We start from the raw sequence: 62,755 nt of genomic DNA on the forward strand, positions 1-62,755 counted from the left end.
GCTTTAATTAGGGGTCATGGGTGCTCCGAGTTAATGTCAGTGCCGCGGAGGGTGTTTGGCGAGGGCCGGGTGTAGGAGCACGACTTGCTCTTGCTGTTGTTAGCCCACTTCAGGAGTAGCCACGGAGAGCCAGTGCCTTGCGTGGCAGCTTCTTCACTTGCTATATGATTTACTTTCACCATGTAGCACAACCCTCAACGGAGTTTATAACCTACCTAGGACCTCACGGAAATACGGGATTGCATATATATTCTTTTAAAAAATGGCAATGTATAATATTACACCAAAGGTGCAAATTTGCCTGTGCTGTTTTGGGTTGTTTGGAAAACTCTGAAATGCAGGAGAATATGTTAACTTTAAACACAAATGTCAGGAGGCTGATCTCATTCTGCATATAGGCTTTGCTGGAGTACAGGAATTAATGTATACCAGGGGTATGTCTGCAGTTTTCAGATGCAGTGAATTTTTGGGTAGGGATTTTGGCACACCACTTGCTAGTCTGTTTTAAAATAGGTGCTATGTTTGGCGTCTGCAAATTATTTAGAAATTAGCAGAAATTTGGATCTTCTTGTGCTTGTGGTCAGAGAACTTTTTTCTTCAAGCAGAAAAGATATTGAAAGCTTGTCTCAAAAGACTAAAATGTGAATTTGTCCGTATTAATGCAATTACATAATTCATTAACTTTGTACAGATGGTTGATGTTATTTTGGTTAAACACCCCAAAGCACTATTCAGAGCTCCTTTTCATTATTGAAGTTATTTTCTGTAGTTGCTTCTTGTAATTGTCTTGTATTTAAGTAGTTTTATAAATAGATTTATTGATTTTTTTTTTTTTTCCTGAGTAGTTTTTTGTTGAAATCTTAGTGACCAGCACGGAAGAAAAATTAGATTCTTCAAGATTAGCTACTTTAGTTAAACTTACAAAAATTTGCTTGTGTAAAACAATGTGACATCGGTCTTCACCACTGTTTTATCTTCTTAAGGGCAAGTAAGTTGCTACTTTAATGCTTAAACACTTTTGGCATATGATCTCAGACAAAACCTGGCAGTTTTTTAGGTAGTAAGTTGGTATTTACTACTATTTTATATACAAGTTCTATTCTGCCTTCAGCCTTTACTTACGGCTTCTTTACAAAAGATCCAGTCAGAGTTATGAGTGAAATGTAAGCACCAATATGATGTGACTGCAAGATGAATGCTAAATGAACTGGCTGGTGCTACTGATATTGTGACATTCCTGCCAGGAGTGACCACAGCCATTTCCAGAGAACAACAAAGTAAAGGAAGGGCAGGAAGCTACGTTTGAGATATATCTGCTGTTTAGTTCTTGGTTTTGAAACAAGTATTCCGTACTATACTTTGGCAGCAGCCTGCTGTTTCCCAGGATCTGACACAGGCTTTCTAAAATGTCAGGGGAAAGATGCCAGGTTAGCTGATTTAAAGCAAATGGGGACATGCTTTAAGTCTAGTGTTGTCAAGAATTTATCTGTAACCGCTGCTTCGTGTTCCCTGTTTGTCTCAGTATTATCGTTTTATTATGTTGTTCTGTCTGTATTTTACTAACTGAAATGGGGCCTAACTGCTTGCTTTGACTAGAAAGTAAAACTTTCTAGCCAACACAGCTAGGCTAAAACAACCTTTAGAATATATTCAGTATAAATATAAAATATATATAAAATATAGAAGTCCCAGCCTCTCCTGCTGTCTTCAGACATCATTTATTTTGTTGCTGAAATTGAATTTATCTTTGAGCTCTGAACCTATGTTTGACACCTTCTGATACATGCTTGCGTAACTGTGTCTTACAAGCATTCCCTTCCATGGTTACAAATACAGAGTCTGTTTTTCTTCTAAATGAGTCCTTTCATGCCAAATTCCCTACTAGAAAGTCAAGTGCTATTTTCTGAATTTAGATTTCAAATCCATGGTGAACTGTGTGTGATCTGCCAATGCAGAGAGATGGACTTTTCTGTAAGATCATACGGTTTGCTTTGTTTTCAGTTGGTGTGATCAGAGGCTGTGGATTAGCGTTGCACAGTATCATATGGCAGCATAAGTTCAGTTGTTCTCACACCCTGCAGCTTTTTCCAGCTCAATAGCGTGCTGCCCCTCTGTGTCGGTGCAAATAAGCGTTTGGCCATGCTGTAAGCCGAGATATTAGCTGCACAGTTCGTTTGGATACGTTTCCCTGTTCATTTTGCAGAGGTGCCACGCGAGGGGTAGGACCAGCTAACTGAAAATGTGGCGTGCTGCTGCAGGAAGCTGAGAGCAACTTGGGGGGGATGGGGTGCTGATGATCTCTAGCACTGATACTACCTCCAAATGCATGAACAGACTAAGCGCGTCACAGGATGGACTGAGTGCTCCTAGAACACTGTCTCCTGTATTTTGTACCTGGGCATTTCAGTAGCTCGCTGTAGTTAAGAAATTTTAGAGGGCACAGGTTGGGGCCTTTACATTTAATCCCTGCTTGCCCTTCGTATGATGCTGGCTTCAGCAGGTGTCATGGTTCTTCTGGGTCCTCCAGTTAAATGCACAGACCCCCCCACAGTTCTCATTAAGTAAAATAGTCATTGATTGCATATCTAATTAGTAAATATTAGTAAATGTAACTGTCTCACACTCTTCCGTGACAGAGGGCATTCTCTTGCCAGTCTGAGTATTGTGTGTGTGTCTCCATCACAACATGGGCGTCTGCTCTCCCCAGGGTGTCTGCATACATGTAGTCCAGCTACATGTGATAAGAGTTCTCCAAATGCTTACTAATACGTTTGATTTTTGTAGGGTTAGGTGAGGTTCTCTTAAATCTGTCAGATCCCTTGGTGTTCATGTGAACAGTATATGCATTTTTATGCTGACTGTTTGCTTCTTCAGTTGACATCCTGGAGTGTCCTTCCCCTTTGTTCAGGAATGTCAGGATTCCTGTATCAATCTGTACTAGATAGTTGAGGGACTGAGATGGTCCTTATTGATTCAACGATTGATGTAGCCTGCACATTTGACCTTGGGTGAGAGTGGGGAGAGTAGGTGACCACAGCAGGCTGAGCAGTAGTTTTCAGAAATTTCTTGTTTCTTGCTCCCAAAAGCTGCTGTATTTGCACAGTCACACAACCTTGCAAATTTGTTTTTCAAATGCTAGGCACTGCTGGCTTTCATTTTTGTTTGTGTTGGACAAAGTGTCTCTTCTGATAGACTTTATGTTTGTTTACCTGTTAATGGTGACACTTAAAGATGATGGACGAGTAAATATGGGAAATTTCTTGATCTCCACCTATACTGTAGAAGGAACAGAACCTGATTACTGGGCTGTCAGAGTATTCATTGAGAGACTGCCGATGCCAAAGATGGTCAATGAATTTCAGAAACTCATTCCTCAATTCTGTCTAGTAATGATACTCCAGTGAGGGGGTAAACTGGTAAGAGAATAGCATGTTCTGTGGCATGTGCTGTCAAGTTCCAAAATGACAAAGAAGGTTGAATTTTTTGAGAATTGTAAATTGTGCAGTTGTAATAGCTTTGGTAGCTAGCTAATTGAAGAGAGAGCCTTTTTGCTGTGTGCTGAATGAACATTTAATAAAATTTTGCTACCTTTTAGAGCACAAATGAAAGGCAGGATGATGATGTGATAGCTAAATAAGATATTGACAAAATTGCTTGTGTGCTTAAAAATTCTTCAATCTTTAAATATTCTTTCTTGAATGTTTCCATTGAGCCTTTTTTGTAAAAGCAGTTAGCTGGTGCATTGATGGGGTAGCAGAAACAGTTACAGCAGTTCATAAGTTATTTCATATCTCTTGTTGACAAAGTAAAAATAGAATATATGAAAATAGAAAACCTCTGTTCTAGTGATCCTTCTATGAAAATAGAGAACTTAATCTTTATGGTGATCTATGGAACAAAACCTGATACTTTTTAATCTCTTGTAAGGTTGAGAGGATAAAGGGATCTTCTGCAAGTTTTATGTTGTGTGTTTGGTTAGATTAGGTAATGTTTTTAAGGGTTGTTAGTGTGTTAAAAATCAATTAACAACTTCACTAGTGGTTCCTACTGCCACTCAATGCGTAATGCAATATCCCTACAAATACTCCACTGCCAGTAAGTGAGACTTTAATTTGCTTCTTGAGTACTGCTGTTGAGGTTTGCAGGTTGAGTGCTAAACATGGAATTATCAGTAAGTGTCCTATTTTAACTCTATTAAATTTTCTAGAACAGAGATCATATTAACAGAAAAATAATCTTTAAAAAGTTTTGAATATTTCTCTCCCGGTAAGCTGTTAAGTGGGATAAACCAGGTAGAAATATTCCTCTGTAAGTCCTTTAAATGACTTATTTTGAAACACTTTGTATTTGAGTTATTCTGTTTCTTGATATCTTGTGCTAATTCTTGTGCTAAAGATAATTGCATCAAGAAAATCACTTTGTGCCATAATTACTGTTTAAAATTATAGTTTTCATCTTTCTCAACAACTAATTCAACTGCAGACTGATTAACTTTTGAATATGCTATGGTTTTCTCTTTAATTCTTGAGTGTGTAATTTCTGTTCTATATAGTATAGGCTAAGTCTTTGATTTTATGTGGAATGAGGCAGTGGTATCTTGGTTCAACTTAAAGAATTTATATAAAACAACTCAGGGCCTTGTCAGTGGAAGGCAGTGATGGCGTGGAATGAGGAACACTTACCCTTCAGAGTATATTGAGAAATGTGCTGCATGCTTATGTATGCTAATTGTAATGTGTTTGAAACTTGTTTGTGTTACTGCTTTAGCCAGGTACTCTTTGGTCTGACAAATATGCAGCAAAAGCTGAGAATAAGTGATGAAATCAGTGTTTCAGTGTGTGTGATGTTCTCCTGTAGAAGAATCAGGGAGTTGATATCCTCAGGTGAACAGTCAAAGGTGGAGATTTTGCTATTCATGTTAATACCCTAATGAACAGATGATTATGGGGTGCTTGCCGGCTCTTCAAATATTGGTGGTATCTCATGAAACACATTGACTTCTTATTGCTGAGTTATGTATGGGATAGCTGAGAGAAGTTCCAGAAAATTGCTTTTCAGACAGTGCAGAGGTAGTAGACAAAGCAGTGGAACTTCCGTGCCATTCCAGCATCACTTTCCTTGAGACTTTGGATAAATTACAAGTTTATAATACAGTCAGAGTCCATTTAGTCTTGTTTTTTCTTCCAGATGATGGGTTCTCTTTCTCACTACATTGTTTTAGTTGTTCTTGTCCCTCGGTTTAGAAAGAACCACTCTGAAAATAGACATGGATTTTTCTTCTTCCTGTGGAGGTTAGGACTGTGACTTCCAGTTCCAGCACCATCACATCTTTACGGCTTTTTGATACGGGTTAATGTTAATACTAGTCCTTTATTCTTTCTCAACAGAGAATGTACCTCTCAATACAACAGTATTTTGCAAATAAGACAAAATAAATCTTTCTTGTGATGTGCCACTTTGGCCAATTGTGCTGCCTTTAGAATGAAGTTCCAATGGTTAGGGTAGACTTTCTGTATGCTGAGAAAAGCCAGTGGAAGTCAGGATTGAGACATATGGAGGAAATTCCCTGAAATTTCACCTTTTTTCTTAAAATATATCTGGGTTAAAAAAAGAAGTATTACTTATGGTTCCTCTTTGCTTAACTACCCATGTACACTTCACAACTTTCCAATGCTTTTATCGCTGGTTTTACATATGAGGCTGAACAATTGACAACAAACCAGGTGTATGGTTGTGTAAAAAGCAGGGAACAAGCAAGTTCTGTAGCACACGTTTAACAACCATTCTTCATGTGTATTGATTTCTTATGCTTCCTTTAAGTAAAAAGCATGGGCAAAAGAGTGAGACCACCAAAAAGGAGGAACATGATGACAAAAAATATGCGTTACTCAAACTGTTTGATCTGAGTCTAAAACTTTCACCATGAAGAAAGAAGCACTCCTTAGTCAGAAACATAGCAGTAGGCTACAGACTTTTATTTTTTCGGAGTTTAAAAAGCTGTCATGGATTGAAGCCATGTAGGTGACTGCTATAAGTTGCATTCTGACAAAGTGAAAATTCTGTCTGTCATAAAGTATCAAAAAAAATTCTGCTTTAGACTTCAAGGCTCCTTCAATATTTTGAATGTGAACAGGCAGTATTATAGTTTACCAAGCTTAGAGATACAATTTTATGGTCTCTGCAACTCCTGGATTCACAGGATGGTGGTAATGTGATTAAATGCTGAGTTTTGGATGGATATAATTCATAAAACTCTGGGCAGCAGAGGCACAAGGAACACTTAACAGTCAAGTTTCTGTGAACGTTGTTAGTTTGATCTGCTGACAGATGTTTGGAGTTACTATGAAGGGAGGAGAGCTCACATCAAGTCGAAGAAGTTGCAACAGCCTGTGATGTAAAGGATGAACCAACAATGACTCTGCAAACCATGTGCGAGGCAGACTTCTCAGAAGTGGGGAAAAAAAGATGACAATCTCTAAACAAAATCCGAAGCATCCTGACCTAGCAGCTTTCCAGTTTATGTTCCCTTTACTGTAGGTGTAGAGAAGTTTTTAAACATGAGGCAGAACAGTGCTGTTTTTTTAAAGCCGGTGTTTCTCGGGTATAGCAGTTCCTGCTTGCAGGGGAGCTCTCAAAGTTTCAAGGTGTTCTACCTCTACACTTCTCAAGGTTATGGGAAAAACTCCAGATCTTTGAGTTTGAGTCATGCTTGATTTTTTGAGGCAGTTTCATCTTGTTATTAGGACTTGGCGGTTGACACAAATGTGTGACTGGACTTCAAAAAATATGCTTGTCAATGCTTGGCAACAATGACAGAGCATCCTTTCTGTTTTGAGTAAGGATGTTGCTTGTACTCTGGTGGAAAAGCATCTGTCAGCTTTCAAGTAAGATGCACTGTAACTTTTAGTCCAGGCTAGAATTACAGTGTTTCAATCAAGTTATAATTGAAACATGAGCTACTCAAAATTGGTATAGAAACAAATTTGGTCAGTATTTGGGAGGGGAGCGGAGAAGTCATATCAAGTAGTTATAAACAGGAAGTTATTCACACCATTCACACCTTCTCATGACTAGTTAAGTGTATAATGAGACAGTGCACTACAGTAGCAAGCAGTTTTATGTTGTGCTTGATGTCGCTATTTTGATGCTTCACTAGCTGACAAGTAGGAAAACTGTTATTTCACTGAAATGGTTTGTCTGAAAAAATCAGTGAAGATGGAAAAAACAGGGACAAGATTTAAAAAAAAGAACAGTTTTAAATCCAATTTGGTTTATAGTGCAGTGAACTTATTTGATATTATGTGATATCTAGGTTTAACTTGAGGGAGAAGGGAAATCTCTTGGTTGGAAAAGAAAGGGTCTTCTAATCTTTATAAGTGGATGATGAAGTACTGACAGGAACAATGCCTGTGGGCTGTGGTGGTGTAAGGATGAGTGTCGAGTGCTCACTATTAAAGCAAGTGAGGTGGGGTTACTTCCTAATGTAAAGGAAGTCATCAGACAGTCTCACTGTGGGCTGGGAAGGTGAGGCTGGTAAGCTTTGTGCTCTAGCGTGTTTCTCTGGGTCTGCTATGGGGCAAGACTGATTCCAAGACTGACTGTTGTACTTCGGCTACTAGGTTTTCATGAGTTGGTGTGGTGCTCTGTAGTGAACCTCTTATGTGTATATTTGTGTCTATAGAAAAGAAAGAAAACCAGTTTTCTTCTGCCGTAATTTCTGTTGCACAAAATAATAATCTGAGACCATTTTTGAGACCTTAGGCTGTGTTCTGAAAATAAGACTGTGTAATGCTTCAGCAGTGAAAAACTTGTCTCTCAGGGCAAGAGATGGGTGTTTACATATATACACACTAGTAACCTGTATGGGGAAATACTAAGATGATTTTGCTGATATGAAAAGTCTCAGAAAACTGACTTAAAAGCACCTACAGATATTTACATGAATGGAAATAATGAGTGAAAAGACACCAAATAGAACTACATTCTTTCTACACCCCTGGGAGAGAAACCAAAGCAGTCCTTCTGCTCTTAACTTTCATTTCCTCGTTTGCCTCAGTTGAGTCTACTATATAGGTGTTTGTTCATACAGGTATGTTGATGTAGGAGTGTAATCCTTGACTGACATGGCTGTGTTGGCTATGAAATCCTTGGTGTGGTTATAGTTACACAGATGAAGCTGGTTTTTTTTTTTCATATTTGCAAATTATATTGCAAACTACATTGGTCAGAGGGCCTGGAGTAAACTTGTGGGAAAGGAGAAGTTTTGCCAGTAAAGTTGTCCCTGTTCAGGGTATATTAAAACTGTTTTAATAGACTAGCTCTACAAGGAAGCCAGCATCAAACCCTAAATGAAACTGCTTTTAATAATGAAGCAGTAGGACTAATTTTGCCTTTTGTGAAAAAATTGTTTTCACTAATAACAGATGGTTTTAAAAAAAAGGAAATTAAAAGTACCTTCAGAACTTACTATACCTCCTTTGGTATCCCAGAAAATCCATAGATTTGAAATTGGTATCAGGTGTACGGTGCAGTAGTAGTGAACCGATCACCACCTGGAATGAGCAGTGTTGTATGGAACTGAACTGTGTTCAGGTGAAACAATGAAATGACAGAATGAGAAACTTACTCAAAACTAATGTTTTGACAGGGGCATAGCTGTAACGGATGAGGTTAGAGGCCATAGCAATGAAATTATCTATAAAATGGATGCAGTGAAGTAGGAATTTAACCAGGCATGATACCACTGGCTTTCGTTTGGAGTTCTGAAAAGTTTAATGAACTTAACTCTGTTTAACATTTCAGTACTTGATTTTAAGGTACAATTGCTGAAGTAAAAGTGCATCTTTTAAGCTACTTGTGTACTCTCAAGCTATCACTATTTTAATGAATTTTCTCACTTCCGCTTACTATTCTAATACCTCTGTATAAATTGTGAGATCCTACTGCATAACTATTGCTAGGAGCTTTTGCCACCATTGAAATGACCTTGAAGACGACTCTCTTCATTACTTTTCCTTTTGTTAACCCATGCTGTGAAAATGTAGTAATTAAACCAACTATTTTGCTGATACACAAGTTGAGTCTGGCCAGCTTTAAATTTGATCTCAGCAAGATCTTAGTTTGGACACTTTGTATGCAGATTTCACCGGATGTCCAGATAAGGTTAATTATGCTTCACTTAAAGTCAAGTAGCTGTGCTTTAAACTAAGCACAGCTTGTATTAACTTCTGTTGATAAGAAGAATTTATCATTTTTAAATGGCTTGCATTGCTCAAAATGTTCACTTGCACTGCTAGTCCAAAATGAACATTTATGATTTTCAATGAGTATTGAAGCTTACAACCAGTATACATTGAAGTAGTTATGAAGCGAAATATAAAATTTCTTCAGATTCCTATCTGGCCATTAAGAGGATTGAAATGAATTTTTTTGATTGGAAGTGAGATTCACTTAAATTCAACAATAATTACTGAAACTTCAGAAGCCTTTCTGAGGTGGTTGTAACTGTGATTCTGAGTGTTAAAAAACCAGGCTTTTCCACCAAGAAATGAACTTGTGTAGTTTTCATAAATTTCTAGTTTTAGGCATGAATTTCAAGATTATTTGCGAACTGAGAGAGAAAATTTCAGGGCAACTGTGAAGGTGTCTCGAGTTTTGGGAGGGCTGTATGATGATCAGCACTTGCGTGAAAATTTGAAATACATCTTTTTTGAAGACTTACTATAATCTTTTTCTAGTTGGATAAACTAATTCCTCCTTTTAATCCTTTGTACTCAGTGTCAACAGGATTAAGCTTAGTGATAATGTGCAACTTGGTCTATACTGTAAGCATTTCTTATGTTGGAGGCACAGCTTGTTGGAAAGCTTATCAGACCAGTTGAAATAGTTGGAAAGGTAGCATTGCTTCTAGGGGCCTTCTTCAGAGTTTGGATCAGCTTGGTTGTTCGTCAGATATATGCTTAAAAGTGGTGGATTGAATTGATTTGATGAGTTAATTCTGATGCATAGGTGCTTTCACCTGTATAATTTCCTTGAGGGCATTTGATGCATTTGCATGAAGCATGGTTATATTTTGGAGTGTGTGTATGTAGGTCTGTGGATGTTAGTATTTGTAGAAGTGCTAGCAAGGTGTCTGCTTGAAATGCAGGGTACACTTGCTGCATTCCAGCCCTGGTAGAACCCTTAGCAGTGTGGACAGCTGAGCTAAGCTTGCAGAATAACCGTTCCGTAATCTGGGGTGCCTCTGTCACCATTTTGCTCTTGAGTGCCTTCCAGAAAAGTAACTGTGCGGTGATTTTGTGTACTAGAAATTTGTGCTGACCTGAAGCCCCTAACTTTGTAAATTGAAGCATATATTTTCAAGATGCAGCTTGCAGTGTTATTAGAATAAAATCAAAGAAATATTTATCAAGATGAATGTAAAGACTTTCTTCTGTAGAGCCAGCAGTACTTTCTCTGTGTAGAAGGTCTGTGGGATCTGTGTAGGACAAAGACATAGAGGCAGTAGCTCTGTGGTACAGTGACTGGTGTACACTGGTATAGGGGCTTGCAACTCTGTGGAACAGTGGACTCTGAAACCTGGGGCATGCCTCTGGATGTGAGTAAGGAACTGGTTGGGTAGAGCAGTCAAAAACTGTGGTTTCCCAGCTTCAGTGGAAGGATGACTCACAGATTATCTTGCTTGTTTCACCAGGTCTATGAAATCTGTAAACAGTAGTCATAACTGATAGCATTGTCCAGAACCATGTTTTTCTTGCATATGATCTCATTCAGAAAGGAACAAAGTGTCTTCAAGTAATACTCTAAGATGGTGGGAAATATGAACTTCATTTTGTCTCCAGCCCCTGTCCCATCAGTGCCCAAAAAGCTGATTGTAATTGCTGGTCAGAACACTTGCACTGGGGGCTTTAGAAAAGCTAAGGGAACTTCCTATTAAGGGAAGTACTGAACCTGATTTTACAGAATGAATCAAAGTAAATGGGTAAGCACAATGCATGCGTGAGTAATGTGTGGTGGGACTGAACTCGCTGTCTGTCATCTTCTGTCAATGTTCTCACTGATACTTTAACTCTTACATGATGCACTAGTTACTCTCTTTTGCTTGTTCTCCCTGCAACTGGGTTCTTGGTTTTGCTGTTTTTGTGTGTAGTTCCCCTTTGGATACCAAAAGCAAAGGCAATATCCAGGAGCCTGTCATTTATTCGTTTCATGTTGTGGATGCTACTGGCAAAGTAACAAGATGTGTGGGCAGCACCATTCAGGAGTCTTGGAGAACACTGTGGTAGTCAACTGCCATGTAAAACTTTTGAGAGCACTTCTTGAAAAGCCTTGTATTTGATTGAATTGCAGAAAGCAAATACTGTGTTCACTTCAGCCTCATGTTAGTATTCCTTATCCACAGAGAAGGTATTGGGTACTAATGTGACTGTACTGATTTGGATCCTGCATCTTTTAAAAAAAAAAAAGTGCCTTGTCAACTTGTTTCTTGTGTGTGGTGGTTCATTCTTTAGTTATCCTGTTCTCTTAGCCTTTTTGACCAGTAAAATTTTGTAGTTCACTGACATCTTCTGTGCTTATTCTCCGAATTATTGCTAGAGAGAACATAGCTATGTAGTTCAATGAAAATAGAATTTATATTAAAGGAGTTAATATAACTTCAGAAAGGCCTTCAGAAAGGCCAAGCACTGAAGTTTGTCACTTTGGCTGTTACTCTACTAGAGATACTCTGCAATAGATGGAGAGCATATATGCAACCACACTTGATGGTGTAACCACGAGGACAACATTCCCAGAAGAAATGGAAGTGGTACCAGGATTTTTAAAATGGAGTAGAACTGTACAAATATGTTCTTTTGATACAGTTAGATTAACATAATTAGCAATTGAGGAAACTCAGCAGACCTGTAACTTCTTAGTCTTTTTTACTTTGTAGAAATTTGCACAGTGTTCTTGAGTAAGTTGGTAGTGTTTGGTGAAATGGATATTTTGACAAAAGGAGTTGGAAGGAAAATAATGTTGTATGGAATGACAAATTGCAATTTAGTAACGGCATCACTCTCATTGGAAATGTGCGCTTCAGTGCTTGAAAATGCTTTCTGCTTTTAATATGAAGCCTGAAGCATGGCAATTATCCTAGAAGTATGAGGAGGTGTATATTTAACATTTTATCTCCCTTAGTTATTGCTATTTTTATAGGAAGCCTAACAGTGTAAAACCAAGAAGTAGTTTGTTTAAAAACACTAGGTAATATTGGCTGTGCTGAATCTTGGTTTTATAAGGACCTGCATTAAAAAAAATTGCTTCATAGGAAATCTGCATATGCTAACAAAGAATCTAAATCTGAATCTGCATAGACTAACAAAATGCAGGGAAGTAATGAAGTCAGTGTGGTTCTGGCCTGTGTAAAAGAGGAAGAGAATATTTTAGTTCTTGTATGTAGGTTACCCTGGCATACTCCTGGCAAGCCCCTGAAATATATGTATACTACTTACATTCAGAAAAGCATCTAAATTCATGTATTAGCTCTGTTAGGCTAAAAAGAATGATTTATCTGAATGTTGAAACTAAAACTGACTTAATGTGTCTTCTTCTTGTAGGTGGTTTTGCTTTTGTCTATGAAGCTCAAGATCTTGGAAGTGGCAAAGATTATGCTTTAAAGGTAAAATGAATTTACTTCACTACAGGTTTACGAGGTCTGTCTTTTTGCTTGGTACCTTAGCATGACAGTTAATTCTTGATATATACCACTGAACAAGTCATTTGGAAAAATGCAGAATCATGAAGTGGTGTTTGTAGCACACTGTACCTGTATTTAGAACAGTCATTCCTCTTAGGACCCTGCGCTTTATATTTAGATGCCAAAGATGGGAGTTGCTCTGTTAGGTACTACTGCTATTTGTTTTCATTTAGTCTAGAAATTAATGACCCTGCTCCAAGCATTTTGTTGCATGGGTAAAAAGAATCTTTCCTACTTACCTGAAGTGGGGTACAGGAATATTTTCACTCCTCAGAAGCAGATTTAGCCTACTGGTTAGCCTATCTTTGTACTTCCAGAGTAAGTTTCATCAATATTAAAAATAATGCTCCACACTTCGACTCATTGATCAAACATTCAGCCTGGCACTTTTCAGAGACACTCCTCTGGATTCTTGTTTTCTGAAGGCTTATCATAATCATGTAACAGCTGAAAAACTGAAGTATTATGGAAAAGACAATAAAGTGAAGTCATTTACTTTGTCATATTTTGCTGCAAAAAAAATCATGTCACTTGTGTTCACCACAAAATGGCTTCATTTTTGGAGTAGGGGTGTTCTGTGGCTGTATCAGTGCGAAGACATCTATCTTGGAGAGAAAGTGATAAGGGTAGTAGTATGAGACGTGGGAGAGGTAAGATGGCATTACACCACCAGTAATTACTTGCTCTGGTGTTTTTTCTTTTCATACCACATCCTGCAGTAACAAAATGTGACCAAACGCATTCAGCATGTGTGTTCAAAATGTCACCTAGAAGTAGCCCCATTTAAAAATAGATAAAAGATGAACCATTACTGTACTTCCTCTGTTTTGTAAAACTGGTACTTTTGTAGCAAATGCTCAGATTGATTCTAGTCAAATGTTGACTCCAAATCCAAGTGATATTGGAAATAGTCATCTTTGATTTTGCTGTTGATTACTCAGGTACCATTGAAAAAGTTGGGCTGCATAATTTGTAGAAGTTTTGGCTGGAGTGGTTGAAGGTTGAAATCCTAAAGATTTGAGGTGGAAGATGAATCTTTCCTTCTCAGTGCACAATGCGGTAGCCAGAGACTTTAGTGTTTTATACAACAGAAAACTGTCAGAGCAGTTACTTTGAGTGTCAAAGGTTACAACTGCTCAGTTATCACTAAACCTGAAGAGTACAGGTAGCTGGGAAACTGGGTGCCATGTTTATGGCAGTATGTCCAAATGTACAATAAGTGTGGTTTGTTTACTGTCCCATCACAGTTCCTTAGGTTTTTGACTGTAGCTTATCATTTGTGTTCTGGAAAAAAAAAATCTGTGCACTGTTTTTCTGTAAGTTTTAATAACTATAGCTTCTCAATTATTCTGTTTTCTGACAGAGATTGTTGTCTAATGAAGAAGAAAAGAACAAAGCCATCATTCAGGAAGTTTGTTTTATGGTATCCTTTTCTGGAACGTATTTTAATGTTTCTATTTAATTGCCTGATAGCAAACATTTCTGAGAAATGGAGGACTGCTCTACAGATTCAGCTTTTTCCATGCCATACACTGCTTAAGAGGACTGACATTCTGAGGAAGGTCTGGGTTCGTGGTCTGTCATGAATCTGGCACCAACATCCAGCAAGTTCAGTTCTTCAAAAATAGCGAGAATTTAAAAGTTAGTGCGGATAACTTTTGTAGCTAGTGTAGACTTTGTCGTGTACGTAGTCTAGCAAGAAGTGAAATTCTTATTTAGGCTTTCTTGCAGTCCTGTGACTATGGTCAAGAGACCTTTTGACTATTCAGATGGTATTAAAGTCTTAAGCAGACTTCCCTCACATGCACTGGATTTATTGCCTTTTTGACTAAAAACTTTGTATTTACTCTCAATGTTTCTTAATTTGTGCCTCAGATGTGTCTGGTGTTTAAAAGTAATGTTGAATATTAAGGAAGGAATTTCAGTAGAATACATGCATCAGAAACAAGAAGCAGATGTTTCTCAGTGTCATCGTTGTCCTTTTCATCTTCAGTGATGTTAGATGGTAGGATATAATGTAATATCAGAGTGTTTTCAGTCCTTGGCTTTAGTAAACTCAGTATTTGCTCCCCAGCATCTGCTCTAAGACCCTCAGTTTGTGAATCAGTGAGTAGCTGTGGTATGCTGTTGTTTTGTTTACCACCCTGAGTATTTAGCTTCATTTTGAGTTACCAGGCAAAACCACTGATCTTATTTTAAGCTACTCAAATACTTCTTTTTATGATTACTGAAATGTTTGGCAAAAGCTTACACTAGACACAGTTCACTAGAAGTACACTTGCAGAGAACGGACTACACCATAGCACTATACATTTCCTAGCTACTCTGACTACATCTTGCCAGAAGTAAGGAACTGAATGTTCTTTGGATGTTTTTTTACAGCTCAGACTCATTAAAACATATGCACAACATGAACGAAGGTTAACGGTTGCTAACTTTCCTTTCACAGATCTAACTGGGAAATGAAATTAATTCCTGCAAGTCTGAGTAAAAGGTTGTGAAGAGATGCGTAAGATGTAAAATAGTACTTTGGATTCATTCTAATTTGGTGGGTCTAACTTGCCCTTTTTTTATAGCTTTGTTGTACTTACGATGTCTTTGCTTTTTTCTTTTCAGACTTGATGAATGCATCTTGTAAATAGTGTGTGTTTGTCTCGTAGGCTTGAGTCTTGGTATATGACCAAGGTGATGCGCATCAGGGACAACACAAACAAACATAATGCAATGTAACTTCCAGAAGTTGAGATCACTTACATTTTACTCCCCTTTACATAGTTCAAAAATGATACCTTGAATTTTTGAACTGGAAGTGAAACATGACAAAGGTTTTAGTATGAAGAGTTATTACTAATAATGGCAGGATAAGTTCCTTGGTTTTTAGAGCTTTTATTTGTTTTGAACTTTATTTTAGTAACTTAAAATTAAATCATAACATACTTAATACTTGCTTTGGAAAGACAGGTGTTGATACAATAGCCCTTTCTTGATCAGCCAGCTGGAGAAACAGCTGATAATTAAAAGGTCTCTGTGGTACTTGTGCTAATGCCTTGCAGCCATTGTCAAAAGACAAAAAGAAGTAACTAGGCCTGTTATGAAGTCCAGTTTCCTCAGAGCCTTAATCACAAGGATTTTTTTTTAATATTTTATTTTTTGCTTTTTATTACATTACCTTCAGTGGCTTCCCTTGAAGTCTGTTTTTTTTTTTTTCAGCTGAGGCATGGATTTCCCTGTTCTGCTTAGTATTTTAATTGCAGCTGTAATGCTGTCTGTGGTTTTAAGCTAACATTTCAAATGAGATGTCTGTGAACTGCTGTATACAATAGTATTGATAAACTTGACAGTCACCTTCCTTGACCTTGTTATCTCCAGAAGAAACTTTCAGGTCATCCCAACATTGTCCAGTTCTGCTCTGCTGCATCTATAGGAAAAGAAGAATCAGACACAGGACAGGGAGAGTTTCTTCTGCTTACAGAGCTGTGTAAAGGTAAACTTTATTTCTTTTCCTAGCAGTGCATGTTTTGCACAGGTTGCTTCACAGCTTAGAAGCTTTGAAAGCCTCTTAAAGATAGCATAGTTCAGTAGAGCTAGAGCTCAACCTCATCTTTTATAGGATAAGGATCATGTTGTTTGAGACTAGAGTTCAACCTCATCTTAAATATGGGATAATCATTAAGTTCTTTGTGTTTGAGACTAGTCAGAGGAAGGAAGAGGAAGAATAGTTCCTTAGAGCACCATTTCTTTTGGCACTGCAGTCAGTGTGGATTTGCCGTTTTCAGAATATCCATCTAATACTACAACTCAAGATTGTAAATCTTCCTTGATGAGAAGAGCATTTGTCTATTCATGCCAAGCTTTCAGAATCTATGGTGTTCTGTGTGTGCTTATGTGAATTTCTCTGATATCCTCCAGGACAGCTAGTGGAATTCTTAAAGAAAGTGGAATCCAAAGCACCTATCTCCTGTGACACAGTTTTGAAGATCTTTTATCAGACCTGCAGAGCAGTGCAGCATATGCATAAACAGAAGCCTCCTATTATCCATAGAGACTTAAAGGTATGTTACAATGTTTAAATAAAGGCTGAATTTTTAAGCAGCAAAGGAACCTGTCGGGCTGAATCAGTGTTAAGGCTGTTGATCAAATACAGTGGACACCCTTGAGCGTAGTGCATACATGTATTGCCTTGCCAAGGCTGCTGGATGTCAGCGAAGTCATCACTGAAATACTTGCATCTCTTCAAACAACAGCTTTTCCTTGTGCTTGTGGTGTTAGTACTGCTTGTACTCTATCTGAACAAGCTGACAGAGAAGTAGTATATCATGGTTTGCTGATTAAGTTAGTTTTCAAGTAGTTTTCTTTTGATAAAATAACCAGTTATGACTTGTGAGTTGCAGTTTTGGGGTGAGCAGGTTTTCTAAATAGAAGAGGTGAAGCTTTGAAGGAGAAGAGAAGGTAATGTTGGATTGTCTGTGAAAGACTCCGTAGCCTTTGAGAATGTGTAGTAAGCTGTTTGTTTTTGAACTAACAACTTGCATTGCATTTTAGAGCTTGTTTTTAACTTGAATTTTAAAATTTGGTAGGTATAATTCGTGATAGATTTTGTTTCTTCATTCTGTTAGCCTTTACCAAGATGCTATAAGGTTATGCTGTAGAAAGTGTTGTCCCCTTAGAAACTTTGGAGATTTGAAAGGACTGCATCTGTGTTTGAATTTTGTATTTTGAAGGCGGGGGTTCACCTTACATGTACGCTATACCTTAGATGAAGGAGCCCTAATCATCAGTGAGATTCTGCTGTACTACAAATACATTTGAACCTAGTGGAAGGAGGTGGTCTTCGTAAACATAAACAAAATAAGAGGAAGAAGATTCTTATTCTTGAAACAGTGTCTGAATTTCACACATGCCTGTGTTTCCTGCTTGATCAGCTGAATATAAAAAAGGAAAACTTGTTCATCCTTAATTAAGCATGTACTCGATTACTTTGAGGAAAGAATAATGAAACCACTTTTAAAAGTAAATGTGTGCTAAGTGTTTTCACCTGTTGTTGAAAGCTTTGATGTTAGGCACTAGTATAGCCCCTTAATATAAAAATAGATGGTGGAGCACTCCTTTTTTTCTTTTCCTCAGCACCATTGAGCAGGCTTCTAGATCACGTCAAAGAAATTGTAACCAAGGTGGCATAGTTCTTCACGTTACTTTCTAGAATAAAATCTTCTATTCTTCACTGAAATTTCTATACACCATCCCCTAAAAAGGCTTGTAGAAAAGGTGCTTCTCTTCTCTGAAAAAGGGGTAAAAAACTATTTACAAATAAAGATACAATTTCTTACATAGCCAGCTCCATAGAATTTGAGCTAATGCTGTAATTCAAAGTCTGTTTTTTCTTGTCAAGTAACGTAAGTTCCTGGCAGAGATAAAATATGGAAAAAGGCAGGAATTTGGTTTCATGTTGGTTTCACGTTACAGGGGCTGCAAAGCCAGATTAAATGATAGTTGTGCTGCAATAGACAGAGACCTTACTACAATCAGGAGCCAAATAGGGATCATTTAACTGTGCCTCCCTTTCCAGAAGGCTGAACTTAGGTCAGCAGCGTAAAAAACTGTAGGTCAAAGTTTTGAGCCAACCTCAAATGAGACCTGAGATGCTAGTGTAGCGTTTGGGGAGGAGCGCAGCGAGGGGGGAGTCCTAATAGATTTTTCTTGACTAAAAGTATAAGGACTCATGAACTTCTACAGTGCAGCTTAAAAACAAGTTCACCTTCATAGTAGTGGCTGTTTCTGTCCTCCTATGGTTTCCTTCTCTTGCTTGGCAGTGTAGTGCATTCTTTGTTCCTGAATCCCTTTGGATGAAGTTTGCACTTACAATGTGTGCGTACAGCACTGTGAGAAACCAGCTAGTTAGAGTTGTAAAAATTCTAAGCTAATTGCAGGGCAATTTGTAGAATATCAGTACTTCTCTGGTATTTTGATTGTCTGAAGTCGATCTTTTCAGGTTTTCCATGCAGCGCACAGCTAGTCTGCATAATACAGGTCACACAGCCTGTTAAAATCTGAATAATCTGCTGGAACGTTTTGCATTATTGGCAACCCTTACCAAAGCACAAAAAACAGAACATATGTGCACAGAAACTTGATCTCTGGTCTTACTGTGACCATTTTTAGTGTATAAATTTAATTTTATGTTGAATGGCCACCGTTCTTATTGTACCTGGAGATAAACAAAGGTTATCCAACAGAGAAGGGAGTTCAGATTGCTCATTGAGATCGATGCTCTAACCACATCATTAACAGAGCTTATGTCTTCCTGCAGGGTAGTAAAAATTAATTTTATGGTGGACGAAGTTGGAAGGGGCATGCATAAGGGAGGGTAGTAGGATGTTCTGAAAACTGAGGTTTTACAGAAGGAAGTCCAGAGATGATGTGGTTTCCAAGGGAAAGGGAAGACAAACCCAGTTGTCTGAAGTGTGGTGTTGTAATGTTACTAGTATGCCTCTTTTACACCTTTTCCTGACTTCATACAGAGATACAAATTTTCTTTTTCAGTCCTTTTGTGATTATGACCGCACAATACTTCTGCCCAATGCCCACTTTTCCCCTCCCCATAAGTTTCTTCCCCATTTCACTTAGCAATCCAGGAAGGCTGGATTTTATGAAGTAGGAAAAGGGAGGGATGATGACTAACTATTCAGGCAGTGCATAGTCCTCAAATAGCTGGTTTCTGTCTCTGCACAGGGTCACGGGTGCCTCTTTCTGCATATCTCCCAGCAGCCTTTTTCTCTACTAGTACCTTCCTGTTTTGTGTCTACAGCAGTCCTAACCTCTACTCCACTGCAATTAAGCTAACGGAATGTTCAGTTTTATGCATGAAAACATTTGGATTCCAAGGTACTGCTTCTGCAGGTGGTCCTCTGAAAAACTGGCCTCTTAGGCACTAATGAAATGATTCTTTTTCCTGGGGTTTATTTCCTGCTCTCTTGCATGTTTCCTGCTCATAGCATTTTCAATTCTTCCTTTTAAAAATTGGCTGTATTGCCACCACATACATCTACAGTACTGTCTGAAACCTTTATGCTCCTGTAAACAACATTCTGGGCTAAAGTGAGTATTTTTTTATATATATGCACAAGTGAGTTGATGTTTAAAAACATGTGTGTTAGTGTACAGAAAAAAAGATGTCTTTAATTTATTTTTCTACCTCTTTCTGAAGGTGGAAAACTTGCTTATTAGTAACCAAGGGACGATTAAACTTTGTGACTTCGGTAGTGCTACAACTATAGCTTACTATCCTGACTACAACTGGTCTGCACAGAAGAGAGCACTGGTTGAAGAAGAGGTGAGACTCTTTTAATGTGATTAATCTTAATATCAACAGTGGATTTATTTAACTGTTACTGTTAGTATGATATTGATTCATGGGACTTCTAAAACAACTGAAGATTGTTGCAGTTGTAATGTTGCTCGTAAAGCTTTGGTTTTGAAGAGTTCAAACACTGTCTGCGGTTATAATCATAGCTTGTGTTCTGTAGCTGCATATACAAACACTGCTTCAACTTGAGCAGTGTCCATTCTGCAATCTGTTGTGAAAGTAGAAGTGATTACTAGAGCTTTTTCTAATTGCACTCTTAACAGGAAGTAAAAAATTGGTTATGCCGAAGTGATTCCCACCTTCTCATCTGTTTTTCTCACTTGAATGATATATAAAGAAGTGGCAGGTCTACTCAGTAGAATTTGAATAGGCAGTATTGCAGTGCCTCTAGGGCTACAGTGACAGTGTTAAGCATGCAGTGTGTTTTGCAAAGTGCATTTGTTCTTAGTTTTGACTTGAGAGTAATGCTGGTAAATCTAATGTAGTACATCAACTGGACTCAGACTTTTAAGTATGGAGAAATACAGTGACACTTAATTCATGTGTGCAACTTCTGATATCATGAGTCTCTGTAAACTATCCCTGTTTTGAAATCCAGCATCCTTGGAGAGCAATCCATTGGTTTCTGGAGAAGAAAAGATGATGTTGTACCACTGTCTTGTATAGTCTATGCAAAAAGATAGCAGAAAAGGTCTCTTCAGGGATCCTCGTGGACATAGCTTAAATCTTTGGATGTGTCTGCACTGTCATTAAGTGTGATGAGGAAGTGAGAAATGCACACTGGAGCATGAACTCACTTCTTGGTTTATTGTTGATTTTCTGTATTTGTGTCCATATCCCTTTTTGTGTCATGTAGAACAGTCATTGTACTTTACATGCTTTGCAGTTTGGAAGGACTCTTGAATATCACAATGTTACTCATTTGAGTACTACTGTCTTTATCAGGCCTCATATCAAAGCTGTTGTGACTATTGCAGGATTCAATTGATGGCTTCTACCTTGACAAGTATTTCTGAAATTAACTTTCAAAGTGAGAATGCTATCCACTGTACATGGAGGGCTGTTTCCTTGGCTGAATGCCATTATAGCTTATTCAAGTTTCAAGAAATTCTGTCTTCTGCAGATCACAAGGAATACAACGCCAATGTACAGGACACCAGAAATGATAGACTTGTATTCAAATTTTCCAATTGGTGAAAAACAGGACATTTGGGTAAGAAATTTTTCTCTTGGTGTATTATAGCTGCTTATGTCATAGTGAAACTGATTGTGCAGTCTTCATGTTAATTTGTTAATTAAATAAATAAAAGCACCAAAATAAACATAGGATAGACTGTCTTATGTCAAAATAAACTTAAATAGTATGAACTGTGTATCTAAATATTAAAAGAATGAGATGTAGTATTTGAGATTTTCTCCCAGATGTAGCTTGACTGTAAGAGGCAATGCTGAACTTTTTTGACGTTCAGTAGAACTGTTGCCTGGTCGGAGCTTGCCACCATAGAGCCACAATACTTACAGTTCTTAGATTCAAATTCTTGCTTTTCATGCTCTGCCATGCATGTAATCCTGGGACAGCCTACTGCGGAGTTCAGAATGGTTACGTGTACGTATTACGCTTAGATAAAATACTGACAGATAGCAAGGACAAGAATGATGTAGAGATCATTCATGCTTTGTATAGAAAGAATGATAAACTATTAACATTCACTGAAAAATCTGTAGCCAGAATTAAAGGTAAATATTAAATCCTCAGTTGTACCTTTTTCAGTTGTGTGATACTGTAATAGTACTGAGGTACGGCCCAGTGACTTTGTGCTTAGGAACTTAGTTTATTGCATGTTTTTTACAGAGGCAGGGGTCAAACTGTTCAGCTGTTATCTGTATTGGCAGTTTGTGAAAAGACAAATTGAGAAAATGTAATACTGGTGCTTTATAAGTTTTTATTTGGAATCTCAGAACTTTCTTAAATTAGTTACAAGGGATTGCAGAAACTCTTACTCAGCTTCTACAGTTGTTGGCGATTTTCTTCTGGCATGTGAAGAAATACCAAGAAAAATACATTTTTCTGACCATTTGGTCACTTCACATGAGTTAAATACTGGCAGTCTGAGGCAAGATTACGTCCAGTTAAACAAAAGCTAGAAATGCATTTAACAAAAGCCTCACTCAAAAGGTTAGTTGTAATTTATTTTTTTGTTTAGAATAACTCTGTATCTGTTAGTATTAACATGGTGGTTGTCTTCTGCTGTGTCTTTGGAAGACCTGTACCATTACTTCATTAGAACATGTTTTTCCCTTTACGCTCTGGGTTTAGTGAAAACATGCAAAGTATTTGGCAATGGAATATGGGACTGTCTCAGGAAGCATAACTGATCTTGTAGTTTGTGGTTAGGATAAACAAAACAGTTTTCCCAAGAAAGCAGATAGGGTGAGTAATACCTGTGGTTGCGGTCAGTGTGCTTGTCACTGTGAGCTTAAAAGTATAAAGGACATAGAAATGTGTTACTTAGAACAGCAGCATAGATGAAACATTAGTTATCAACCACATAGACTCCACAATGAGAATGTGATTAGATATTTATTGTAAGATCAGAGGTTCTTAGGCTTGGCCAACTGCTTTTGTACATTTCCTACCTAAGTCTAGAGACCTTCAGAAAATAAACACTAAACCCAAATACCTTTAGTTCCTTTTTTCCTGAATTAATGTGATTTCCTGAACTGAAGTTCAACTGAATTCCACTGAAATGACAGGCTTTGCCTTGCCATAAAGATTTTTCTCCATTGAAATTATCTTTGCCTTGGAAAGCCCTTCATACACTCCCACTCTTAAAAATTTCTGAAAAAGCCGAAGAGGGTGCTTTGGAATATGTTTAAGGAGCAAAATTTCAAAGTTGGATTCTCCTCACCAATACCTGGCAAAAAATTCTTCTAGTCAGTGCAAGACATCTTGGAGGTTTTAATTCTGTGTGAGCTGAATGATGTCTTTAGATTTCACGTAGTTTAATTTTATTCAGAAAGTACTTCAGTGTAATACCTGTGTGTCATCCTGCAGCTATACTGTAGAACTTTTTGTCATTTTAAGTGTACTGCTTATTGCCTGAAGCTGGTCAGTGGAAAAATAACAGCATTTTGATTTGTTTCAAACAATTACTCCCCCAAACACTACCACAACCCCTGAAAAACCACGCTGTCCCTGTTAAATTAGCTGCTGGAAAAGGCCCAGCAGCAGGTCAAAAAGTTATTCCTAGTTATTTTTGGTCACTTTGTCATGCTGGTTTTTTACCTGCTGGCAAGTGAGTGCTCGGACTGAGACAGGCAGCTTCTGTAGAGGGACTGTCTGCAGCTTTGGGGCAACACCTTGGGGAAATGGGCTCTTCTGTTAAGTGTATCGATGCTGAGACTATCTGGATGGTGTTGGCTTTGAGGAATTGCCTTGCTGCAACTGGAATTGCCTTTTAGCCAAATTGAATCACAGTTGGTGTTTAAAATACTCAGAATATCACTGTTACAATCCTAAGTTACAGATAAAGCAGAGAGAATGAAAAACATTCTCTAGCAATTAAAGCAAAGATCAAATTTAAGTGGTCTCTTCACTTCCCGTGTGTTCAGCTGATTGCCTTTGTGCTTTTTTTCCCCCCGTGTGGCTGTGGATGCTGTCTTCTCTGTGCATGGTGTCTCGGACTGCACAGGGAGTAGTTTTGTTCCTCCAATTAAATTATGATCTGTCTTACTTGCAGGCATTTCTGTGGCAGAGTAGGTGGCATTTTCTGTACTTTCTTCTGGATTCATTAATTATGATGCTTCAGTGTATACATTATGGAGAGCTTTTTATCCACAGACTGACAAAAAATGTACTTGCTATACAATAATACAGAATTAATGTATGCAGTTTATTTCTGGCCCTGGATTGAGAGACTTAGTAAGTATTTTGGAGTAACTAAATCTCAAACCTTTGAGATTTTAATAACATTCAAATCTTTGAAACTGTTCTTGGGATAAATTGACAACTGAGGGCCGTTGGAGACAGTGCATGCAGAGGACGGGAGACAGTGAGCAGATTTCTTAGCTAGTGTCTTCACTGGCTTGTTTTATTTGTGGGGGCTATAAAAGCCCATATGCTCAAGCAGCTAAGCTGGGATTTAGAAGAAACTTTGAGGAGGAATTGTCCACTCTCTTGTGCAAACACTTTCTTGGAGGTATTGGATGGTTTATTATCAAGCTGTTACGGACCAGATGGAACGTGGTTCTATTACAATAGCATAACTCTGTCAGTATATTTCATATGTTATTTTATATGAAAATATATATATCAACTTCCATTTACTTAAGTAACAGATGAAATTATCCTAACTAATACGTAACACCTGGACTATTCAGAGATTAGAATTCAAAACTGACTTCTGGCTTTGGTCGTTGTTGCCTTGTCAGGTTGCACAGGTCTCAATTTTGGGCACACCAAAGAATTTGAAAGTTCTCAGGATGTGGTAGTCCTGGTTTTCTGATTTTTGAGGCGTGAATGAACCTGTCTGAAAATGATATTAAATTTTATTTGTTATAAGACTTGAATAACCTTCTGATTGTAGGAAATAAAGGGACCCTCATTTTATTTTCTTCAAAGCTTTATCACAACAAACATTTTAGAGATAATGTTGTGTCCCCCTAGTGTCATTTAAACAAATTGATTAACACTGAAATGCTTACCTAGCTGGTGCATTGTGTAACAGAATGTGTCTGAGTTAGAAATACGAAAGACCAAATTCTGTCCCTACAAATAAAATTAGTCTCTTTGAAGCACAGCATGAAGATATGAAATAAAACTTCGGAGCCTTTTTGTAAGAAAAATCCTGTTCCTGTACGTGTTCAGTGTTGCAAGCCTACTCATTTTTGTATACTGTGAAATTTATACAATGGATTTATTGTAATGATTTTTTAAAAGACAGGAATAGGAGAATCCCTGAACCTGAAAACTTCCATGAAAGGGAAAAAACCCCACAAACCTTGTTTAATAGCAGTATTGCAGCTTGGAGCTCTCTAATTGACATGCCAAACAAATTAATGTTTCACTAAGTGTTCTGTCCTCAGAGAAACATCAAAACTAATTGTTTCTAAAGGAGTGTCTTCACACTGGTCTCTAAAGCACTGGGAACATATAGAAAGTTGCATCACTCAGGAGTTGACGATTAAAACCTGTGATTTGCAAGCAGTATTAGGAAGCTTAATCAATGTCATGGTCTAAAATTCTGCTTTAAGTATCATTGCCTGAATTAAAGACAGCACAAACAAGAAGAACCAGCCAATGGGTTCATGAATCAGAAAATTCGTATTTATAGACTTTTTTCATTCTGTGATAAGTTACACAAAAAGAATATGGGTGCTGCAGAGCTCCTTTTGTCCACAGCTGTGGCAACCTTCCAGCTTCCTGTGCGACCATGATGATATCTATCACAGGATACAAGATAAGGTGTAGAGGTACAAGATAAGATGTTTCTTTATCCTTGGGTCAATATTCTTGTATAAAGTTGCAACACTCCTTTGAGTGGTGGAGGAGGAAGAAGACAGAAGTGTGCCATGATCTGCTCATGTCCCTGTCTGGGGCTGCAGCTGTCAAAGACAGAACCACCAACTGAAGCAGCCGTGCTCTGTTGCTGCTGCCTCCCTGCGTGGGGCCCTCCCAGCCTTACACCAAGGTTGTCCATTCCATGCCTCCCTGACGGCCAGGAGACACCCATCCTGGGCCAAAAATGCTGGCCACCACCAGCATTTTGCCCACTGACATAGCCACTACATCACTAGGGCCAGTGCCAGGAGCTCAGTCCCAGGGTATCCAGTGAAAAAGGGCACAGAGCTCCCTTTGCCTGTGGTTTTGGGGAGCTTCCAGCTCCCTGTAAGACCACCATGGCGTAGGGGTTGGTGCTATCTTATCTGTCCTGTAGACTGTTGGCAACTCTCCAGCTCGGTGGCAGAGGAGGAAGAAGACAGGAGTGTGCTGTGGTCTGGTTGTTTCCATGTCTGGATGTCCAACTATAGTACAAAGCAGCCACCCACCATCACCATTGGAGCCCCTGCCTCTGTGCCCTCCCCTCCCTGCCCTTGTTCACCTGCCTGCTCATCTGCCAGCCTGGACTGGCATAGCCATCCTGGGCTGGTGGTGTCACCAACGTTCTACATGCTGTGACACCACCATGACATCTGTGTACTGTTTGCTGGGTAAAAAAATGGCGCGGTGGCTGGGCCCAAGAGTTGTGGTGAATGAACTTAAATCTAGTTGGCAGCTGTTCACAAGTGGTGTTCCCAGGGCTCAGTATTGGGGCCAGTTCTGTTCAATATCTTTATCAATGATCTGGATGAGGGGATTGAGTGCACCCTCATTAAGTTTGCAGATGACACCAAGTTGGGTGGGAGTGTTGATCTGCTTGAGGGTAGGAAGGCTCTCCAGAGGGATCTGGACAGGCTGGATCGATGGGCTTGAGGCCAGTTGTGCAAGGTTCAATACCACTAAGTGCTGGGTCCTGCGCTTGGGTCACAACAACCCCATGCAACGCTACAGGCTTGGGGAAGAGTGGCTGGAAAGCTGCTTGGCGGAAAAGCACCTGGGGGTGTTGGACAGCTGAATATGGCCAGCTGAATATGATCTGGCAGTGTGCCCAGGTGGCCAAGAAGGCCAATAACATCCTGGCTTGTGTCAGAAGTAGCGTGACCAGCAGGACTTGGGAAGTGATTGTCCCTTTGTATTTGACACTGGTGAGGCCACACCTTGAATCCTGTGTTCAGTTTTGGGCCCCTCACTACAAGAAGGACATTGAGGTGCTGGAGCATGTCCAGAGAAGGGCAACGAAGCTGGTGAAGGGTCTAGAGCACAAGTCTTAGGAGGAGTTGCTGAGGGAACTGGGATTGCTTAGCCTGGAGAAAAGGAGGAGGCTTAGGGGAGACCTTGTCGCTCTGTGCAACTACCTGGAAGGAGGTTGTAGAGAGGTGGGTGTCAGTCTCTTTTCTCAAGTAGCAAGAGGTAGGACAAGAGCAAATGGCCTCAGGTTGCGCCAAGGGAGATTTAGATTGGATATTAGGAAAAATTTCTTCACTGAAAGGGTTATCAAGCATTGGAACAGGCTGGCCAGGGGTGAGTCACCATCCCTGGAGGCATTTAAAAGATGTGTAGACATGGCACTTAAGGACATGGTTCCGTGGTGGACTTGGCAGCGTTAGGTTAACGGTTGAACTCAGTGATCTTAAGGGTCTTTTCCAGCCTAAATGATTCCATGATTCTATGAAATATTTCTGCCTTTATCTCTCTGTAGGCTCTGGGCTGTATCCTGTACTTGCTGTGCTTTAGACAACATCCATTTGAGGATGGAGCTAAACTTCGCATAGTCAATGGGAAATACATCATCCCACAAAATGACACGCGCTATTCTGTGTTTCATGATCTCATTCGTAAGTTTGCAATGTTACTTAATTTGGTGTCTTTATGGATACATCTTATTATTGACAGTGTTGTATTACTGGTAGTTAAATGTTTTGACATGTGATGGTGAAAAAGGTTAACTGTAACAACTTCTTGTTTTATGAAAAATTTTAATCCATTATCAAAAAACTTGGAAATTTTAAATGAAACTTTTGGTTTTTTAGTGCTGTTACCTGTCTTATTTAGGATCTGAATTAGTCCATAGGAACAACTAGTGTTTTGATTTGGTTTCTTTGAATTTGCTTTAGAAATTCTGTTTTCTTTAGATTTCAAATAGATTACTGGAAACTGTAATTCCAGTGCCAGCAATGTATCTCCAGTTCCAACACTATTGTATATAAAGTTACTTTTGAGGTTATTCATTAACTGATCCTAAAGTATATTCTTTGAAATATTCTTAACCCTAAATGGTGTTTTTTCATGGATACCTGTTATGACAATGATATTTGGGTATGGATTTAGCGGTTGCTCCACTCTGTTCACGTGTTTGATTATTGCGCTGGAGTGCACTGAAGAAACTATTAATCTCTGCTGGGAGAAAAGCTCTGAAGGGTATCTGTTACATCGTCTGAATCTCCTTTTTTAGGCTCCACTTTGAAGGTGAACCCAGAGGAGAGATTGTCAATCACTGAACTTGTGAATCAACTGCAGGAGATTGCAGCAGCTAGGAATGTGAATCCTAAATCCCCCATCACAGAGGTAAAGATGTCTTATAAGGAATATTATTGATCAGGTCTCCTTTCTCTCCTCTCTTATCCAGTGAGTGTGAGTTTAGTAACAGGTCCCCTGTTCCTTAGTCTGTTGAAAATTTCACACTATCTTGTTTTGAAATGCAATTGAATTGATTTGTTTCAGTTGTAGAACCTTTGAAAAGATGCCTTTTAAAAGCACAGAGCTTGCATGACATTAAAGAAAACTACTTGTAGTTCTTACTGCTTGTTGAAAAACTTCTCGTGATCTTGGGTCATTCTTTAGTTCACAAATGGGCATGCTGCATTTAATCATAATTAACTTGTACAGAAAAATCTAGTATATGAAGGCTCTGCCTACACTAACTTGAAACCCACTTAAGGTGTCTTCTGTTCAATGCTTAATTTGCACAATACTGCAAGTGAATCAACTGGTGTATCTTAACTTCCCAGCTCTCTCCTGACATTCAGCTTGCTTGTTCTCACCAAGTAAGAGTAATTTACAAAGCATAACAAGTTGGCTAAATTGGCAAGAAAATACTAATAGTGAGTATTAATCTCCTCAGCTCCTGGAACAAAATGGAGGCTATGGAAACAATGCTCAGCCTCGGACATCTGTGACCTCCATTTCACAGAGCTCCAAGCCTGCAGGACAGCTCAACAATATGTACAATGCAGGTAAATGCAGAAAGAGACATCATCCTAGTGTAAAACCAGTTGTGTGTCTTCTATGTGAAAAAAAATCATGTGATGGTTTTAGATGTTTTGCACAAGTACTAGCTATTTTGCATTTATATCACTGTTTCTAACCTTGTTTTATTTTTCGCAGGATTTGGTGGTATGTTGATACATGCAATTGTGAATTTCTCAAGTTCATTGCTGGGCGAGATAAAATTGTTTCCTGTGTAAAATAATTGAAACTAAAATGCATTATTGACTTGTAGAGGCGGGAGAGTTGAAATAAGTGAACTAAAACTTGATGAAAGTGGTGCATACAATAAGTGATAATGTTCTCAAGAACAATAGCTGTAGAGAAAGTAATCTTCATGTTATGACAAACAAATAAAAATGTCTTATTTTAAACCCAAAACTTTCCGATTCCATGAGGCAATGATATTGGAGTGTCTTGTGTAAAGAGGAGAATTTAAGAGGAGTTTAAATTTAAACTGTTAAAAATCTTCTCAGAAGTGCTGTATTTTAACTGAACCTTGTTACTTTGTGGCAGAAGTTACTGAAATCAGTACATATCCTGCACAATATTGGATCTTTGGTGTAAGAAAGTGACAGTTGTCTTTGCTTTCCAAGAAGAACTACTTAACATCAGATATGTTACAACTTAAAAAGATAGCAGCCATTCTGTGGCTTTTGGTATAACTTTATGCTAAAATGGGCTTGTTGGTGTCTAACTATTGAGGTGGTCCAATAAAGAAATACTGAAGCAATTGCAGGGGTTTTGACTACGACTGCAGAAGTTCATTAATGCTAAGGAGTCGCTGATCTGACATGTATTTATTTTAGCCTATGAAAAGCCTGTATGAGGAAGAAGTACTTTTGTAAGCATCTGGAGTCCCTCTCTCCTCCCCAAAAAGACTTTTGGCCCTCCCTGATAGTTTGAAGCGCATCTGACAGTGATCATAATCTAAAGCTATTTAGTTTCATCACTTCCAAAAGACTCATGTCAGACTCATGTCTGACAGTCTCAAAGGGAAAAAGCAGCACCTTAAACTCAGTTTGTTGGCTAATCAGTCAGTACTTTCAGAAATAGCCACTGGGCCCAGCTAATTGTGGGAGAATTGGGCAGGGAGGACTTCAGGAGATGGTTGCATCATAGGACGTCAATGGTGAGGAGAAGGAGTTGTGGTACCATCTGAGAAAAAACAGTAGTTGGACTAGAGGTACTAAATTGAGTCAACCAAAACACGCCTCCAAAATCACACAGTTAAAAGCTGACAAACCCGTTCTGTAAAAGTAGATATTCCAGAGTTCATTCAGTTGAAAATACTTGCACTTAATATAGTAAAGAAAATGAGAAGCTTGATAGGCTTATTTGCATCTAATTTCTTATTAAAAGGCGATTTCTGCACCCATCTTATCATATATTAATATGGAACATTTAATTAATGTAGAAGATATCAAAGGAATATTTCATACTGTATTTAATTTTCCTTCCAGCTTGGTATTTCTTGCTTGATATTACTTATGCTGAATTGTGAATGAGACAAAGGGTATTAATGATCCAGAGAAACTTTTAAAATTGGGTAATATTTATTGCAGTAATGTTATCTGTATATCAATTTCTGTGGAAGAAGCCAGCTTCCTAATAGGGTTATAATCAAAAGGCTGTCTGGCCATCTGTTTTGTGCCAGAATGAGTACTGTTTGTTGTATACAATTGTATTAATAGGGATATTTTGCTGGGATTCTGTGCTAGCTGGGATGTTGTGCTTAAAAAATAACTTAATAGTGCCAGCTGTTTTTGAAGCCCCACATTAAAATGTCTCTATGGGGGTGTGCTTAAGTAGATTTGCTAATGATAAGCTGCACTTTAAGAGACTGATACTAAAAAAAGACAGTATTTTGCTGCACTGGCAATGTGAAATGCTTTACTTTCAGAAATTTTTTACCTTGTTTTCTCTTAAATGCAAACAGTCAATTAAACAATGTGTTAAATAGTTTGCTAGTACTTCCTGACCGCAGAAAGTACTGGTTTTTGCATAGGTCATAGTTAAGGAGACCTTTAGAACTGTGAGCCTTACAGCAAGGTGTAGCTTGTACGCGCATTCACTTCCAGCTTTGTAGGCAACTTGCTTTAGTATGGAGCCCATTCCAGGATATGATTTAAAGTACAATTATTTTTATTCGACTACTCTAGGCCTGACCGTTGCGGAGTGTGACCAGACTTATGGAGGGTTCTTTGATATTCTGAGGGGTGGAACAGAGCGATTTTTCACTAATATTAAGGATACATCTTCTAAAGTTATCCAGTCTGTGGCCAAGTGAGTAAAAAAAAAAAAAAAAAAAAAATTTAAAATTGTGCTGGTAAGAGTTCTAAATGAAGGGTCAGGAGCTTACTCCAGAAATGATCAAATTCAGCATACTTTTCCAAGTATGAACTCTAATAGCTGGTAGCTAGCCCTGAGATTTTATGAACGATATTAATACAAAAGTTACCTTAGCAATCATATACTAGAAGTTAGAATGTTGGGGGGAAAAGCCTGTCCATAAGTACTACTTTCTCTGCTGTATTTTAGATACTGAAAGCTTGGGACAGATGAGCAGGTGAGGGCTGGAGCAGGGCAGAGAATTATGGAATAAGACTATTGTGGTTCAGAATGAATGAATTGAATTAGTACATAGGGCCTCCATGAATAAGAGAGGAAGAAAAAATGTGGTGAAAGGTGAAAGGCACAAATAAAAGGAATGGAGGTGAGAAGAAAAACTGCAGGGAAATAGCGTATGAGCTCTTCTGTCCAGTTTAGTTTCCAGGTGGAATCCTACGCGGTCAAGGCAAAGCGAGAGGATCTGCACTGTTTGTCTCCTTTGCCGTGCATTACATCGAACAATACTATCCCATTTTGATGTATGTGTTCGCAGATACCTAGTGTGTGATTATTTTTTTCTAATTAGATTTTCAGTCCCATTCCAAATGTTTCTAGTAGCTCTATATGATCAATATTAATCCTTGATTCACACATTTTTAACTCAGTAAATTTCATGCAGTGTAAAAGTTTTTTGTTAATTCTAGGAAGAGCAGGTAAGTTACTACTGAATACCATGACTGAACTAGAGCCTCCTAAGGAATACTGAACCTTGTCCCTCACTGTAGAGTTTGTGGCCCTTTAATTGGGGTGCTGCGCTATGGCTTGTGAAGTCTATTGCTTGCAACATTTTTTTCTGTCACTGAGTGTAATTTTTGTGTAGTGCTGCTCTAAAATGTTTGTAATGATTAGATAGATTTGTAGATCTTGCACCTCTGTAACCACTTCAAGTGCATTTTTATCTGTTTGCTTTTACACTTAGTCTGTTTAAGTTTCCTATGTGTGGCTTAGAAAGACCAGGTCCTCTATTTCTTAAAGGTCACAAAAGCTATGCAGCTTTGGTCCTTAAGCTTTCTACAAAAGCAATTGGCACAGTAGCATCAAACTTTTCACCCTGGGGAAACCACACCGACTCAAGAGAAGACAGGGAGGTGTACAAGGGGAATGAACTGTTGCATGGTGAAAAGCGGTGGCTTGTTAGCAGCTTAGCAGAACTGTAGGAATTCCGTGTATGAAGTAACATGATGAACTGCAACTTTTAAGCAACTGCTCTCCATTTTATTTCTTTGGCATATGCGGTCTTGCAGGCCTCTGTTCATTATCTCCTTGTACCTGCTGTGGAACTGATCTTCCTCTCCCCTCCTCTTCAGTCCTACTTCTGTTCCTTTTGTGGTATCTTGTTAAACAAAGTTTACTGTCTGGTAAAACATGGAAATGTTCTGCAGATTCCTTGTCTTTGACAGCTCTACTATTTGTAAACTTGAAGGTACTTAATTCCTTGTCTTAAATTCTGCCAGTTTTGCTTAGGTTTGATTTGCAGCAGAAAAATTACTTGTCTTCCTTTGTGACAGATAACACTTAAATTCTTCTAAACCTTTGACAAAGTTATAAGCCCTGCTTTCCCATGCGTGTGTTTCTGCATTAGCTCTTACTCTGATACTATATTTTTGATTGTGCACTACATGTAACTGAGGTACTCCTGCACTTCACTTTCTTGTGCTCTTGTCTTTCTAAATTGTTGTGCCTCCATTGGTCAGTTATGTTTGAAGAATTTTCTTCTTACTGCTCTTTCAAGTGGTTTCTTCCTTAAAGGCCACTGGAAGTTTAATTACTTTTTTGAATTTCATCTTGTGCCATTTTCCCCTTTCCTAGTGGTGGGTTAGGACAGTCTAAAATTGACTTTTTAATATGGCATGGCTTATGCTGTGCCTGTACCTTATTTTTATCTCTTACCTAACAGGTGCGTGTGGCTTTTTGCTTTGTGTGATTTCCTTTGGTTCCGTAATAACTGTAGAGTGCAAGGAATAGAACAGTAACTGTACATCCAACCACATCTGCAGAGCTCATCTAGCAGCTACTGAAGTGTAGGACAGTGAGTACTTGCTGTCTGAAAAGATGCTGTTCAGTTCACATGCTCTTCTCTACAATTGCTCAAAATAAGTCTTGCATCTATCTTATTCTTAGAGTTACTATGCTACATCTGAATTGCTAGTTAGTGTTCTGTGGCTGAACTATACGTTTGGCACTTATAGTTAGAATCCCTTTTTGACAAAAAATGCTAAGTAGATTGAGATGGAACTTGAGGCTCTCGAGTCCTGCACAGAGCCCCATGGAAGGATCATTTATGCCTTAAATTTGTGTGAGACATAAGGAACTGTTGGAATCCTATAAACTGCTTCAAACCTATCTGGCATGACTTTGTGGTAGTGTTTAAGCTCTGTCAGGAATGCGAGTGCTGTTGGAGACGTTTTAGTGCATGTCTTGTGGAACTTAGTAAATACTAGTCAAAGAAAAGCTCTTTACTTTTACATCTTATTTGTATTAGTTGCAGAAAGTCACATGTGGATGTTTACTAGAATTGAGTCGCTTGTGAATGTAATTGTTTGACCTGGTTTTGGTTTGTAGCTCTTAATGGGTGGGAATATTGTAATATCCGAATTAGATCAATGAGCCCCAGGCCTTTTCCGGCTAATGGATACAGCACTTCCGTGGGCTGTGATGGATTGACAGAGGATCATCAGACAGTGTATGTTAAGTCCCAAGCTTCATCATAAGGAGAATCAGTCCCTCACAGATGTTTTGGACTAGGCTGATTGAATAAGGGTTTATATTTAGGTGACTTGAGCATATCACCTCTGTTGACAGAGCTGTCAGAGACTGTCAGATTTTTGCTTAAGCTCTGCACTAACATAAACAAATCTTGGTTTTGTGGAGGACCCTCTGTCTTCATACAACTACCTTTGTGGTTTTTTGTGTTATCTAAGTGAATTTGGTCATTGGGTTGGGGAGTGAAAGAAGAGGAGGGAATGCACCAAGTACATAATTATGCTAGTGAGAACCAGTTACTTCAACACTTATTTTCCAGATAATATTTAATCAATACTGAAAGAGAAGCTCTTTCCACTTGTAATTTGCCAATATTCTTTAGTGGCCCTTAGTGCTGTAATTTTCATTCCTTGATAAGCCTGTCATGTATTTTGAATCTTAGCTGTGTTTAACAGTTCACTGAAACAGCAAAACATGAATTAACGTGAGCAATACTTAATGTTATGCAGGACCTAAGGTAGTCTCAGGTTCTTTAGCATTTAACATTCTTAGCATTTAACATTCACCGAGCTGCTGAGAGTCCCACCACTGGGCTTGTGCATTCTTAAACTATTTATGCTTTAACCAAGCTGAAGTGTTAATTCTTTGTTTGCATCTACCTTAGGACATACCTGTTTCTGTTATGGTCATTCTCTTGTGGCTACAGCCGATACCATCAGGGGTGTGAGAATACCTCTTCTACTGTTGCATCCTTGACTGCCTTTCCAAAACTCTTCAACCAACATGAGAAGCAGACATTCTGGACAAACTAAAATGTCTCTTCCTTGTTGTGCATTTTCCTCACCACACTTAAGAACTCCTTGTGTTGGAGTCTGTCATCTCATTAGGTAGGCTCTCTTCTTCCTACTTACCATTGCTGTTCTGAATTGTGGAGTTATTTCCTTTATCTGCCAACAGACTTCCTTCTCACTGAATCCAAACTGCAGTTGGTGTTTTGTAGTTGCTACAAAAAAGTTAATTGTTTCTTCTCTCCCATAGCTGCCTTTATCTTAATTCAAATTTTGGTTTCTTGTTTATCCTAATAAGTGGTAAACTCTGAAAACTAAAACACATGTCACAGGCTACTAGGAACAGGAGAGTGAATGAAGGCCGTCTGGATTGTCCCTCAGGCCACCTTACTTGCAGGTGTCGCAATCTCCATTGCAGATTCAGGTCAGGCAGAAGCAGTTTATAGCTACATGAGAGAGAACACAGAGCAACTCTCTTCAGCCCTCTATTGATACAAACTGACCTAAAAGAAAATACTAGGGTGTGTACGCACTTAGAGCAGATATGCTTCACTGCTCTGTGAAGGGGCCTGATATGGCAGAGCAGTGTCTGCATAGAAGGGAACTTTGTTCCAGCAGGTGTCCGGTGGGCCTGATAACTCAGTCTGCAGCTGTGCGGCCTGAACATACCTCTGTTCAGCTTGTCCATTTCTCGCTTGTGACACTGCTGTGCCCTTGACCAGCTTTTATGCTTATTGAGGTCTGCATCCACACAGGTTACAGATGCCCTGCCAAAAAACGTATATAAATGTTTTACGTATCCAGTCTTCACTGGTGTTGAAAGCAGCATCCAAAACTTATGATCAATCTTGTTTTGCATTGTCAGAACAGTCTCTTTCACTGAAGAGATTATGATCTAGTGATTTAGGGAACAATTAGCTGCCTTTTATTGCTAGCTTTCTTTGCTTCTAAGGTAACTTTGTTTGTGGTTGGATGCTGCATTAATGTTTGATTTGGATCTTTGTGTTGCACTAGGCAGTTGAATGATTAATTTGGTTTTATGAAGCAAAACCAAGTGGGAGCAGATCGATGTGAATTTCAGTGCTGCATTTCTTCCTGGCTTTTAAAAAATGAACTGAAAAAATGGTGGTGCTTAGCTATTCTTGTGAGTGTAGAGATGTCTGGAGGAAGATTGCTTAGTGTTAGAGCATTATTTAACTGAAGATAATTGTTTGCATGCTCACATTGTAGCTGTGCTGGTTAGTCTGTCATTCTTTATTCTTTCCCATCTTCAGCTGGTAGTAACACAAGGTAACTATGCACCATTGTAGAATTTTGTGCTGTATGCTAACTAGTTTATTTTTCAATTAATTTAATTGTTTTTAACTTAATTTGCTGGAATGATCTTTTGTTTAATATTAATTATGGTCTTTAAGTGCAGCTGTATTTTGGCAAGATTGATAACGCCAACCATTTACACGGTGAAAAATTTTTACCATCTAATTAAAACTCCTTCTTTTGTTTAGGTATTTATTCTGCAAAATGGGAATTCATATCTTATTTGCTACTTTTTCCACTAGACTTCTCACTAAAAAGCCTTGAAGTAGCCTGGTATCATCAGAAAAGTGACTAAATATTGGTATTATAACATACTTCTCTGTTTAGCTTAATCAGAGCCTTAAAAAGCACACTGAGTTTTCCATATGGATCACAAGCCAGAAACCCTCTGTGCAGTCTCTTGATTTGTTTGCATGTTCTTCTACTCTTACCACCTGCCAGCAACATCGCTAGGTAAATGAAATTTCTGCTAGGTAAATGAAATTTCTGAACATGAAAGGAAAGACCTTATTCCTGATGTTTAGTTACAGGGTTATATCTTGAAATGTGTAGGAATGCTTACCAGTGTGAAGAATATGCATTTTTTCACCTTCCTGCCATTTAAAGCAATCTCAGTTACCAGTCTGACATGAAACACTCCACTAAAAACAGAGTACCTTGTGTTCAAGTCTTAAGTCTTACTACTGAAATAGCTCTGAAATCTTCAGAATAAAGTTCAAGGAATAGTAATTCAAGGACAAGATCACATGTTCTAGGAGACTTCTGTTGATTTTGCAGTTTCGCAGCTACATTTTAATTAAGACAGCACAAACATTCTGAAGCTTTTTCAGTTCTAACAGGCATACAGATTTTTTCTTGCAAAATTGCAAGCTTGAGCTAGCTGGGCTCTGTTGTTGACATATCAAGCTGCACTTCTTCAGCAATGTGTATGGTGAGATCCATGCTCCTAGTAATGTTGCATTTTAATTTAGACAAATGTAAAAAGCAAAGCTGAATTAAGTGGTGTTGCCATAAGAAGTCAGTATCTGAAAGTGTTCCCAAACGAATGGGTGTGAGGACTATTGGTTTTTTGCTCTTAATAGTTCTGTGCTTCTGTTTCAAGTTGCTGCTTAACCTCACTGTTACAGCATTGAAGAAATAATGGTTCTTTGTTCTCAGACTATCGTATTAGGTGGTTCTTTATCCTGGTATCAAAAAAAGTTGGTATCATTAGAATGATCTGCATGTTTTCTTCCTTGAAGCTGGTGGGTGTAAGCAACAAATAACATTTGACACTTCTGAATGATATAAAGGACTGTGCTCATCACTAATTTTGGTAAGAAATCATGATTAGCTCTGAATGTAAATTTCTGCCTTAATTAGTTTGTCTGCAACAGTGTTACCACTTGAGCTACATGATGAAGTTATGTCCTTCCAAATGTGCAAAGAATTTTGAAACAGTGTTTATCTGGCCATTTTGTCTACCTCCTTATGCAAGATTTTTCAAGGCTGAGTTTTTTTTGTCTAGTAAGATTCTCAAACTTCCCTGTGGTGATTTCAATTTCTCTTGAGTCTTTGGGTCATTGTAATTGCTAGGACGCTGATTATGCCCTTCCACATAAATATTGTTTAATATCCTTGCTTTCAGAACAGTTATTCTTGCCTTATCTAAAATCCTCCTCCCAATCCTTGTAAATTCAATATTCTTTTAATCAATGCCTCCAGCCTCCTTCATGTTTACTAGCAAGCTGTAAGGAATCAAAGCATAATGTTCTCTCTTGATGTTTCAAAATTTGAGTGCCGTATCCTAGGTCTGCTCTTTCAAGGAGTGTCTTGAAACTTTATAGATAAAAAAGCATTGGTTTGATAGTGCTTCTGCATTTCTTAAACATGCATCGTAGTGTTGTGATGACATTTTGATATTCTGGAGATAATATGCTACAGACTTACTTAAGTTAGGGATGTCTAAACTAAATTCTGTAGGTGAGCTTTGTTCTTATTTTGCCAGTCAGGAGTGCAGACCTATGAGATTACACTCAAGGGTGTTGGCCTGTGCTGGAGCTCTTCAGTCTTTTTCTCAAGTTTTTGTGTCCTGCTACATAGCAGATACCCTAGAAACAAAAAAACAATAGTGGTCTTAAAATAGTAAATTATTGGCATAATGTGGGTGATTAGATAGAGATGAAGGGAATGGACCTAAATACAAAAAAAAAAAATCACTAGGAGATTATTTTTCAAAAAGGCTTCTCTTTAGAACTGTGCACAACTATATGAGAAAGAGATAAGTAATCATTAATGCCTTGCTCACTATGGGGGTTTTGGAATTGAATTTTTGGAGGAATGATTTAAATGAGGAAAGATTCAGGTACCCTCTATTCATATGGAATTCACAAATTGGGCGGCATGGCCATCTGGGCCAGATAGTAACACACCAGAGTTACATAATTTAAAATGTAATGTCTCAACAAATGGTCTTTGTTTTAAGCATTATGATGTCCTCCATTAAAGATGTTAATGCATCCTCATTAGGCTTTCAAACTGATACTTACAATGAATGTTTATCAGTAAGAGCAGGGGCTAGAGGAATGAGTTAAACATTGATGGTATTTGTACAAGATCCCAGAGATGGTTTTGTTGCAACTGATGTAAATGAGTAACTGTTCAAATACAATGTCTATTCTGAAATCCTTAAAGTGTGAGGTAACAAGCCTCAAATGGAAGAAATGAAATGCTATTCATGGTAATGGGTGTAGCCTGAGACACCTGGGTTTTAGACTTATGGCTTGAATGGTTCTATTTCCCAGTATTAATTCCAATGTGTTCTGTTTCAGTTATGCAAAAGGAGACTTGGATATATCATACATCACTTCCAGAATTGCTGGTATGATAGCTATGTCTGTCTTCAGGATAATTTCTGATTGTTCTTAATATATGAAAAAAGTGAATACTTCACCTGGTGTTTATTGTTCTGTCTTCAGTGATGTCCTTTCCAGCTGAAGGTGTAGAATCTGCCATCAAAAATAACATAGAAGATGTGCGGTTATGTCTAGATTCCAAACATCCTGGCCACTATGCTGTATACAATCTCTCTCCAAGAACATACAGGTCTTCAAGATTCCATAATAGGGTGTGTATAGTTTTTGTGTATTTCTGTAAGTAGTCTTTCAACACAATGTCTTGATTATACCTTCAGCTTTTTATTGTGAAATATGTTAAAGTAAGCTAGTAATCAAAAAGATCGCAAAAGAATAAGTATAAACATAAGGTCAAAGAGTAACCTATATTCTGCTTGTCTTTTCTTTCAATCCAAACTTAACTGATTAAAGACTAATCTTTAATCTTACTGACTAAAGTCTGTGTTTCCTAGGCTGGTAATATCTTTGAAAACACGTACCGGTACCTTACATGTTTCAGATTTAAATGGAGAATACTTAACATAATTAAAGATCTTATTAAAATGTCAATCTTCCCTTCATTCAGAGCTCTTCCTTTATCAAAGGTAGTACTCCTTTGGCGACTGATTTGCACAACCTGTTTACTGGACTTTCTCCTTGTCCCACTCCATGCCATTTGACTCCCATGTAGCTCAGCCCTAGTTATTGCTTGTTGCTACTGCCTGAAGTATTGGTATAGCTTAGCTGAGCCTCCGTTAACCTTTCTGGCTATTTCTCTGATACTGAAATGAAGACATTTGCCTAATTCAGTAACAAGGTAGTGAGGACAGCTTGTTATGTGCTGAGATGCTGGACTTCAGTGTCTATTTCTAAATACAGCTCAACTGCCTTGTAAGTAGCTCAACAGTGGAGACTGTTACTGTGTTGTGACTTGTCTGGCACTGGCCACATTAGACCTCACCTAAACAGTCTGTAGTGATCATGCCCCTTCCCCACAATACTGACTGCCCAGAGGAGAGTCTAGAAGCATTACAGGAACCCCCTTTTGGGCCTTATGCTGCAGAGCCATCCTTAACACTATTTCAGTTATCCAAGTTCACTTAAACTGTCAAGCTGAGGTATGTTTAATATAGGCTGTCTAGTGCTTGTCACTTCTTTTTGTTTCCTTGTAAACTTGTAGACAAGACAAAGTATTGTCACACCTGAAAAAATGGTTACTGCCTCTTTGGGTGGAGGCAATAAACTTCTTTATCTGCATCTGGTTCAGTATGAGGTTCAGGCTGAGGCTGTTCAATGTGGAAGGCAAAGCTTAATCATGCAGAAAACCTGCTTGATTATTTGGAGCAGGTACCTCAAAGAAAAACCTTCAGCAATGCTTTTTAGCACTAGGTTCATGGAAAGTCCACTGAGGCTGACAGTGAACTGATTTATTCCTCATCCTACAAAGTTATCAATCTCTGTTTATGGAATGATAAATTCTGTGACTGGGAAATTGTTTCCCTGGGGATGGTTTTTTGGTTATGCAAGTCTGAGGTGCCTATACATTGATGTTCCTGATGTATTAGTACTGTGAATGGTAGTATAAGCACAGCTAAATCTACCAGTGATCTGAAACTCTTCTGGTCTACATCTATCTTTTTGACATTCATTTTGTCTTACAATCTTTATTTTGCTGGGAAGTAATAATAGATCATAAATTGTCAAAACATTGTAGGTTCCTGCCCACTTTATTGGCTGGGGGTATTTAGGAAGTTTCTACAAAACATTGTCTTCTGTTTAAAAACAAAAAAGGCAGCTATTTTACTTGGAAAACAAACTCTCTAAATATATTGGGGAAATTTTCCCTGTCCATCTTTGAAATCCAGATGCACAATGAGCAATACTGACTGACTTAACTTCATTATTCAGTGCTGGGTGAGAGCAGGCATGTAGGAAGCTAAGGAAACTTAGTTTTCCTTTAGTGCCTGCAAAAGGTGATTACGGCAAGTCTTAAACTTGATCAGAGGAGAACAGCTTCTGAAATTCTTAATTCTGACACTTTGCTTAGTAGGTGTTCATGGTATTACATATTCTTGCTTTCTTGCTGTATGCTATCTGTATGGAACTTACATAAATTTCTTTAACCTTGGTTAAAGTTAATAGTAGCTTTGAAGTCTTCTCTGCTAGTTTTGAGTCCTATTTAGGACTTAGGTTGCTCAAGGAGGTTGTGCACTCTCCATCATTCTGCTAATGATCAGAACATTTTGAGCTTAAAACATATACATCTTGTAACACAACTAATGTTTGAGCAGAAAGTAAACAGTAAATCAGAAAAAAAGTCAGTTCTTCTTGCTTTTTTGAATACATCTGCTTTTCTAGACTGTATTCTGGTTTGTAGCTGTCATGCTGCAATATGATTCTTTTGCTGCTATTGTAATATTTGAAATGTACTGAAGCCCTCACTGAATCCTGTGGTGAACAGGACTGCTTGCCTTAGCTTTTATTCGTTCAGTGGTGACTTTGCATAAGCTTTCACTAACAAAAGAAAGTTCAATTTAAATCTCTCACAAAGTGACGCCTTCTGAAACTGCCTTCTCTTTTAATTAAAATACTAGAAAACAGTGAAAAGCTGTAGGAGACTTTGTATTTCAGACTGTTTGTTTCAGCCTTTTTTTCCTGAGCTTGGCACAAAAACAATCTCACTAAGAATTTTTTGTTTTACTCAGTCAGTTCAGGTAATTCATCTCAGAGTAACCCTTGAACTCTTTTATCTGGGTAAGAAAACATGTTGCTGATAGCAAAACTTGGTCTTCCACATTCAGTAATTGCGGTCCTGGCTAAAAGGAAATAGAAAAAGCTTGCTTTGTAATTTGTTTCCTTGGTCCTGGCAGAACATACACTCTTTAGGGGTTGCAAGTGCTCAAGCATCAGGTTTCATACACTGCATTCTTACTGGACAGCTGATTTTAAGAATATAGAGACTCAGTACTGAAGCTGATTATTTGGTAGTGTTTTATAGCACTAATTGCTGAAGGAATATTACTTAACTGTTGAGGCTCTTCAAATAAAGGACAAAAGTAAAAACAAAGTCTTTCTGGTTTTTTGCTTAAAAATATGTGCACAAATCAAGTTGAAAGCTGTTTTACTTTGCTCTAAGAAAATTTCAGAAAGTAATCTGAGTTGTTGATACTTCTAGTGCAGCAGACCATAGACAGGACTGGAGTTTTACTGCACTTCATCCTATAAAGTGGTGCTTACACTGTGTGAGACTACTTTTCTTGAGCATCTTGCTTAATTTCTACCTGAAGGTGGCATTGAAGTGTAAAATTGCCTCTTATATACACAGTTTATGCTATGCAAATGTATGTGACTATGTAATCTAGTTTCTCACCTCTACTGTCTCTATTGCAGGTTTTGGAATGTGGCTGGCCAGCAAGACGAGCACCAAATCTTCAGAATCTTTATAGCATATGCAAGAACATGCATTTATGGCTGAAACAAGACCAGAAAAATGTTTGCATTGTGCACTGCCTTGTAAGAAACTGGTTTAAGTCTGAAGTGCTTCGCTCAATCTAGCTTTAAATTGTAAATAAGGATGCTAGTATCCACTCAGTTTGTGAATATTAGTGGTTTTCTTTACTGTGAGGACAGGGGGCAATTGCATCCTTCTATGTCTTTAGGAAAGTTATTTGCATAAATTTTCTCCTTACGCAAAATAGTAGGATAATGCTTACTTGCATGTAGCATGGAGGGAAGTATATGGGAGTGATTAAGGTAAAGTAGCCTTTGGGAGAAAGAATATGCTCTACTATTTCAGTGTTTGCTCTATTTTTTGTTCATGTTTCCTGAGTGACAGCTGGGTGTACACTGCATTTCCCACTACTGTCCATTTAGAGTGTAATCTCTATACGCAGAATTGCAGAAACTGACTATGAGACTTTTGGTGGAACTTGCTGTTGCTGGCAGCAGATTGTTGTGTAACTACCACTGTTCTCTAACTATCATTAACCTTGATATAACCCAAAAGCAATAAAACTCTTGATAAAGAGCTACCTCATGTCAAACATGGGGGGAAAAATGAATTTAAAGGATAGCTACTATGTTCAAGATGTAAAAACATGAGGTTACTTTGATGTTTGTGTAAGGGAATTGCATGCAAAATTTTGACATCCTTATTTTCCTGTGCAGTAAAAAGAGAAACATGACAGTTGTTACAATGCTTATGATGCTGCTGAAAAGCATTCATAACCGGTCCTTTGATATGGTATAGGAGTCTATATAGAATATCACTATTAGAGTGTAAAAGAGGATTTGCTAATCTGGCAAAGTGTACTTCCTTAGACAGAATTTTTAAAGGAAAAAATCAGTTAACACCAGCTCCTGAAAACCAATGGGACTTCCAGTGCTGTTGTGAGGTTAGAAATCTAATTCTGTATTAAAGTGATACTTATAGTATCTCAGTATCACATCAAGTAGGTAAGAAGCGGATGTGATGAATTAGCAGCAGTTTTTCTAACATCTTTACCTTGAAGTGTTTCTTTTAAGATACCTAGCTCATTTCTTTTCCTCATGTGTGAGGGAAGCTTGTATATGATATGGCTGCATGCCAGATGTGATGTGAAGAGCATACACCAGAACTACTGGAAATGAATGATAGCTGCAATATGTGTCTTGGATTCATCTAGCTGGAAATTTTTGTAGATTTGTAGGCTAGGAAATCTAGGTTGAAAAGAATGCTCTATCTGGTAGAGATACAATGTTTTAGTCCAATACACTTTCTTGGATAACAAAACATGAGTTGCTTCCTGTAAAAGTGAAACTGCCTCTAGGTGGCTGGGATTCAGAACCAGGTAGGGCTTCCTGGTCTTCTGATCTTTACTGTAGAGGTTTGCAATAATGCAATGAATTTACATTTTTACATTGTAATTTGAGTGGTCCGGGTGAGAACAAGCAGTTGAAAACAAGGTTTAAATGGCAGCTCCCTGCTTCAGTTATAGTTAAGTCTTTCTGGACTGGCAATGACTGGGATCTGTTTTTAATTGGCATCCTATTCTGTTGATATTGCAAGACTGTAGGACATATGCCAGAGGCTGGAGTAACTCCTGGTTGTCTGCAGTAACACTTTGCTCTGTGTCATTATTTGGGGCCATGCAGTGATGTTCATACTTGAAAACTTGCACAGCTTTAAGAAGGTGTAAGTACAAGATCATCTTGGTGGAAGATAATGGCAGAGAGACTTGCAACTGGATATGCTGCAGCTCTTCAAATGTGCTTAAGGGTTCCTTCAGATAGCTGTATTTAACCTGTGTTTAAATGAACCAAGTTAAGATAATTATACACACACTAGGAAAAGTTATGTTCAATGTCTTTGATGAGGTTTATTTCTTTTCAATATAGTTTAGACACAAAACTCCTCTAGCTTTTTGAGGCTTTGGTACAAAACTTAAGCTCAAAATCCAGCTTTTTCCAATCATTGTTTTTTATTGTTTCCTTAATGATTGTTTATGCCTGAGGATTGTTTATTTTTGTAGCTGAGATCCATCATCTTTGTAAAAACATACAAGGAAAAATTGAAATTCTTACTGTCTCGTCTCTGTATGGGAGTGTTTCTTTTGCTCCCATTCTGCAACTTGCCAAGCTTCTTTCTGAAGTGCAAGGTTCTGTCATCAGATTTGTTTACTAATCAATAAGGTATTGTTTATTTTGAATGCTGTATTTCTGGTTGTAAAGTGGTCTTTAAAGTCTTGTGAAGTTGTCCTCAGACTTCACGCCATGGTTGCAAAGGGTTTGCTGTGACTTGCTTGCTGACCTCTTTGTACAATGATTTTTCTCCCCTCAGTGTGGTGCTTTAATTTGGAAGCGGCTTTGTAATGCAAGTGTACATAGGTCGCTGCTTGTCATGCTGATTAGTATTGTTTCATTCTTCCCTTGTATTCATTAATGTTTTGTCCTAAGTGTAGGTGTCAGGGTAGGGACCATGTTTTTGTTACATCTCTGTGAAATTTAGCTGAAAGGCAGGGTCCAGCCCATAGAGTCATAGGCTAGTTTAGTGACTTCTGGAAATTGTTGGGCTTGCTAGTTACACCAGCAGTAATAATATCGATTTGCTGAACCCACTATTTAAAGATCTGACTCTTATGGTGCTGGCAGACCTTCTTTTCATTGATCTAAGTAATGGTTAGAATAGAAGCCTGACTTTGAAGGAAATGCCTGTTACAACAAGTTGAGGAAAAACATTTCCTTCTTCCCCACTTTCACACTCACATGCCAAATGACTACAAAAAAATCCATTCCATGTTGTGAGCAAAAAAACTTGAGAGGTCCTGTTCTGTCAACCATTACCTTTTCTGAATCTTCAGTCTTTCATAATGTAGGGATGAATCTGGGATGTGTGTAGCCGTGGTCCTTGCAGAAAGAGGTTCAGTGTTTTAATTTCCTTCTCTTAGTCCCATGGGCAGCTATTAATCTCAGGCAGTTTTAGTCAGAAGACTAAAGAGTTTAGTGTGGCTTAGTTCTTCTGAATCTTAGGACTTCTCTTGTGGCAGAAGTCCATGGTTATCAGCCAAAAATATCACCGAACTGGGGTTTCAGGTAGCAGCCAGAAAACAAACTTAAAAATGGGTATTAGTGATAGTAAGGCAATAAAGATCAATTGCAAAATTCAAAGTGTTAAGCCAAAGCAATTATTCACATTTGAGCAAGCAGATAGTATGTAGTATCTTTTGTATTCTGTGGAAATCAAATGAAAACATTTCACATTCAGATACAAACTTCAAATCTAATGATCACAACTAGACCTCGGGCTTCATTACATTAAATAAGGAGACAACATGTTCTTTAGTAACTTCTGTAATGCTTTTTCCACGAGGTTTAATAACAAAGTTACAATTTTTTTTGTAGGATGGAAGAGCAGCGTCTGCTGTTGTAGTTTGTTCTTTTCTGTGTTTCTGTCGTCTCTTCACTACTGCTGAAGCTGCAGTTTATATGTTCAGTATGAAACGCTGTCCTCCTGGCATTTGGCCTTCTCATAAAAGGTACGGTATTCATCTGTTTGTGGGGTACTGTTGAAGAAAGTAGTTATGCAATTCTGAATATGCTACTATTTTTATAGGATGCTTTTTAGGAAGATAAATTATTTCAATAGTGTTTGTGTTCGAACAGCAAAATACTTGGAAAAATGGATGTATCATGAGTAGAGAAAGTAGTTTGGAATTTTGTGAGCCCTTAAGTTACTCATGCTGTTCTTATCAAAAGTGAGTCAAGTATGACCTGGAATGAAGAACTGTTAGGAATGAAAACAAGGGTATGCAATGCTTTTGAATGCTCTCTTAAGTATAAAATCCTCTTCCATATGTGTAAGACTTATTCCATATTTACTAGTTTATTATAATAGGTCAGAACACTGCAAGTTCTGTGGAAAAACCAATAATGACTTCTGTCAATGTTTTCTGTTTAGGTAAGAATGCCTTCTGCTTTTTAAAGTGCATGCAGAGGTGACTTTCATATACTTTGATAAATGTTTTAAACTGATTATTTGATTTAATTTGATAGATCTTATAACAATGAAGTCTCAGTAGCAAGTGACACTGGTAGTAAGGGTGTTTCCTACAAAAAGGATTAGATTTAGAAAGGTGAGAAGTAAGGATTAGCTAAGTATAAATGACAGATTATGCTGTTGTACAGATTTACTTTGAGTATATTTAACGGGTCCTCTACAAGATAATGTATATTAATGAGGATTAATTTAAAGCCTTTAGGAAGCTTTGAGTTACTAGCTTGAGAACCGCTGTGTAACTTTGATCCATTATGTGTAAGATACAAAATAAATAGTTCTCCTAGTTCGGTGTTGTGGCTAGTTTGTTTTAAAAGTGAATATATGTAAAGCTACAGACCTAAGGCAATGTCTGGAGTTGTCTGCAAGGTGGGACACAGGTGCAGATGAATTCATGTGCAGTGCTGTATTCAAGTTTCTGGGCAGTATATTTTTGAGTTGTGATGCAGCCATCAGGCTTTTATACAGAACCTGTATTGCTGTCCTTAAATTGAGAGGCTGGCTAGGGATCTTAAGTATTTCTCCATGTTTCTATTTCATTTTCCTTTTGTGAAATCTATCAGATTTGAAAACCATTTGCTGGAAGTGCTGTTAAGTGTTCCCAGTGTTTTACTGTTATCATTTGTCACTGCTTAGTGGCTGGGTATGAACAGAAGTAACTCACCTGTGCGTTCACCCATTTTTAGAATTTGGTTCTCTGGCTAAATGAGTACCTTTTGGTTTTGGCAGATACATTGAATACATGTGTGACATGATGGCTGAAGAACCCATCATTCCTCACAGCAAGCCCATTCTTGTCAGATCAATCGTCATGACTCCAGTTCCTCTTTTCAGTAAGCAGCGTAATGGCTGCAGGCCTTTTTGTGAAGTTTACGTTGGGGATGAGAGAGTAACCACTACATCCCAGGAATATGACAAAATGAAGTAAGTATAGGTTATGATTTGCTCTGAAAGAGCACATTATATTTTTGTAGACTAACTGAAATATGAAGTCCTTACTATGAGGAGAAAGCATGATTTTGCATGTGCCAGTTGAGCAGAAAGCTGCTTTAACATACAGAACAGCTCCTCTGTCTCCTTTTAGCCGTTCTTGAAAGGTAAATCATGGGGAAGAGACGACATGGTTATAGTAGCAGCTTGCATCTGTTCTTGCAGAAAGTGGGGATGACGGTGGGGTGACACAGTGGGCACTGGGAGGCAGAGGTGAGCAAGACCCTCTTTCCTGTCACTCCATGTGGTGTCAACTAGGAAGATTAATCCCTGGTGTACATGTACTGAACTGAACGTCATGTCTCAGTCATGGAAACAGTAAGGATCCTCCACGGCATGGTAGCTGGAAGGGGAGTGCTTATTAGCCCCTGGACAGCTCTGGTGTCTGCTGTTGTAATACAGCACAGGAATTGCAAAGGGTACTAGCAGTACTAGGTCTAGATAGTCACAGACAGAGGAAAGATGAGAGAATACCAAAGTCCTTACAGCTTTCCCGTAAATCCAAGCCCTGTAAGGACTTTAATGAATTTGAAGAGAGCAGGAACAGAAACAGCTGTGTGGTGTTACAATAACATTTTCCCCTCTTTTTCTCTACCACTGTCCCTCAATGGGAGTCCTAACATACCACAGCAGAGCAGCTACAGTTTCTCTCTGCACCTTTCTTTGGAAAAGCTTTCTTCGTAATATCATGTCTCTTGCATTTCCCAGCAGCTCCTTGAAGACATGTTTCTCCCATGTTTGATTTGAGAACTATGGGTCTAAATATGTCTGTTGCTCTGCTGTAGGCAACTCTTAATCTTGTTATTTTTAGAGCAGCTTTTAAGTTTTAATCATTTAGAGCTAACTCCTTCTCTGTAGTAAGAACTTGAAGCAGATTTTTATGGGTTGATATTGAAGGCCTTAGAGAAACCAAACTAAACATAAGATAACACACTATTTTTTTAAAATGAAACTAACTGTGGTTATGTTTTTTCTTCAGGGAGTTTAGAATTGAGGATGGGAAGGCCGTAATTCCACTAGGTATAACAGTCCAGGGAGATGTTCTCATTGTGATCTATCATGCCAGGTCAACACTAGGAGGCCGACTACAAGCCAAGGTAATGATAAATGCTCCATGTAGGCTGTTAAATTTGCTTTTTCTTGTTGCAGTTTTGTATCATACTTGTATTTGTGATCTCATTAAGTACGTGCCTTTATTTGCTATTCTTCGTTGAAAGAAATGTGTGAAGTTCTTACGTACTTGGGAATTCAGCCTTTTGAAGCCTAATAAGTATGTCCATTCTTAGTGCTCTGCATGTAGATGCTTTGGTAAGCATTTCTGGAAATTACTTCAGTAATGGTAGTTATTGTATTTCCATGGAAAGCCTCTAGCCAGTTTTTTGAGGCAGTGATTGTTATCTGTTAAGTTGCACAAAAAGCCAGAACTTCTTAATTCTGGACACACAAACTGCAACAAAAGGAAAAATATCGCTCAATAGAAAAGTTGAATTCCAGGGACTGCCTGTACAAAATAGGCTAGAAAAATCCCTGTGGTTTTGCACCTTATTTCTAGAGCCAGGCTGAGTTTTTATAGCCAATTTTCTTACAGTCTTTGTTTTCCTAGGGAGAATGCGTTTTTCCTTTTTTTAATTCAACTATGGATGCAAATGCATTGCAAGATCACAAAAAACTTGCTAATGAAGCCTGTCTTGAAATTTCTAAAAAAGCATGTTTTTTTTTTTTCTCCAGATAAGTAGCCCAAATTAAACTTGGAGATTCATGTAAGAGATAGGAGAAGGGGTTGTGCAAAGTTTAGGATAACTTGGAGCATTGTGAAAATTGATCCAGAGGTTCTTCAGACAGTTTCCATACATTTGGGGCAAGCAAGCATATTCATACATATCTACTGTTACAGAAATAAATGGTTTTCCCTGTGTTTTTTCTACTTTGTGTGTAGGAAGGTGGGTATCAAATCTTGTCATGTTGCAGAGGTTCAAGACTTTTGTAATGTCCCCAGAGTGCTGTGGGGCCAGATCTTCCAGAACATCCTAAAACTGAAAGCTCAGGGAAATGATTCTCTAATGTACAAAAATAACTAGTGTATGGTTCAAGGTCATCAGTGAAGAAAGCATACAACTGGGGAAAATTCAGCCGAGGTTATCGTATACTCCTTGTGCAAACTCAGTTTCACTGATGATAGGGTTTCACTGATGTGATTTCTCTGGCATATATTCACTAATTGGAAAAGATTTGAATTTTCTCATCCATCTGCTATAACACATGATACCTCAACAGTGTTTGTGATGATCCTAGTTTGGAACTTTGATGGAACAATATTCAATGTGTCCTTAGTTTTATGTACTCTAAATCACCCCCTGAAGCTCCCTGCAGAACTCTTATGGAGATCAACCACCACATTTCAATATTGCTGTTAAGTACCTAGAGCTGGGCATTGTGAATGTCTCCCACTTGCTCACAGTTAATTTGAGCGAGGATTTAGTTTATCTTCTGGGAAATGTCTTGCATAGCAAGGAATTAAGAAAACTGATTTAATAGGATATTCAGGTTTTCATATGTAGTTCAGGGTAGGGATGGGTGGATCAGAGAAACTCTCTTCAGTATGTCCATATCTCTCTTGTACTGAAGAGCCCAGCGCTGGACACAGGACTTCAGATGTGGTCTCACCAGTGCTGGATAGAGGGGAAAGATCATCTCCCTCAACCTGCTGGCAATGCTTTGCCTGTTACTTGACTTCTGGTTATGATGTTCAGTAAATGCTCATTTACAAGGAAAGCTTTCTCATCACTCAATTTTATTATATCATATTTACTGGACTATTACTGTATGACTTGCTGTGTAAGGACTGGCACGTATTCCACGTGTGTTGTAACTAAAGGCAGGAAAAAAAAACATTCTGGATTTGTCGGTTTGCTGTAATTTGGATTTGTGCAAGACCAGGAGCTACATGAACGTTCTATAGTAGCATTTTCTGGATTCTCACATGCTGATCAGGCACGGGGAAGTAGTTTTTCTGTCAGCAGAAGAGAGTTGAGAAAGTTCAATGGTTATAATGAATCAGTTTGGAAAAGCTCTACAATTCTGTCTGGAATGATTTGCTGAGTTGCACAGGAAAAAGAACCCTTTGCATGTCTTATGTAGTGTCCTTTTAAATGTGCTACCTTTAAAACTGTTCTGAATGGACTCCTTTATATATGACGTACATTTCTTGATTAGTGTATTGCACAGTGAGTTTTTCTGAGTGTATGTTATTCAGAAAAGTAATAAGGGTCATGCAGTTTCAGCCTCTAAAACAGGGTCTGGAAATATTTAACAGACTTTGACAGTCTGTTTGAGTTTAGTGATGAGAGGTATCTGGTTCAAGGTCTTTTGGTTTGTTTCTGTAGTAATAGATTTATCTACATTCTGTCTCAAACTGCATTTAAATCTCTCAAGATAAAGTATCCATGGAATTAACTGAAATGGTAGCAAAACAAACACTTTATTTTAATACTGAAAATACTTCACATTGTATTAAAGGCAGAACACTGCGTATACTGTTCATGTGGATTTATGCAGTTTCCCTGTATTTCTTGTTTTCAACAGATGGCTTCAATGAAGATGTTTCAGATTCAGTTCCACACAGGTTTTGTGCCCCGAAATGCCACCACAGTGAAATTTGCCAAGTACGTTGACACCCTTTTGTAGGAGACTGGAGGAAGTTTTCTTTGAAACCGCTTAACCTGCCAAACCAACATATGGTGGGGGCAGGAAATATAGCCAGTGTAGGAAGTAGATGACTTTGATTGCAGTAAGAAGATTCTTTTGTTTTCTTACCTCAAGGAAAGTGAAGGTTTTGTTCATGATGCAAAAAATTTTCTGTACCAAAATACCATCTGTTTAAAATATATGAAAAAAGTAAACAAATACAGCATTTTAAGCCTAATACTAATTGCTTTAAAGTTCTGTTTTGGACTGCAGTGAATTTAATCTAGTTAGCCATCAGTATCAAGAATCTACTTGTTATGCATCTTTGTAGGTATGATCTGGATGCCTGTGACATACAAGAAAAATATCCTGACTTATTTCAAGTCAATCTGGAAGTAGAGGTGGAGCCCAGAGATAGACCTAGCTGTGAACAGCCACCATGGGATAACATGAATATAAAGGGACTGAATCCCAAGATCCTTTTCTCCACCCGAGAGGAACAACAGGAGATTTTATCAAAATTTGGTAATGAATCTTTTGAAAAACTAGAGAACATGATAAAGTTTCTGACGTATTTAGTGTTTGAGGCTTTTGTTTAATTTCTGACATTCCTTTATGTGAAAGAAATTTAAAAGGTGTTTTTTTCTAAATATCACTTAAAAATTTGCATTGTATGAAAGAGTATAAATGATCCTCCAATAATTATAATTATCCTTATCTTACCTCTGCTGTCATTACATTTGCTTGCTTTAAAGCTATGAAGATGTTATTTGCAGGGATTTTAGCAAATGGAATTGCGACAGCCAGGATTTGTAGGCAAAATGTCTTGAAAGAGCTACACTTAGCTAAACTGGCACCATTATCATTTCACTTAACATCAGTTCCTCACAAATGGTGGTCTTAACTAAGAATGTTTTTATAGAGATCCTTCTTATGCATAGCCAAGTAATGTTGTAATTCAATTTCTCAACTTTTCTTAGTGTGGTCAATGTGGCAGATGTTTAATTTTTTTAATACCACGTATTCTGTATTTCATCTGTAGATTCCTGCATTAATTCCAGTTAGTGCTGTTCAGTATCTTTCTTCCTCTTCTGGTATCAGTAATTAGCTCTGACATTTTCATTAAGGCTCTTAAGCCAGCTTTGTGCTTCCAGGATAAAAAGCATGATGGAGATTATTGTGGTGTTTTTAGTACACCATACACGAGATCTTACTCTCTGCTTTTAATATGGTACATCGTAATTACATTCCTTTTGATACAAGGTAGTTGTTGCTGTCTTATCTTTTTTTAGCAGGATATGTTTGGTTTGTATTACGATTTAGGTCATTTTCTATTTAACTTGGTTTATATAGGTTTTAAAGATCCTACTGTGAACACAACTCTCAGCTCACTAAAGTTAAGGTGTTTCATTGGTAATGAGGATCTGTAAAAATTACCTTTATTTTTTTAAGTCACGTTCATTTTCCGATTGATAAATGAAATGTAAGGGTTTCAAATTCCATTGAAAATATTTCTTAAAACTGGTGGGAAAGGAATAGGACAAGAGCAAGTGCTGTGAACTTGTTTTATAAAACTTGCTGTATTAAAATTGAATTTGCACTAGTTCGTTAACATGATCTTTCATGTACGTTTTCTGTGACAGACTATTTTTTCAGTATCTCTGTAAGCTGCAACGGAGTATGTGGAAGGAGGGTGAAAAAATGCTCTACCAGTTTGGTATTTAGATTTAGACAAATAGTTTTCTGTCAAGCATTCATCCCATTCTTTTCAAACAGTGGGTGAACACTTATTAATTTAGTGAGTTGTCTCATTTGCCTTGAGGAAACCTCCTTTTTCAGAGATGGTATAGGAGTAGGTAACTCAGCCCAACTCAGTCTTACACAAGTCACTTAATGTCTGATCTCAGTAGAAGAAGAAATGTAAGGAGTAGTTAATCGCAGCACACAGTATGTTACTGAACTCCTTAGAGGTGTTTAACAACTCCATGTTCTTCTCTGGCTTTATACTCTGGGTTTTTTCTATAGCTGCGTTGGCTCTTTTCTGGTGTTCTGTTCCTTATTGCAGATGTTATTCATAGCTCTTGCCTATTTTAGGGGATGGTTGTTACAAGTGAGGTGTTAATTCCATTTTTCTACAGATGTAAATAGAATGCTTGAGCGTTTTGCTATGAGTCTAATTCAATTTAATGTTACAGATGCACCTAGGGTCTTACCAGCCTTTGCAGTTGAAACGAAGTTAATGCTAATTTTAAATGGGGGGATGGGGGCAAGAATTTGCCTTTGCAAAATAATAGATACTTTAAGACAATTATCTTGCTATAGCAGTCAGTCTGCAAGTCTAATACCAGCTGCTATGACCAGGATTGGGTTTTAGAAGTTTCGCTTTAAGGGTTCTGGCTTAAAATCTATCTTATAGGGAAACCGGAGCTGCCTAGACAACCAGGTTCAACTGCACAATATGAAGCAGAAGCATCCCAGCTGGAGCAGTCTTCAGAAAGTGCACCTACTGAGACAGAATCCCCACACAGCAGTAGTACTGATGCAAATAACTTCTTCCATTCTCTGGACTGGAAAGGTACAGGTTTTCCTCTGAAGTAACTATTTGTTGTATGTTTGTTGTTTTGTACACTTTCCAATGAGTGCTTAAGCCTTCTTATACAGCAAAAGTCACTATTTCACCAGACCATGAGAAAAACTATTTAAAGAGTGAGCTCTGCAGGTTAACAAGTGGTCATTCTGCTTCATTTGGATAAACACCAAGTAATGTTTTTTAGTATTGTGTGTTACTTAAACGCTAAATTTTCCTTTTTCCTGAAAAAATCTTAACCTTATAGATCTGCAAGGAAGCCTTTGCGTTCCCACAGCCCCACTTAGGCTGGCTGAGGAACAGAGGAAACAAAGTAGCCTAGCCAGTGGGGTCCAGATGAGTATGTACGGACTGAGAAAATGTAACTTTATAGTGCATGTGTAAGTCCTTTTTCTGGGTTCTGCTTTGTTGGCAAAAATGTCAGTAACTGCATATGCTGTCATTGAATGCTGTCATTGAGTGGAGCAGCAGTTATTGAGTGATCTTCTAAGTCGTAAGTGGTAGATGTCCTGAGATGAATGTCCAAATTCGTCTCATTTTGAAAAAATTTGTAATACCTGCCCTTGCAGAGTGGCAAGTATGGTAGTGAGCTGCCCCTTTGCCTGCCCTGTACAAAGAGGTGGTAGGCAATGTTAGTTCTTCTTTTTTGATCAATTCTTTTGTGAACTTTGATTAATTAAGGATTTCATATCATCTCCCCATATCAGTCTGTTATATCCTGGTTGGCAGAAGAATCCTGGTAATCTGAAGCTGTTGTTTCTTTTTATTCAAGAAGGAAAAAGTCCGGAAAGTGGAATAGAGGACAGTTCATCTAAAAATGATGGTGTTCAACTATCGGATGACAGGGAGGAGAGTGATCCTTCAGATGAGGAATTCCCTACATTTCCAGGTGAAGAAAGTGCAGTAATTGTTGATGAAAAAGACTCCATTACTCCAGAAGGAGAGTTGCTTTTTGAAGCCAATTTTGAAGCTCCATCTGCACCGTTACAAAAATCTCTTCCTGAAGAGAATGTAGACTTACTGGGACTAGACTCTGATATTTCACCAGAACAGAAACAACCTGTCTCAGAAATAAACTCTTCGTCAAGTAATGCAGACTTGTTGAACAATCTGTTTGTGGGTAATGCATCACAGATTTCAGAAGAGCCCACTGGAGATCTTCTTGGACAAGGAACAGATTTCTTTTTCAGCAGTCAGTCTCAGTGTCCAGCTGCTACTCAGGGTACGTCTTCAGCAGCAGCCGTGTCTTCAGGTACATAAAGTTAATATCAGTACTCTTTGGCTGGCCAACAGATAAAAACTGCTGCTTGCATTGTGCTTAGAAAATGAGTACCATGTTTTGATCTGTACACTGAAGAAGTTGGTCTGTAGCAAGAATTTGCGTAGAATAGGTGTTATGACTGCATAAAGGAGACAAATTGATGTATATTATCCAGGTATTTTGTTATGTTGCCAATATCATATTAGCTTTAAACCGTGTAAACAGAAAAGTATCAAATCTTGAATTTGAGATTCAGTATTCTTAAAGAATCCATAGCTTTCCCATACAAACATTACATGCTAGATCCTTTTCTAAATCCACGTGTAAATAACTTCTCTTGCTAAGGCATAGAATTGTAATAACTTACTGCTTTCTTGCACTTTACATAAAGCAACAGCATTAGATGTGGTACAGAGCTGTGCTGCTTAGGTCAAATGTTTCTGTGGGATTTTTGAGTGTTAATCACATAAGACTGCTAACTGGAAATCGTGTTCAGTAGGATAACAGTATTGCTAAAAGGTGTTTCCTTGCTGGTTTTACTGATGTTGGTATGCTGCAGGAGAATGTTACACACTGCTATCTATTTGGTATTTAAAACAAGGTATTTTATTTTAGAGATTCTGTTCCTCTTGACAATGCACAATTAGCTCTTTGTCACATGACTAAACTTTTGGGAATAGCAATTCTCTGCCTGAAGTTACAGTAAGATTTTTAGGAATATTAGTCAAATAATCTGGGAAACTGTTACAAAGTATTGCTTATTTGCACAAAGATCGTTCACTTGGACTAAAAGCTTTAATCTACATACAGCTGCAAAGTGTTTTTGCAGAGTGTTTTGGTGATTTCAAGTATTTCTTTCTTTGAAGCAATTCAGTTGAACTTTGTTACTGTGGTCAATGAGGAAGTCAATTTACCTTTTTTTACATAGACAGAAGTCTATAAAAGAGAAGCTTTATTACTTCATCTTTCTCTAACTATGCCTTTCTTAAATCTACTCCATAAAACACCTGAGCAGTAGTCATGTATGTATCTCATTCTACCTTTGAATTGGATAAGAGAAAGGTAATTGCAGAAGTGAGAATATTTGGCCACTGTATTTTAGTTTGCACATCAAACTTGTACTTGAGGTTTTGTGTACGTGCGATGCTATAGTAAGATAGCTTGATGACAATCCAGGGTTTGTTTTCTGAAGTGTTACTGAGTCGTGTGCAATGTGGTCATCATCTCAGGATGTGCAAGGGCACTATGGCAGGATTATTCCTTCTCTTCAGCTTCTGAGTGAATCTGGCAGGAGTCCTTGGGCTCTTGAGGATTTTGACCCTAGAGGGCAGCAGAAGCGGGAAGATCTCGAGCCATGATTCCAGCTGACTGTCACATGTTACCCCATGCTGACTATAAATACTCTTCCAATTAGTTTTTTCTTCGTTGTGATCACTGGAGAGCTGTTGAAAGCCTTGCGTCTGTTAGTTTTCATTCTTGAGTTGACGTGCTTTCTGCTCTAGAGTCACCAATGCCTTCGAGTCAAAGTGGTAGTATGAATGTTTTACTTTTTAGTAGTTTAATAGTCTGTTTTGTTTAAATTCTTTGGAGGTTTGGAATTATAGAGCATTTAACAAATGTAATTCTTCTGTTTGTATGCAGATGATCACTCAGATTTAACATGTGTCTTACATGGATGAAATTAACAATGTTATTGAATATATGCATCCTTGCTAAGGATTTGTGTTTGAAGACATAGCTGTTCATATTGTGTATGGCTGAAATATTTTTTGTACCAATATGAAAGTACAGATGTCTAGAGGAAGGGACAGATGATGACTCTTTGCCACGAAAAGTTCTCAGAAAGCTGCTGCAGTTAGCAGTGTGAACTCTACTTTTTGTCTGTGCCCCCAGAGGAGTAAGGCTTTTTCAACTTCATTTATTCTAAAATCTGTCATAAGATAATTTTGTTTTCCGCTTCCTTTTTAGCTGATCCTTTTGACCCATTCACAATGTCATCAAGTTCAGAGAATCAAGCCCTGTCGGGTCCAGACCTCTTTGGGGACTTTCTTAATCCAAGCTCAACATCTACAGCTAGTACGTTTCCTTCCACACACAGTTCACTTCCGCCTTCTTCCAGCTCAGACTTCTTAAATTTAGGTAAGTGTGCTTCTGGTGTTCTGTTTCTCAACAGTTTCTGCTGCTCTGTGCATTTGTCTTTCAGCTTAGTCAAGGTGGATTAGTGTCTTAATAGATCCACTTGTTGTGACTGCTGTTTTAATTCGCTCCGTGTTCTGGGAATGCAGATACAAATGTGCCAAGTAGCAAGGGCTTCCTGTATAATGTCATGCTAATATTTGTGATGCAAGAGGATTTCTAGCATTGCTAACCTTCTGTTAGGAGCTGGAGTTTCCTCTGAGAGCTCTTAGAACTGAGGGTACACGAGCGCCTGCAAACTTACTTTCTAGATGCAGAATGCTATTTTGATTGTATTCATATTTTAAAGATTTTCTGGAAGCATTGGAAAACAAACGAGCAAGTCAAGTACAGCCAGTCCTTAAAATGCAGGCTGAGGCTAGCTTGGGCCTTCTTGACCTGAATGCATTCTGTTAATACACTTACGGAGACATTATGTAATACTGTAATCTTATTAGTTTCATTTAATTTCTCTGGCGTATTCTTGGTGAAGCCTTTTTCTCATGCATTTATTTTAAAATCTATTCATCTTTGAACAAAAAGCTTTGTGATATGTTCGGTCTTCCTGTATCTCCATCTTAAGCACATTATTTCTAAAGTGTTACTAAATAGAGCTTCTAAGAATGCTCATTCTTTAAAGAGAAACATACACTTGCGAAAATGGTGGAGTGGTAGAGCCAGAAGTGTTGCTTTTTAGATCTGATTTTCAAAGAAAAGCGTGAGTTCTCTCCATAGGGATGGGAGTTGTGGTCAGTCTGTAACAGTTCTTCTCTGCTGCTCCTTCATCCTCATACTGTTCCTCTGCTCCTGCATGGGTTCTTCCTATGGGATACAGTCTTTCAAGAGCATGGGTCTCCACAGGTTATAGTCCTTCAGGAACGCACTGCTCCAGTGTGGGTCCCCCATGGGCTGCAGCTCCTGCCAGGAGCCTGCTGCTGTGTGTGCTCCTCTCCACAGACTGCGGCTTCCTTCAGGGCATGCCCACCTGTGTGGGGTCCTCCACAGGCTGCAGTGTGGATGTTTGCTCAACTGTGGTCTTATCCATGGGCTGCAGGGGAAACTCTGCTCTGGCACCTGGCACACCTCCTCCCCCTCCTCCGCTGACCTTGACGTCTGCAGGGCTGTTTCTCTCACACTTTTTTCAATCCTCTCACAGCTGCCGTGCAGTGTTTTTTACCCTTTCTTACATATGTTTTCCCAAAGGTGCCACTAAATTGGCTGAGGGGCTCAGCTGTGTCCTGTTGGAGCTGGCTGTGTCCAGCACGCAGCAACCCAGGCCTCTCCTCACAGAGGCCACCCTGCAGACCCCCACTTATAAATTGGAGGTGGTTAGGAATGGTGGTATCACATTCCTCACCCTGAATCCAGGAGCACTTTGTTTCCAGAGCTTATTGTATGCAGTTTTGAGTTGCCCCTCCTTGTTGGACCATCGGTCTAGTTGACCCTGCCTCTGCATCATGCAGTCTGAGTGTTAGCTACAGAGAAACTGGATAAAAAAGATGCAGTGTTTGCATGGCTGAATGAGGGCTTCCTCCTTGAAATAAAAGGCTAGCCAGCTGATTGCCCTCTCTTCCATGTATTTAGGCATTATATTCCAGCTGTGGTTGATTCTGCTGAGATCATCCCTCTTGCTGCTTCCTTTGCAACGTTTTTATTCTGTCCTATAGATACAGTAACAGCTGTATGTTTTAGTTGTATACTTGTATAGTTGCCAGTCTTATGCCACTTTCAGTTATGACACTATTGTTGTCGCTGCATGAGGTTACCGAACAGATGATAATTTTTTCTGTTCAGTAGAAGATTTGATCAATACTGATCTGTAGAGCATCATCTCAGCCAAAATCTATCTCACTCCAGAGGCAGGGACCTCTGGAGATTGTTAAGTTGACCTGCTCAAAGCAGGGTCAAGTAGATCAGGCTGCTCAGAACGATGTCCTTGCTGATTTTTATTATTTCTGAGGATGCAGACTCTACAATCTCTACGGTCAACCTGTGCCAGTGTTTGACTGCTCTTACAGAAAAAACTTCTGTTTAAATGGAGTTCCTGTGTTTCAGTTTGTGCCCGTTGCCTCTTGTCCTTCCACTTGGCAGCACTGCAAAGAGTCTGGCTCAGTTGTCTTTATTTCTTCCCATTAAGTTTTTATACACATTGATAAGATTGCCCACCCCGAATCCTTCTCTTCTCCAGATTAAAAAATACCAGCACCCTCAGCCTTATATCAGAGGTCTTCCAATCCCTACATGACAGAGAACCCTGTACTAAATTTAAGTTGGAAAAATATATAAATGCAAATTTCTGCTCTCTAAATCTTTACCTGCAACCTCAAGGAGACCACCATCAATATTCAGCTGATAGTAACATTTGAGCAAGTACAGAAGAAAAAAAAAAAATTTTGATGTCTGACCTCAGTGCTTACTGTTTTACGCTTACTTTTTCTGATTTTGGTTGATAACTTGCACTGTGGTAAATGCGTTAGCGTACCTGCTATTTTAATGTAATTTCTGGAGCTTTCTGTCAACATAGGAAAAAGATACTTAGAATGTACCCATCTTCTCTTCAGTCTACTGTTATACAGTGATTTCCCAATATTTCTCTGTTGCTACGCAGGCTTTAAAGACCCTGTGGAAGTGGAGGAATTGGGATAACATTTCATGCTCCTTCAAGTTTACCTTTCAAATGATAGCTTTTCTATGTGTTTAGCTGAAATGAAGTATGTATTTGAGCCTTTAGCATTTCATCCATTCACAGGTATCAATTTTAGCAAGGAAGTTAGGAATATTAATAGCTATAATGCTTTTAATATGAATGAGTAAGTGTGAGTGAAACGACATGATAACTAGTAACTGGAGAAGAAAAGGCAAATGAGAGCGTGTTCTCAAATGACATATCTGGAAGAATGTTGAGAGAGCAGAAGAAAGTGCAAACATGAGGTCATTAAAGTGAGAAACAATTTTAAAATCATTAAAAATAAATTAGTAGTACTGTCAGCGTTCATTCAAAATAAGCTGCAGCAATAAGATATGGTGAATCTACTATTGGAGCAGTAATAAGTGTCTACAATTAAATTTTAGTGATGGATAAGCTTTCTTTTGTAGAAAACAATTACTAAAACTCTACAGATACCATGAGAAAAACTGTTTCAGTGAACACAAGTACAAGATTAGAATTTTAGGCTTGTATTTCTCAATGTGGCTTGAAATTTAAAATCATAGGAGTTTTAAAATGTAATTTCAATTTGTAGTAAAGGTAGTTCTTAAAGAATATCTGGTCTGTTGAGGCATTCTGTCCTGCAGTATGAAAATGTTGAGCAGTTGCTGCTGAAATGGCAGTGTATTAACAAGGTAATTTAATTTTCTGTGAAAAGCTGTAGTAATTTGGCAGGGAAGCTAATAGGTGGGATGACTGTTCACTTCAGAATTGATAACATGCTGTTAAGTGGCCGCACTTGCAAAAACAAGCTATTGTCAGTAGCTGGAGGAGTGTCCCAATTTTCTTTATTAGGTATGTATTCAGTGAGCATTTTTGAGAACAAAATTTGTTTGGATATGCAAGTAGCAGGTCAAATCTAATGCAAGTTGAGTCAGGAATGTATTTCCCTCTGTGAGAATGAACTGATCTGATCAAAAGATAGCAGGAGATGTGGAAGGTGATCAAAAGGAACCTGAATGACTGGTGTAGTCTTCTCCTGAGTAGAAGTTAGTTTCTGTGACAGCTGTGTTCTCAGTCAGGCTTTAGACAAGATTAAAAAAACCTTGCATCATACTAAACCAGCCTCTTGGTTCATGGAAAATCCTGTTTGTCCTCTGTGATTAAAGGATTTCCTGTAGAGATGACAAGTTAAATAAAGAAAACCTAATGTGAAGTTGTACGTAGGATATAGTAAAACGCAGGCCTCTTATTTTGGGAAGCTGGAAAGTGTGATCTGATTACCACTAACTTGTTCTTACATCTTAGCTTGGTTTGAGCAGTGTTAGTAAAGAAATATGCCCTGACCTCCAGTGGTTTATTGCTGTATGGCTAAGGATTATAAATATGCACATTAAAGAAGAACTTAAGGGACAAGCAGATATGGATCTGCTTGCCGATGATCTCAATTGCTTCAACTTTCGGAATATTTAGCTATGCTTCATATTTTACCCTTTCTTTAGATATTCTGCTCCTTTACTTTAATGTGTCTGTATGAATTCCAGTGTGCCAGGTTACAAAAATAAGGGATTCAGTATGCGGTCTCGTCATACCTCTTCAGAATATGTAGATGTCAGAGTATCATGTTGGTAATGCTATTTCTTGGTGTTAAAATCTATTGTAATGCCCAAGTTGTATAACTAGAAAGAATATAGCATAAGAATAAACAGTTCCAGGAGATGATTAATCTTATTGGTTCAGTATATTGCACATTGTACTCCAGTGTTTCAGATTTTCCTGATAGAAGTGTAGTGGATATATGCGAGCTTGTACTATTCATAGTAAATTTACTGTTGTACGTAGCAGTAGCCTACTCCCTGCTTTGTTCAGAGTGGGGGAGGTAATGAACTTGACTGCTCTTAAACCAGCAGTTATAAAACACCTGATTCCCATAGTGTGTTCTCAATCTTTCAAATGCATTCAGCTGTAGTTTACTTTATTCTTATTTCTCTCAACTTGGTTTTATCATAGGAAAAGTGTCAAATTCTGTAAGTGGTTGTAAATTTCCTCATGCCCCTGTAAAAAACTTGTAATAGCAGAGATCATAAGCCAAAATTATTTCTAGCTTAAAAATCAGTACTAATATTAATTCAAGGCCCACTTAACGTTTGGGAGTGGCATATGGTACAGCATATTTATGAACTGATGAATAGACACTTTTCGGTACTTTGATGTTTATAGCCAGTGACACCGCTGTGTAACAGGTAGCTGGGGTCTTGAGTACAGAGGCAAATACATACCGTTTCTCCTGTGGTTTCAGAGGCAGGGAGATGAGGCTTAAGCCTGGAAACAGGGCTGCAAATTGTACTATACCTTCAGAAGACTTTGGTGGCTACTTTGTGCATTTTATTCTGATGTTTTCCTTCACATGCAGCAGAGATGCCTCTGCTGTAATACAGGCTCTTGACAGACATTTGTTGCGGAGTATTTGATGTGCTCTCTTTGCAACTGTAAGATCTAAGTATAAATAGAATTAGTGGATGGAGGTGGTGGAGGGGATATTTAATTTCCTTCAAATTATTTCCTCAAATAAGATAAAATAGCTTGTGTGGTTTTGTATCAATATTCAGAATGTAAAGTTGAGAAGCTGAGAGAAGTGAAAAGCTGTGATGTAGTAGACAAAACATCCAAAGCATCAAAATGTCACTATTTTTGGAAGGATGGCTGGGTTAGCTTTCCAAACTCTAGGTCTTTGAAATGTTTTAGAGCACCACTAAACATACTGGTTTTGCTGAAATACTACCTCTCCCTGTAGCACTGTGAAGCGAAGAAGTCTCTGAAAAACTGTCTAAGACTCAATTTAGAGT

The 62,755-nt window shown here is 38.3% G+C and overlaps 1 protein-coding gene across 1 annotated transcript; it reads left to right on the forward strand.

Moving 5' to 3' along the window:
- Positions 1–12,598: 12,598 nt before the first annotated feature.
- GAK (cyclin G associated kinase) lies at positions 12,599–57,226 on the forward strand (the record flags this gene model as incomplete). The annotated part of the gene is made up of 20 exons (XM_009583582.1): positions 12,599–12,658; positions 14,100–14,159; positions 16,106–16,220; positions 16,646–16,788; positions 19,941–20,066; positions 21,223–21,312; positions 27,398–27,533; positions 28,151–28,263; positions 28,820–28,931; positions 31,125–31,248; positions 38,972–39,021; positions 39,119–39,267; positions 42,425–42,547; positions 45,914–46,047; positions 47,295–47,489; positions 48,535–48,652; positions 51,138–51,217; positions 51,571–51,764; positions 54,599–55,078; positions 57,056–57,226. Coding segments are annotated over exons 2-20 (2,656 nt in total), but the record flags the coding sequence as incomplete, so codon positions are not given.
- Between the last annotated feature and the right edge of the window lie 5,529 nt (positions 57,227–62,755).

The sequence above is a fragment of the Fulmarus glacialis genome, unplaced genomic scaffold, assembly GCF_000690835.1.
Source record: "Fulmarus glacialis isolate BGI_N327 unplaced genomic scaffold, ASM69083v1 scaffold3938, whole genome shotgun sequence".
In the NCBI taxonomy this organism is placed as follows: domain Eukaryota; kingdom Metazoa; phylum Chordata; class Aves; order Procellariiformes; family Procellariidae; genus Fulmarus; species Fulmarus glacialis.